This window comes from Sparus aurata, chromosome 3 (genome assembly GCF_900880675.1).
Source record: "Sparus aurata chromosome 3, fSpaAur1.1, whole genome shotgun sequence".
NCBI lineage: Eukaryota > Metazoa > Chordata > Actinopteri > Spariformes > Sparidae > Sparus > Sparus aurata.
The window spans coordinates 31034381-31106469 of NC_044189.1; the positions used below are offsets into that span (position 1 = coordinate 31034381).

General features: G+C 41.3%; 1 protein-coding gene and 1 long non-coding RNA gene across 3 annotated transcripts; both read left to right on the top strand.

The window, feature by feature from the left end:
* Positions 1 to 27622: 27622 nt before the first annotated feature.
* On the top strand, positions 27623 to 57775 carry LOC115579511 (ankyrin repeat and MYND domain-containing protein 2-like). 2 transcript variants are annotated; one of them, XM_030413084.1, is made up of 10 exons: positions 27623 to 27856; positions 28900 to 28964; positions 30223 to 30361; positions 30528 to 30626; positions 30697 to 30857; positions 34845 to 35059; positions 36424 to 36532; positions 36759 to 36887; positions 39897 to 40020; positions 56209 to 57775. In XM_030413084.1, exons 1-10 carry the CDS (start codon positions 27790 to 27792, stop codon positions 56361 to 56363), a joined length of 1263 nt encoding a protein of 420 aa, XP_030268944.1. In that variant the 5' UTR covers positions 27623 to 27789; the 3' UTR covers positions 56364 to 57775. The 2 variants fall into 2 exon arrangements, with proteins under 2 accessions (XP_030268944.1, XP_030268943.1); XM_030413083.1 differs by having other exon boundaries at positions 27624 to 27856; positions 36424 to 36559.
* Positions 57776 to 64911: 7136 nt separating this feature from the next.
* On the top strand, positions 64912 to 65840 carry LOC115579191 (uncharacterized). Its single transcript, XR_003983626.1, has 2 exons — positions 64912 to 65174; positions 65633 to 65840. It is a non-coding gene; the product is annotated as an uncharacterized LOC115579191 (long non-coding RNA).
* Positions 65841 to 72089: the final 6249 nt, after the last annotated feature.

The following is a 72089-nucleotide window of genomic DNA, read 5'->3' on the forward strand; positions in this document are numbered from 1 at the left end:
CACATCAAGCATCTGTTTTTTTTTTTTTTTATCAAAATGTAACATCCAATGGTCACATATACTTCTCTTCTCTCTTCAGATGCACTTATAAATATTTCACCACCAGCCCAGTGACACAGTATCAGGTGCTCCTGTCCTCTTCTCCCCTCTCCCCCTCTCGCCCCCCTCCCATCCAAAAGTACCCATCTGCAGTTAAGATGGCCGACAAAGACGCCGCCATATATCCAATCCATACCGGAAGTCCCAACCGGAAGTTGGTTAATCACCAAAATAAAACCAAAATAAAAGCCGCCATTTATCCAATCCATACCGGAAGTCCCAACTGGAAGTTGGTCAATCACCAAAATAAAACCAAAATAAAAGCCGCCATTTATCCAATCCATACCGGAAGTCTCAAGCGGAAGTTGGTTAATCACCAAAATAAAAGCTTAAAAAACATGTACGTTTACACCATAGACTGTATGGTTAACACATAACATAATTCTATGCATTTTGTGCATTAACATGTTTATCGTAACGGTAAAATTGATTAGTTAATTGTCTCGCCACGACTTTACTCAGAAGTTAGTTAGAAGCCTATAATAATCACTAAGTTATAATGTTAACATTTCATGGATTTAGCTTCAATATCAACGTTATGAATAAAAATGTGAATATTATGTTTGTGTGGTGGTGGTAGGGGGCACACACACACACAAACAATAGTACTGAAGAATAACTAAGATTAAATAAACTGAATTCTCAAATTAAATAGAGAATTGATAAAACGGTCACAACAAATGTCATACTTACTATCAAATTAGTACATTGTAAATGTTAATTTATGTTACTGTTTCATTGATTTACAATTAATATTGATCGTAAATATTAATATTACGGTTATTAAACACAAATACAATGTTTGTGCGTGTGTGAGTATATATGTGTATGTGGATGGCTGCTCACACATATCATTTACGCTAGAACTGAAAAATAAGGCCAACACTGTAATTTAATAGTTACACATAAAAATGAACACATCTCCAGACCCAGGAACTCCCCGTTCTGTTGCATCACACTTGTCTGTGGCCACTGTGTTGCTCATGATGCCCCCCTCATCCTTGAAGATCCCTGGTGGGTGAGGAAACGACGCTGGACTGATGTCTTTTAGCTTAGTTTCTTTATCATGCTTTTGAGCAAACAATGTGTGGGTAGTCTGTACTGTGCTTGATGAAAGCATCCTCTGGTGAGCAGGCTCGGCCATATACAGGAAAGACGGAGAGAGCATGCCAGCTTCCTGCAAACAAGATCCTGTATAATATATGGGCAATACAGTCCTTGCACTGTATCACCACCAATGATTTACAGCAGGGGTACCCAAACTTTTTTTGGTAGGGGCAACATCAACTTTCCTTTCTGTGGTGGGGGTGTCAGTCTATAACAGGAAATGATATGGGCCAACTACTACTGTTCAGCTATTAAACACCAAGTCCTTACCACCATTACCCATTAATTTCAATGTCCCAATTCAAAATGTTGCACCATAACTGCATATGAAAAACAATACAAAGGGATCTGCCATGTTAAATGAATTTTATTTAACATTTAATTTATTTTCATTAATTGTATATATTAGGAATTGAGGAAAACATCAACACTTATAGAGAAAATATAACACTTATAACATTGAATGAAAAAATGCAATACTGCTGTTACTTTCAGATTCAGATTCAGATTCAGAATACTTTATTGATCCCCGGGGGGAAATTGTTTTTGTTCCAATGCTCCATGTAAAGAAGAAATAGAAATACAGCATGAATGGAAACAAGCAATAAGATGAAGATGTAAATAACATAAAATATTGAAGTAGACATTAAATAAAATAAAATATCAAAGTAGACAATAAAATACAAATAAATAATAAAATAGTAGCCTATAGTATACAAACTGAAATATATATAATATACAATGAAGTGGTTGTAACATTATAAGTTAAATGTGAATGAATAGTTATCTTGTTTGTTTTGTTTTATAAATAGCCAAATGAGTCTGATCATCAGAGGGAGGAGTTGTACAGTTTGATGGCCACAGGTAAGAATGACTTCCTGTGGCGCTCAGTGGTGCATTTAGGAGCAATCAGTCTCTGGCTGAAGGTGCTCCTCTGTTCGACCAGAGCGTTGTGGAGAGGGTGAGAGACATGCTGAAGTATCGCCCGCACCTTCGACAGCATCCTCCTGTCTGATACTGCTGCCAAAGAGTCCAGCTCCACCCCCACAACGTCACTAGCCTTTCTGATCAGTTTATTGAGTCTGTTAGCATCGGCTACTCTCAGTCTGCTGCCCCAGCACACTACAGCAAACAGAATAGCACTGGCCACCACAGACTCATAAAACATCCTCAGCATCGTCCGGCAGATGTTAAAAGAGCAGAGCCTTCTCAGAAAATAGAGGCGGCTCTGTCCCTTCTTGTAGAGGACTTCAGTGTTCTTAATCCAGTCCAGTTTATTGTCAATAAACACCCCCAGATATTTGTAGTGTTCAACAATGACTACAATTACATGACTTTTCCTAAAAGTGTCTGTATTTTAACTTTGAATAGTTTTTATATAGATTACACAAAATATGATATGTTCACCTGTTTCGGCCATAAGCGGTCAAACTGACCGCACATCACTTCGCGGGGTTACATTGTTCCATTTTTCGCGCGGTTTGCTGCTTTCATTGTCTCTCTTGTCTCTTACTGTGTTAGCGGTCTCCAGCTGTGCCTCTTTGTGAATTTACTTGTGAGTTAATAATTATATAGTTGTATTAAATAGCTTGTTTGGCACCATGGCCAAACAAAAACGGGAGTTCCTCCCTCCATGAAACAGCGAGCGGAACTGTTCACAACACGAAGGTGCTGAAATGATGCGATTCTGACTATGCACCAGCCAAGGAAGAATGTCTGCATCCTGAGCACCTGCACACAGGTGTGGGCACCTTCAGTGGGGCGAAGGCAACACCAGAGTCTGTGATGTACTACAACAACACCAAGTACGGCGTGGACGTCCCGGACCAGATGGCGAGGCCGTACTCCGTCAAAGGAGGAAAGATAGCCAGTGGCGGTCTTCTATAACATCCTCGACCTGGCTGGGATCAATGCCTGCATCTCATTCAAGGAGCACCAGCAGCAGGAGAGCCCGGAGGAAAGTCCTGCAGCAGCTGACAGAGGAGCTGAGGGCAGAATACATGGAGGGGAAAGGGGCCGCGGCAGTCGGCACAAGGTGGGCAGCAGCGGAACCAACCACCACAGCAGCAGCAGACACAGAACTGGAGGCAGTGCTGGTCCAAAAGAGCTGCAAACAGAACCAAACATTGGCCACTTGAAATGCCACAAGCCCGTGTTTGGTGACTGTGTGAGGAGAGCGGAGGTAATCTGAGTAGACTGTGACCAGTGATCACAACAGCTCTTCTTTTGTTTGAGATCAGCTTGTTTCCAGCTTTTTCGATTATTATATGTTTTTAACTTATATATTATTATAAAACCATTTATAATCAAATAAGTTACTTTTAATTGTTCTAACTTTTCCCTATTAAATTCTTGTGTAAATATGCAAAATCACGGTTTACTATGTTATTAATAAATGTATAATTAAACTTGTTAAAATGTACATTTTGGTGTAATTTCGTTACACCAAAATGTTTTCGGGCACAAGAACCTAAGAGTTTTAGCCTGCTCCAGACTGAGTCAGTTCAATAGAAAAATAAAGTGCAGGTGTAAAAGTCACCTGGAGTGCTAAATTGTCCACAAATTGTCTTGCAATGCAATGTCAATGCAATAAACACATGTATTATATGATAAATGAAGGGATGAAAAAAAAAATAAGTGAAAAAAAGACCAGTGTCCAAGTTATGAGGAGTTTTACAACTTTTGATAACTATTGTAATATATACATGGAGAAAGTGCATTGCAGCAATTAAGCGCACATGCTTACCTCTTTATTTGGTGAGCGTCTTAATAAATGTCTTAGCTTCGCCAGGTGATGTGAAGTCACTGCACACCATTATAGGTGATGCGCAACCGCACCGGGTAGAGAATACCAAACCTGACTCCCTGGATGTCGTGCAGCAGGCGGTGAACCTCACTGAACATGGCACGAGCCCGTGCCGACTTGGGGGGTATGGTCAGGAAACACAGAGTTGGTCATGTCCCTTACTTGTAGTTGTATCTATCTCGCCTTCCTGAGAATCTCTGTACAGTCGGCATAGTAGTGAAGCTTTGCCACTATGGTGCGGGGGCGGTCACCTGGTCTGGGCCTGGGGAACAGAGCCCGAAGAGCTCTATCCACCTTAACTTACGCCATGTTTTGCTGAGCTGGAATTCGCCTTCTCTAATTTTTTATTGGAGCTTTTCCTTGTCTCAATTATGACTTTCTTTGAGCAGTGCAATAATCAATGCAGCTTGCATTTCAACACATTGTGGTAGAAAAGTAAACTGAAATAACATAACAGTGCTAAATGAAATCATGGCGGTGTACCATGGAAGTCCAACCGAAGACACCTCCCGAAGGAGGGGGAGGGCCCTTTAACTCCTCCTTCACCCCAACAAAGTTTCTAACAAAAAGTGTCTGTCTTCCTCCCTTTTCCCTGAAAGCATGCTGTAGTTGTTTCATCCCTTGCCGTTCAGCTTCTCTCAGCTCCAAGCACTGCTGCTCTCTGCCCTCTGCCCTCTGTTCTCCTTTGTTCTCCTCCCCTCTCCCTTAATCAGGTGGCCTAAACACCTACACCTGTCAGAGGAGTGAGGCCTGCTTGGAAGCGTAGTGTGTGCTGCGGCCATTTTGTTAAGCTGCAGCCAAGCCTGAAGGGGAATATAGCAGCCCTCTACCACCTCTGGACCAAACTGCACCTCATCTCTGAAGTGAACAGTGCCTCCCGATCATGCCATTTCTTTTATAGGTTTACATGATATATTTGCTCACCTTCACTCTTCCCCAGTTGCCATACTTTGTAATTGACATCCCCATCCTTTGCAATCACTTCAAAGGGCCCCCGCCACGTGGCTAAGACCTTACATTCCACTGTGGGGACCAGCACTAGGGCGCTGTCCCCAGGTTTGAACTCTCTGGGTTGGGCGCTTCGGTTATATGCGGTACTCTGTTCTCTCTGTGCCTTTTCCATGTGCTCCTTCACAATGGGATACACAGCAGTCATCTGGTCTCGCATCCCCAGCACATGTTCAATCAGGGTACGGTGAGGACAGGGTTGCTCCTCCCAAGCTTCCTTGGCTAAGTCTAGCAGACCCCTAGGTTTCTGGGAATACAACAAGTCAAATGGGGGGAAGCCAGTAGAAGATTGTGGAACTTCTCTTACTGCAAACAACAGGTAGGGGAGGAGCTGGTCCCAATTTCTTCCATCCTTGTCAATAGCCTTTCTCAGCATAGCCTTGAGAGTCTTGTTGAATCTCTCCACCAGTCCATCTCTTTGCAGGTGATACACTGAGGTCCTCACCTGTTTCACTTGCAAAAGATCACATAGCTCCCTGGTTACCCTGGACATAAACGGGGTCCCTTGGTCTGTCAGAATCTCTTTGGGGATCCCGACTCGGCTAATGAAAAGGAACAATTCTTTTGCTATTTGTTTAGCATTAGCTTTTCTTAAGGGGATGGCTTCTGGATACCAAGTGGCGTAGTCGACTAAGACCAAAATGTACTGGTGTCCCTGAGCACTCTTTGGTAGAGGTCCCACAATATCCATCCCTATCCTCTCAAAGGGGGTTTCTATGCTAGGCAGAGGGACCAGGGGATTCCTATAGGTCTGTGTTGGGGCCTTGACCTGGCACTCTTTGCAACTACGGTAGTAATTCTCTACTTCCTTGTGAACTCCTGGCCAAAAGAACCTCTGTAAGACTTTCTTCTTGGTTTTCTCTACCCCTAAGTGGGCTCCCAGTAAATGGGTGTGGGCTAACTGTAGAACTGTGGGGCGATGAGGTTGGGGAACAAGGAGCTGCTCAGTGACCCTATCATTCCATTGTGCTACCTGATACAGGAGCCCGTGATTCACTGCAAAGTGTGGGCAGCAAAGGGCTAAACGAGGTCCCACCAAAGTGCCCTCTATGACCTGAACATTTCTCAGCGCATTCACGAGGGTGGGATCCTGGAACTGAGCGGATCCATACTGACCTTTAAGTGTTGGAGCTGGTCCCCCGATTCTTCCGGGGCCAATTCCTCGTCACTAACGTCCCCGGCCAAGACTTGGGCTGACCCTGTTGGGGAAGAGCCTGGCTTGTTAGGTCTGTCCCTGAGGTTACTCAGCACACAGTGTGGGGACTTACGTTTTCTGGGTTCCCGCTGGAGCCTCTGTTGTGCCTCAAGGCCGGGCAGTCCCGTCCAATCAGTATAGGGACTGGGAGGGTCTTGATCACTCCCACTTCAACGTTAAAGGAGCCTTTAGTGGTTATAAGCTTCACCACTGTGGTGGGGTACTCATGGGTGTCCCCATGGACACAAACAATGGGGATCAGGCCGCCTTGAGCAGGGGAAGCGGCCTCCAACACAGACTCATGGACCAGGGTCCTGGCACTTCCGGAATCCAGTAGAACTTCCATGTCTCGTTGATTCACAGTTACGGGAAAGGTCAGTTGGCAGTCTATCCATTCTCCCAGAAGGGCAGCAAAGAGGGTGTGGGGGCCGCTGACTGACTCTGCTGTGGGCATGGGTTCATCAGGCTTCCCACACTGCCAGGAGATGAGGCCTAATTCCCCACAATGGAAGCACGGGTGAGCTTCTGTGTTTCGATATTGTTTTGGGGCAGGTTGGAAACACACTCTAGATGGGGGGCTAGAGAGGGGGCTGGAAGGTTTGGGCCCTTTTGGGCAGGGCCCACTTTGCTTAATTGGGACCGCCGCTAGAGGCTCTTTGCGGGTGGGGCGGAGCCTGTCGGAGGAAGCCTGGTACTGCTCCACTGCTTCTACTAGACTAGATGTGGTTATTTTCTGGCTGATTATCTTTTTGGCCTCATATGGCAGTGCTCTTAAATAACGGTCTGTAACCAGGGTCTCCACTATAGCCGTAGAGTTGTGCTTTTCAGGTTCTAGCCACTTTTTGGTCACTCGAATCAATTCATTGCATCTGGGACCGGGGCGTTAACCCATTTTGGAAAGGCCAGTTATGGTAGCGTCGAGCCATGCTAAATTTAGTAAGACCACTGCGGCTCAGAATTTCCTCCTTTAATGTGTCATAGTCTTGTGCACACTAGCCTCTAAGTCTCGAAATGCTTTAAGTGCCTCACCTGATGCAGAAGTCCAACGCATTCTCCACCATCTGTGAGGTCATGAGAGGTAATCCAGATAGTGAAGGCTGGAGCAGTGCAAAAACTGAAGAAAAAAAAACCAAACCAAAACCAGAAGAATCAATGCAGACGGTTTATCCTTTCACACAAAAATCCCATACGAGTCCAACTGAAAACACCTCCCGAAGGCGGGGGAGGGCCCTTTAACTCCTCCTTCACCCCAACAAAGTCTCTAACAAAAAGTGTCCGTCTTCCTCCCTTCTCCCTGGAAGCACTTTCCTTGTCGCTGTAGTTGTTTCATCCCTTGCCCTTCAGCTCCTTTCAGCTCCAAGCACCGCTGCTCTCTGCCATCTGTTCTCCTTTGTTCTCCTCCCCTCTCCCTTAATCAGGTGGCCTAAACACCTACACCTGTCAAAGGAGTGAGGCCTGCTTGGAAGCGTAGTGTGTGCTGCGGCCATTTTGTTAGGCTGCAGCCAAGCCTGAAGGGGAATATAGCAGCCCTCTACCACCTGCCCCCTGGTGATGCCACATGTCATTAAAGAAAAAGCTGTTCTTAGTCAATGATAAAAATAAGACTTCAAACATAAAATCCTCCTGTTATGGGTAATAAGAAACATCCCTGAGACAGAAAAAAAACAACAACTTTATGCTGCACAATGCTACCCTACTTTATGCCGCTTGCATTTCAACACATTGTGGTAGAAAAGTAAACAGAAATAACATAACAGTGCTAAATTTAATCATGGCAGTGTACCATGTAAGTGCAACATGGTAAAGGTGCTTAATTTCTAGTTAATAAGTGGTGGATGCTCATGGAATATGCAAGTTCTTGTGTAAGAACAGTAGCTGTTCAACATGCTCTGGTGTGAGTGTGCTCCATTGGGCAGTCACAATATCCCCTGCAGTAGAGAAGACTCTTTCTGCAGAGACACCGGTGGCCGGAATACAGAAGTATCGCTTGCCCAACTTGGAAAGCAGGGGATACATCAGCTAACTTTTTCTCCACCAGCTGAGAGGGTCTTTAGAGAGAGGAATTGGTGGAGCACCATAGAACTTGCTAACCTCCTCCTCAGCTTTAGCATAGGCAGAGATGGGTTGCTGAGCTGTGGCACCAGCAAAGGCATTCCCCAGGAGATTCTCCAACAAAGAGGATGGAGTTCTTCGCTTAGGAGGAGAGGGGCATTGCAAAGAGGATGGTGCGTCTCTCTTGGGAGGGGAGGAGCTTTGGTTCTACTCCTCTTTGGAGTGGGTGTCCTCTGTGTTGTGTTGGCTTTCATCTCCTTCCACTCTCACCTGTTGTTGTAGGTAAAAACAATAAGAACAGATCACCATGGTAGCCCTTATTTTACATTGCTATATAATGTCAATATCTCAAATCCTAACCACATAAGATTAAAAAAATAAAATAAAACAAATCAAACCATAAATTAGGCTACCTATCTGTTCAATATTGTGTTGTATTATGCATTAATTGTGTGTTCTGCTGTCACATGTATCAATTCAACAAGGCAGTCAGTGAACTTAAAATCTTACAATAATGTTAAATAAAATTTACCTCAAGTGATGCCATTTCAGCAAAAACTCTTCCAATTGTCTCCACTATATCCTCCTCAGAAAGGACAGGCAGTCCCTTGAATCTCAGGTCTAGAGCAGAAGCTGAACGAAGTGTTCCTTTCTCTATGTTAGAGGTGCCCCTTTTGCTGAGGTCCTCATTGATGGCCTTCTTTATCTTGTGGATAACTGATGACTCTGCAATGTTGTCCGTCATTTCCTGGCAGAGTTTAGCTTGCAGTGGGGAAATCAAACACACAGTGGGGCTACTCTCCTCTGATATAAGTGTAGTAGCATCTTTCATTGGCTTGAGGGCCTTAACTAAATCCTCTGTATTGGAGACATCTGTCTCATTGAGAGTACATATATCAGATTCTCCTTTCCTTGCCTGGGGAGAGAGTAAAGTGGCGCAGGTAGCAGGCTGCTGATCCAAAAAATGATCCAACGTCTAATGCGCATTGTGCCACCTGGTGCTGACGTCTGTTATGAGTTTGTGGCAAGGCAGACCCAGCAGCCTCTGCTTTTCTTCTCGCTGGTATGCACCAACGGTGCTCCGGTGGAAAAATGAAACAATTCGTCTAATCCTAGCCAGGAGCCTGGACACAGAAGGCAACTTGAGTGCTCACTGACAAGCCAGATTTAAGGTGTTGGCATAACATCTCACATGCACAAGTCCTCGAAGTTGGGCAGCAACGACCATATTAGCAGCATTCTCTGTGACTAAAGCGAAGTCTTTGTCATTCAGATGCCAGTCATCTGCTACCCTCTTCAACAAGTCAGCCACATTTGCGCCCGTGTGACTCTCGTACATTGCTCTTGTTTGGAGCACAAGTGACACAAGCTGCCACTCATCGTTGATGAAATGCACTGTTACGGTAACGTAGGACACAGTGTATAGCTACCCTACCCGCTTCCATCAGAGTGTCCAAAACATTTGATTTGGTTTCACTGTTCAACGTTGGTATTGCTGTGTCGGTGAAGTATTGCCAAGAAGGTATTTTGTACCTCAGCTCAAGCGTATGTACTATCCCCCGAAAACCCTCAATCTCCACAACTGAGTATGGCCTTAAATCCATTGCAATAAATCTTGCAATGGATTTATTAATCCATTTTGCCCTCTCCGAGTTCAGTGGCGGCTGTAACACTGCCTGTTCAACTGTCCTTCAATTGGCTGCCATCAGGAACAGGTCCCTTTTTTCTCCCAACTCTGGGTGGTATCGCAAAATGTGGCTTCGCAGATTCATTGTGATTCCGAGGTATTTGATTTGACTTCCACAGACCTTACAAACGGTGTAAGTCTTGTCCATCTTGCCCTCAACCTCATAGTCCCCAAAAATCTGAATGTTAACTTATCTGAATCCAGACAGAATTGCTGTAGAGAGAATTGAGATGCATCGAAGAATCAATTTTCTTCCCCACCCCTACAAACAACAGTAAGGTAGTAACTGTAACTGTCTTTGGCAACTTATATGAGGAAAAAAATACCGCAGCTGTACCTGGAGAAGCGTCCGTCCTCCTGTCCGTCCTACTGACTTTTCCTCACATTGCCCGAAAAACAGGGTCTGTCACTGGCAAAAACTTTAACTCACAAGGTGTTTGTGTTGAAAAAAAATCACTGTGATGGTCAGCCCTCCCGACCGAGACTTCAGTTAACCTTCCCCCAGAAAACAGCCCCCTTCCCTGCGAGTGACAGTGTCAGACAGCATCCAGTTTACTGATGGCAATTATTTATGTAATAAGGTTATGAAAAACGTAACTTACATTTTCCAGGACTATTGGTGGGTCAGGATCTCAATCACAACACATTATAACAGCATCCATACAGTTATTAACAGTCAGTGGATACATGTTTAGATTGACAGGAGGACACCTAGGGAAACACCTTGAAAAAAAACACACAGACGTCATCATCATGACGTGTACCATCACGCCTCTTTAAGCTCTGCAGTGCCGGCTTTCTGTGTGCATTACACAGGAGTTGTTTTGTGCCGGCGCTGCTTGGCTCTGTGTGAACAACCAATGCGGAGAATTGGCGAACAGCTGCTGCGGCGATAATGTGGCAACTCCGTGAAAAGGGCTACTGTCGCTGTCATGCTGAGGCATTGCTGAAACTCTGTATTGCTGCCCTACCAATGTTTTCCAGCAAAGTCGCTGGACATGCTGGCAGGCAGCATGAGAGCAGGTGAGGACATGTGACTAACAGTGCAGCGCAATCAGTTAATCTGACTGCCCGAAGAAGACCGCGGATAGTGCTAGATCATGTCAGTGAGCTTTTATTGTGGTACTACAGGTGACAGGCAGTGTAGATAAATATTTAGTTTCACCCATGACATTTAGATTTAACATTTAGCATTTAGAAATAGATTTAACATTTAACATTTAGATTTAACATTTAGCATTTATATTTAACATGTAATATTCATATTTAACATTTATATTTATATTTTACATTTATATTTATATTTTACATTCATATTTATATTTAACATTGATATTTAACATTGATATTTAACATTTAACATTTAGATTTAGATTTCCTATTCAGATTAAACATTGAAATTATATTTTTACAAGTATAATCACAAAGTTCACAAATATTGCTGTAAATCTGGTCAAAGTAACATTGAAAAATTCACGTTTTTTAAATTTTTTTTTGCTAAATGTGGCAAAAAGCTGCTGTTTATTTTAGCATGCGCAACTTTATGTAACAACATAAAGCTTTTGTATCCTGGTCCCTAATTTTAAGCTTCCTAGGGTGTCCCATTTTACATAAGGTTATTACAGATTTAATAGAATATTTTGTATATGGTTTTAACTGTGAATAAAGAAATGAAATGAAATGAAATGAAACTGATGCGTCACTTCTGGTCCGGAAATTTTGGCTCTCGGCAGGTAGGATTGTACGCTGCTCGTTGTCTCCATGTTGCCAGGTGTTGATCCCTTTGTTCTTATAGCACATGTATGTTTTGCTGCAGAGCGACTGAGCTGATGTGCCCTGCTTGGTGTGCGCTGGTCCCATTAGGTTGCGGTGGTAAGTGTCCTCTCTGTCTGCACGATCTTGGTCGATACCTTTTTAAGCTAACATTAGCATGGTTGCAGGTAAATGCCGGTAGTGTGTCTCTCCCTCTCTCACCACCGTGTGTGTGTATCCGATCTGGCCAAAAGGTATGTTATGATTTTACTGCGGTGCTTGAAACCGGTATGGTAGAGATGTAACGGTATGAAAATTTCACACCGCGGTAAAAGTGACAAAAATTATCACGGTTATCGGTATACCACGGTATTTTTTTAAATGTCTTCAAAATGTTGAAAAAACACTGATTAATTGAAATAATTTCATCAAGATTTATATTTAAATATATTTATTAGGGGTTCCAAGCCCGAGGGGCCGAGGTTTCCTAGGACCAGTGGTGCTAGGAACCCTATTGTAATCGTTAAGATTTTAATTTTAATTTTTCTCCGGCTAAAAGTGGTGCTGCAGGCTAAACCGTGCAAGGGAGGGCAGTGCAATTTAGAGGGTTGGTCCAGACTCCTGCGAATATCTCAGACACAAAAAACTACATATATCCGCCTGCAGGGGGCGCTATAACCTAGGAAAACACATTTTTGCCTATAACTCCCAAACCGTATGTCGCACTTACAAAAACTGGAAAACCTACTTTTTCAAACTCCTCCTTGGGATTTTGTCCCATCTGCATGAAACTTGGCACGTACACTTTTTAGCTGGACCTGATCTAAAGTTATCAAAAGAATTTTGCTCGGTCAAAAAATGCGCAAATTATTAACGAACAAATTTCTGTAGCTGGCTATAAAAATGTAAACTGTTTGATATCTTGGTCAAACTAAATGTTATTGACACCAAATTTGAGATCCTTGCTTGCCATGAGACTGGGAAGGGATGAGCCGAATTTGGCGAAGTTTGGCCACTAGGGGGCGCTAAAAATATGGGAAGTTTATATCTCTTGAACGGCCACACCGATTTTTACGAAATTTAGTCGGTATGATGTAGGGCCAATCCTGAGGCCAAATCTTCAAGGTGGTCATGACTGGTCAATGTGGGCGTGGCTTATTACAAGATAAACAACAAACATTCAATTCAGCCAAACTATTATGCTGAGAGCTTGGAAATTTATATGGTACAGATAGAATAGGACACAGTTCATCCATACCAAAAATTGCACTTGTACTCTACTAGGTGGCGCTATAATGGATGCAATCGCGTTTTTGCCTGTAACTTCCACATTTTAAATAACACATTTGCAAAACTTATATCCATATGTTCCCTTGACAGAGCTGGGTTTTCTGACATAGGACATGCCCACTTCTGCTGCACATTCCGTTTGCTAAAGCGCCACCTATGCAAAAACTACTTTTTCGAACTCCTCCTACAATTTAAGCGCCATCTGCCTGAAACTTTGCACATAGACTCTCCAGATGTGTCTGATGAAAAGTTATCAAAAGAATTTTGGCACTCCAAAAAATCTGCTAGTTATAACCAAACAATCTTTTTTGCTAGCTAAAAAACACATTTTGTTTCATATTTCGGTCAAACTAAATGCTTTCAACATCAAACTTAAGTAAATTTTTCCTGAAGTCATCCAGAGGCTCTCTGCCAAATATGGTGCAAATTGGAATATAGGTGGCGCTATAATGGATGCAATCGCATTTTTGCCAGTAACTTCCACATTTTAAATAACAGATTAGCAAACCTTATATCCATATGTTCCCTCAATAGACCTGGGTTTTCTGACATAGGACACGCCCACTCCTGCTGCACATTTCGTTCGCTGAATCGCCACATATGCAAAACCTACTTTTTCAAACTCCTTGGGATTTTGTCCAATCTGCATGAAACTTGGCACGTACACTCTTCAGCTGGACCTGATCTAAAGTTATCAAACGAATTTTGCTCGGTCAAAAAATGCGCAAATTATTAAAGAACACATTTCTGTAGCTAGCTATAAAAATGTAAACTGTTTGTTATCTCGGTCAAACTAAATGCTATTAACACTACATTTGAGATCCTTGGTTGCCATGACACTGGGAAGGGATGAGCCGAATTTGGCGAATTTTGGCCACTAGGGGGCGCTAAAAGGATAAGAAGTTTATATCTCCTGAACGGCTACGCAGATTTTTACGAAATTTGGTCGGTATGATGTAGGGCGAATCCTGAGGCCATATCTTGAAGGTGGTCATGACTGGTCAATGTGGGCGTGGCTTATTAAATAAATCCAAATAGGCACACATTCAGCCTTTTGCACTTCCAGTTTATTTATTTATTTTATTTATTTATTTATATGCACAATGATAAAACAAGAATTCTGTTTAATAATACAAAGACAAATAATTGTGCAGGAGAGGAAAAGAAACCCAAAGGGCTTATATAAGATCCTCCCCCTCAATACAAAATCACTAAAACAGATCAATCAATAGAAAAAGAAAAGAAAAGAAAAAGAAAAAAGGGGAAAACAAACAAACAAAAAAAAACAAAAAAAAAAAACACAATAAACAACAAACTGAAAATATCCATAAAATTGCAGATTCATTTCAATTAAAACCCAATGATGTAAAGATGTGACTAGGTCTGTAGGTATTGTTTGAACTTGGTTTTAAATGTATTTATAGAGAAACTAGATTCTAAAAAATGTTTTATATCATTCCACAACACTGCACCTTGATAGACGAATGAGAATTTAGCAACAGAGGTCCTACAGAAAGGAATATGTAAATCATTCTTTCTTCTTGTAGAATGTGTATGATAATGTGAGTTAAACTCAAAATAGCTTGGAAAAAAATTAGGTAGAGATGCAGGAAGGCAGATTACTTTATACATAAGAACCCCTGTTTGGTACTTGTTCACCTCATAAATTGTAAGAAGTTGTAATTGTTTAAATAGTGGTTTTGTTGGGGCTAGATAAGAAGAGTTGGTGGCAATTCTTACAAAGGATTTCTGACATCTATGAATTGCTTGTAAATAAGAAGAGTAGGTGCTGGCCCAAATTATATTGCAGTATGAGATATGAGAATAGATTAAACTGTAATACAAGGTTAGAAGTGTACTTTTTTTCAAATGTTGTTTTACCCTTTTTATAATGCCTAAAGATTTTGAAACCTTTTTACAAACAAATTCACAATGATTCTTAAAGCAAAGTTTTTCATCAATGTAGATGCCCAAGAACTTCGCTGATGAAACTTGCGCAAGTACACTATCATTGATATAGATTTTAGCTTTATCTGCATTGTAATTCTTGTTTTTATTTCTGAAAATAATGAAGTTTGACTTTCTGACATTCAATGATAACTTATTTAACTTAAACCAGTAAGAAAAATGGAAAAGTCCAGTATTAGCTTTAGCAATAAGGGAATCAAAATTCTTGTCAGTGACAAGGAGGTTTGTATCATCAGCGAAAACAATAGGCGACAATAAACTTGATGCATTTACAAGATCATTAACATATATCAAAAACAACAGGGGTCCCAATATGGACCCTTGTGGGACACCACACTTTAGTACAGCCCGCTGTGATTGGACACCATTGAAGACAACAAATTGCTCTCTATTGTGTAGGTAATTTGCAATCCATTGTAAAACATGTTTTCTAAAACCATAGCATGACATTTTTGATAACAAAATTTCGTAATTTACCGTATCAAAAGCCTTTGATAAATCTAAGAAAATGCCTAAAGTGTATTCATTTTTTTCCAGTGCAGCAGTGATTTTTTCTCTGAGGAACAAAAGAGCCATATACGTAGAATAGTTTTTCCTAAACCCAAACTGATGTTCAAACAAAATATCATTAGTAGTTAGATGTTTCATAATTCTGCTGTATACCAACTTTTCAAGAATTTTAGAAAAACAAGGCAATATTGATATGGGACGATAGTTAGAGAATACAGTTGGATCATCTGATTTAAAGAGCGGAATAACCTTGGCAATTTTGAAGGCTTGAGGGATAATACCTGATTCAAGGGACATGGAAAAAATTAATGTTAGGGGATCAATGATTAGAGAGGCTACCTTTTTGATCAATGAGGCAGGAATCTCGTCATGGCCAGCAGAGGTGTTTTTGAGACTCATAATAATATCAAGTACTTCTGTGGTCTTTACAGGCTCAAAAACATTTATGGAAACATACTCTTTACTTATGAAATCAGTGGGAGAACCAATAGTGTCACCAATATGTTTTGCAAGACATGGTCCCACATTCCAGTGCACTTCCCATTACAGCGAATACCACGGCTCAGACGTTGGCCTGTGTCTTCACTTTTGCCCCGAGCCCGGCATCCTTTGGGGCCAACTTCGGTGGGCTCTGCGGTGCGCGGGGTCCGAGTCGCACAGGGGGGCTTGGCCCCCGTTCATAACTGCTTGCAGTTCTAGTTATATATTAAAATTGTCGGAATCCAAAACCTTAACAAAACACTGCAAAATCAACATTAAATAATTATAAAAGAATGTATCAAAACTGTGCAAAATAGGTTGGCTTTTTGTGATGAGGCAGCCTGTTTTTGAAACATGTCCTTTAATGTCTGCATTACAGATGTAGAATGAGTTGTAGTGGCATTAGCACTCGATTGGCCAGCAGACCCTCTCTGTGAAAAAAATGAATGAAAATGTCATTATTAATTATTACTGTCATTGTTATTTAATACTAAGGGTGCAACCAACAGATCACAAAACTCACAATTTAGATCACATAATTTTTGTGAGGAACAGGTTGGATGATTTTTTTAAGATCAAAACAAAAAGGATTATTGTTGTTAAATGAATTATGAATACTCTATTTTGGCTTTTATCTCTATCTAGACAATTGTTACATTCACCATTTTATATTATTTTTTATATACAGTCTATTCTACAAATATTAGACAATTAAATATTAGATATTAAATAAGTATTATATATTTCTGATATTACTTATATGTTGGTTGTCTGTCTCTCCATCTGCCTGCTCGTCTGTTGCCAATGGACTCGGTCAATCTGATTGGTCAAATGTCTGCTGAGCCACAGGTAGACGCTGCTCCAGTGAACAGAGCTGAGATGAAAGTCAGTCATCTCAGTCAGTTTGTGTTCACTAACTCAGTCCACCCAGTACGTGTTTGTGTCAAATCCTACTCACTGCAGCTCTGCATCAATATTTGGGGAATTATTAGGTCGACTTTAAAAAGTGAAATGCACCGACATCATGCAACGGAGCTTAAGGTTAGCTTACCTTGCATTCGCTGAACAGTTGCGGGTGATGGTCGTAAAGTGAAAGTAAGTAAATTGGATGTGTTGCCACCCCTCGCAACAACTTTGTTCTCGAAGCTCCTGCAGACAGGGCTGCCATCCTTGACCAGCTGTCCCTGAGCATTCTTACAATAACCAAAATACGCCTAGACTAGAGATTTGCTTCTCTTTGAAGGCGGAAAAATGCTGTGAGGGCCGCTACTATCATGTCCTCCCTCCGCCATGTCTTCTTCACTACATAACAAGCGCACGTTGCACGCTGCGCATGCGCCTCGAGTTTTCCACACCGTGGTTACAGACCGCGGCGGTTACCATGATAATTAAAACTTAAAAGGTAACCTTCACCGTCGGGAATTTTACCATGGTTTACCGTTACACCAGTAACGTTACATCCCTACAGTATGGTAGGCTCATTTTAATAGTGTTTTGTTCTTTTTAGATGAGATACAGCCCTTGGGCCGAACGATACGTGTGACATAAGAAAAGTATCGATCAGCTGACCACTGCTGCTTTGTCTGCTGCTTTGTCGCAGCGTTACTGCTGCTCTGTCGGCTGCTGTGTCGCAGCTGTGGCTGCTGCATTACCGCTGCTTTGCAGCTGATAAGTCACAGTTATCTTTGTTAATTGGGCCTTCATTGCTATGTGTTTAGTTTCATTCTGACACCTTAATTTGGTTTATTTTGTTAATTTGTTTTCATTACCCCACCTGTCTTGACTTTTGATATTCTTTTGATTAATTTGATTTAATTAACTAGCATACTTCATTTGTTTAGGGGCAGGTGGTGTTTAGTTTTTGGCATATAATTCCTGCTATTTGCTCACTTTTCTATTTTTTTATAGTTGGTTTATTCTGGGCAGTAGATATTTCGTTTGGTTTGTCTATAATTTGCCAGGTTTCCATTTTATACTAGTTTTGTTTCACTGTGTGTGACTATTCACTTGTTGTTCCTTTTCTTTGCAAAGGCCGGTGGTGGTGGTGGTGCTGGTGACCTAGGTGGCGGTGTCCCTTCCCTCCCTGTGTGCTGTGCTCCCCTGGGATTTTTGGTTATTCACAAAGTGTGTGCGAGCGTGTGATTGTGATTGTGATTGGACCCCTTCCCTCACTAGTTTCTCCACACCCACAAGCCTCAGCTCTGAATAGTCTCTTTCATAATTTGTGTGGATATTGCATTGTTTTAATATTTAATAATAAAGTGTACACTGTACTTAAACTGTGAACCACGTCTCATGCCTGATGAGTTGACCTTACTTGTGTGTACTGAGATCAATTGACGGAATTAAATCTTTGGGTGAAAGTCCCAAGGTGGCGTTGTTGCAGTCAGTAGGCTACGAGTGGGATCCCGTCAGCCCTACTACCCTCCTGAAGACAGGCAATCTGACATTGTTGTGTCTTGTGTCCTCCCTACGCTCGCCACATTTACAATTGGCACCCCATACTATCTGGTCAAGGGAGAGCTAATTGTAACTGCATTACACCAGCAATCATCTAAAAGCAGTATTTTTTTGTTGAAGAAATATTAATGAGAAGATCTTTATTTGGCTGATTTATTTTCTGCCTAAACAAACACACACTATTTGTTTTATGACTGCATAAACTGAATAGACAAACTGACCTTAAAGGACAACACAATTTATACTGTTACACTTGGTTTATATGTGGCAGACCCTGCCACCTTTCTAACTTCAAACAGTTCTGGGACCTTACTTTCCTCTGAGAACTACAGTGGCCCTGAAGTGCAAAACACAACGGCAAATCAGAAAACACAACGGCAAATCAGAAAACACAGCGGCAAATCAGAAAACACAACGGCAAAACAGAAAACACAACGGCAAATCAGAAAACACGACATTAACCAAACCAGAAAAGGTAGGTACCCTCGGGCGACATGGATCGTCACTGATTGGACTGGTCCGTCTTTTGAACCGGAAGGACCTGGTTTACATGTTTTCAAAATAAGAGCCCTACCAGTGATGACGTACACGCTGCTATTAAAGAATATTGTGTTGCAGAACATGGATATGACATGATACTGGATATGTTGTCAACAATTAAATTACAAAAAAGACAAAGAAAATATGATATTGTGGCGAGCAAGAGGGAAAAGAAAGGAAGCGGATACAACTAATTTTACTAAAGAGCTCAACACCGCCACCCTGGGAGTTTCACACAGGGAATTATACTCTGATACAAGGCACACAGGTTTGCAGTCACTCAGAGGGCAAGAGACGTGGTTCAAAGTTGAAAATACATTTTTATTTTCATATATCCTTAAAAATCACTAATAAAACTCATTCACACAAAAGAAATACAAACCTAATCAGGGCTGAGGCCGAAGTGGATGGACAAAGGCTAGTGCAAGGGAGGGATCCACCAAAATAAAGAAATAAACTTAAGTCACCGGGCACACGTGGCAGACACACTCTCGGTGAAGAAAAACCCACTCCCAGGGACACAGCAAGACAAGACGAGAGGATGCCGCCACCAGGTCACCAGCACCGCCACCACCGGCCTACAGCAACTGAAAAGGGAGGAAATAAGAAATGAGTGGGGTTGCACACACACACAAAAGAAAAGAAAACCTAACAAAACCATAACAGACAGATCACAGGCTTAAACAATGTATCAAATAACTGCCCATTATAACCAAAGAAAGAAATGAAGAAAACAAAACTCGATTACCGAATTTACAAAACAACTCTCAATTAACGAGATTTACAAAATAGAATTACATAAACAAAATCCAGAATGAACTCAAACAAACACTCAAAAATAATGAAACAGGATCCACACATTTATACACTCATTCACTCATTCGGTTAAAAAGATAATTTTTGCCGGCCCACGGCGTGTGGCCGACCAATTGTCCTGTGCAAGACAACGTGGCGGCGAAACCTCCAATGGCCGCAGGACAATGCTGTAACGGCACGCAGCAGCAGCAAATATGAATGGTAAAAACGTAGTAAACACAAAGCACAAAGCAGCAGTGGCCCAATGAGGTGGCTACAGTAACACCTAATTGAGAAAAAACATCATCATTAGCATTGGCTAAGTATGTAAAGATTGATGAGATTACATGTTACAATATAAGCTACATACCTTTTTAGTAGCAAAAGACACTTACACACTCATGAGAGAAGGTAGGGAAAAGGACTCCAGGCAGCCGCCAGCATTTACCTGTGACCACACTAGTATTAGCCACCTAGTAGCATCATGCACAACACCGTGAGAGATCTGACACTTAACACCGCCAAACAATTACAGCAGCGGCTCTTTTTTGTTTTGTTTTAGATCAGCTCGTTTCCAGCTTTTTCGATTATTATTATTTTTGTATTTATATTATTAAGTGTTAAAATAAAATGTGTCACAATCAAATAAGTTACTTTTCATTTGAAGAGCTTCTCTCTATTAAAATCTTTGTAAATATATCCAATAATTACTATTTACTAGGGATGTATACCGAGGACCGGTACTTTTTGGTACCGGCTCCTAATTGGGTCGGTACCAGGGTACCGTTAAGATTTGGGACAAACGGTACTGTTATCGGTACTTTAAAAAAAAAAAAAAACAACGTTTTTTGATGATTTGTTATCGGTTTTGGACATGGATGGTTTCTGAATGTCTACCCAACCGTAATGACTATAAACTTAACAACAAACTCCGTGACTTGACGTTGCAGAAACGAAACCGGGTGCCGCTGTCATGGCGCTGCAGTCTTTAGTGTTAGCCAGGCTGCTAGCCAGCCTGCTAGCCAGCCTGCTCCTCGGTCGGAGGCCCGGCCGAGTTCCGTGCCAAGTCCAGTGTCTGCTCCTCAGTCGGAGGCCCGGCCTCAAGAGGGTTTCAGCCTTCATCTTCGCCGCCGGCCATCAGTGGGTCCCAGCCCACACTTTCGCCGCTGGCCTCCAGTGGGTCCCAGCCCACGCCTTCGCCGTTGGCCTACAGTGGGTCTCAGCCCACGCTTTCGCTGCCAGCCTCCAGTGGGTCCCAGGCCACGCCGCCTCTGCCGGCCTCCAGAGCGCCTTCGTCCTCGTCGCCGGCCTCCAGAGCGCCTTCGTCCTCGTCGCTGGCCTCCAGAGCGCCTTCGTCTTCATCGCTGGCCTCCAGAGCGCCTTGTCTTCGTCACTGGCCTCCAGGGCGCCTATGTCTTCGTCGCCAGCCTCTAGAGCGCCTTCGTCGCCAGCCTCCAGAGTACCTTCGTCGCCGGCCTCCAGAGCGCCTTTGTCGCCGGCCTCCAGAGCGCCTTCACCCTCGTCGCCGGTCTGCAGAGTGCCCTCGCCTTTGTCTTCGCCACAGACCTCCAGAGCGCCCTTGTCTTTGCCACAGACCTCCAGAGCGTCTTCCTCTTCGCCACAGCCCTCCAGAGTGCCTTCGTCTTTGCCACAGCCCTCCAGAGTGCCTTCGTCTTCGCCACAGCCCTCCAGAGCACCTTCGTCTTCGCCACAGACCTTCAGAGTGCCTCAGCCTTCGCCCCCGCCATTGACCTCCAGAGGGTCTCAACCTTCGCCCCCATTGTCAACCTGAGGGTCTCAACCTTGGCCCTCCTCCTCCCATCATCGTTTGAACTCTGGCCCCCCTCCCGAACCCCTCCACCCTCCCTCCCAGCTTCGTTTGGACTTTTGGCCCTCCTCTTGACCCCCCTCCACCCTCCCGGCTTCAGTTGGTCTCTTGGTTTGATATGGTGGTCTTTGGGGCATCTGGAAGCTGCCCCTGGGGGGGGTCTTGTTGTGTCTTTGTTTTGATTTTCCATGCCCCTCTGTGCCCTTTAAGTTTCTCCTATGTTCTCCCCTCTGTCTCCCTCTGCTTCATGTTTTCTCAGGTGCTCCTTCCCCTCTTTACCACACCTGGCCTCCTCCCTCCTCTCTCCTCACCTGTTCCTCGTCTGTTCATCAGCGTCTGTGTATTTAGTCTGTGTCTTCCCTTCACTCCTTGTCAGGTCATTGTATTTGTCAGCCCCTGTCTGGTCCTGCTCATGCGTCTGTTCCAGTATGCCCCTGTCTGTTCGCGCCTGTTCCCAGTTCCCCTTGGTATGTGTTTTTGAACTTTGGTTTTGATTTGTACTTTGCCTTTTCCGGTTGTACTTTGTCTTGCTGTTTTTTGTTGCTACTTTGTCTGGCTGTCTACTTTGTCCCTTTTTTGTCTTTTGTACCTAGCTCCCTTGGTTTTTGTGTTCAGTTTTAAATAAAGCTCGCTTTTGTTTTTCCCCATATCCTTGCCTCCTGTGAGTAACTGCATTTGGGTCCACCTCCCCTTTCCATAGTCTTCCCCTTTAAACCCCGACCTGACAGTAAGTTTTACTTAAACTCTCGACTGCTGAAAAATCTCACCTAAAACCAATGGCTTTTCAAGGTAATTTTCGAATACTTTTTCCAACTTTTATTTATGAACTATATTTAAGTAACATTTACACAACATGTTACATATTTTTTCTGCAGTTTAAATTGCCTAAATTTATTCCTAATGTTTTTGTTTATTGAAACAATGACTTAAAAAAAAATGAGGCAACGGTTTAATTTAACAACCCATTTAAGTGAAAAAAACATTTTTTCAATTAAAACATTTTCCACCAAGTTTGCATGGCAAAACAACAACAAGGACAGCTTAAGGACATCAAGCTGATTTAGTTGCTCCTGCCTCCATTAAACCTGACCGCCATTGTCTTCTTCTTGTGTTTTGGCGGACAACGAAGCGCATGCTGGATTCAAAACACGCAACACTACTAAAACTTACTTGGTATTTCTAAGCTCATGTGAAATGACTATGAAACCTTTGAATATTATGTGAAAATACATTATAAAACTTACTCTTCCCACACAGTTTATTTACAGTTTTTCTCAATTGTTTACACACAAAAATTGGTACTTGAGACACAATGACCACAACATGTAACTCATGCACCAACCCCCTGAACCAATTCTGCTAAACTACAAGCACAATTCCTGCTTTACACTCAAATTGCAGTTCTAAAACACACTTTTTTCAAAACACTACACACAATTCTCTGCATTTGGCACAATTTTCATGGAGAAAATCTCTTGTTTTCACAAGGAACACACTGTCATTCAAAATTCTAAAGTTAATTGCCCTACTATGCGTACTGACTCATCACATGGGCAAACACCTGGACACCCTACACAACACACTCATTCCACCAGATCAGCTCAGGTATGTTGTCATTTGGAACAACGTAAGTTTCCACTGGGCTGCTCTGGTTCGTAACTGGTTCACTGCCCACCCACGCTTTATAGTTGTTTATCTCCCTTCATTTTCTCCATTCCTCAATCCTATTGAGAATTTATTTTCTGCCTGGAGATGGAAAGTGTATGAACAAAATCCTCAAATGCGTATACCCCTTCTTCAAGCTATGGAAGACGCATGTGGATATATAGCAGTTGGTTGCTTTTCATGGCTGGATTCACCATGCTAGGCGATATTTCTCTTGCTGCTTGGCCAGGGAAAACATGGCTTGTGATGTGGATGACGTGCTGTGGCCAGACCGAAACAGAGGAGAGCATGCTGCACAGTTTTTTTTTTATTGTAACTGTGTACAGTAAATTCTTCTGTTGTTTTGTATGTTGTTAGGATTCACACTTTTCATTATGCACATTCTTCATTACCCACACTTTTTCATTAACAACCACCACACCATTGTTGACTGCTCAGAAGTGACCCTATGACCCCTGTCCTGCTAAATGGTATGCATTTATATATCCCAGTCATCTTATGTCTACCCCATGCATAGTCTGTGCCTAACACTGCCATGCATCGCTCATTGCTCACTGAAGTGAGATGTCTGCCCCACTGTAACTATTACAGTTTTTCTCGATTGTTTTATCACATTTTCTGAAAGCATGCCTCATACTCTCAGAACTCTACACACAAATCAAAAATCACACACACAATGGGCAAAACCCCTCAATTCTCCTGCAAAATGAAACATTACATTTAAAACAATGTTATTTCTTCTCAAAATGGTATTTTGTTTTCAAATGACACATGCAAACCATCAAATGAATAGACATTTATAAGAACCAGTTGAACACTGATGTGCTCAATGTAAAACACTATGATGAATGGACAACACTTCTTCTTCATTCATCATATTGACTTAGGCCTTTTTTGTTCAGTTACACTTACTACAGTCAGTACATACATAAGTGTGTTGTAAAATATTTGAGAATATTGTTTTTATAGTCAGAACACACAAATACACGGTAACAGATCTATTTTATTTTTCCCACAAAACAATGTACACAGTGTACATCCCAACCAACACAAAGTTGCATATACAACAATATACGGTCTACATACAAAACAACAGAAGAATTTACTGTATACAGTTACAGTAAAAAAAACAAACCCCCTTCTCCAAGCTATGGAAGACGCATGTGGATATATAGCAGTTGGTGCTTTTCATGGCTGGATTCACCATGCTAGGCGATATTTCTCTTGCTGCTTGGCCAGGGAAAACATGGCTTGTGATGTGGATGACGTGCTGTGGCCAGACCGAAACAGAGGAGAGCATGCTGCACAGTTTTTTTTTGTTTTTGTTTTTTCTCATAATTACGAGATCAGGATCTCGTAATTATGAGAAAAGATCTCGTAATTATGAGATCCGGATCTCATAACTATGAGAAAAGATCTCATAATTATGAGATCATACTTTTACAGTAAATACTCCCGTAATCCAGTAAGAAACTGCAGGTATCACAAAGGTATCCAGATTTCAAAGTAAAGGACGACGTGAGAAAAAACAACAACAACAACAAAAAACTTTTCTCCATAAGTAGTTCAAGATTCATAAACTGCTGGACTTAGCACTTCCTAGACTACTTGCATGCATAATATCAAGTACTTTTACTGTGTACTTTTCGAGTAATCCTGTGTCAAGATCCTTAATAGAGAAAAAGAATAAGGATATTTTGCCCAACCTTTACGTGTTATTAAACAACGTATTTTCCATAAGTAGACCAAGATTCATATACTGCTGAACTAAGTACTTCCTAGAATACTTGTGTAACTTGGGCTGGGCGATATGGCCTCAAATCACTATCACGATATATTGAGCAACTCACCTCGATAACGATAAATGAACGATAAGTAACCCCCCCCGTCGCACCCAAAAAAAGGGGAAAAAAATCCTGTGTATTTACAGAAATGCCACTTTAAAGGACTGTAAAACTACATTGTAGTTAAGATTTATATTATTTATTTAGTAGTTAAGAACAATTGATAAGCACACGATTGAACAGCAACTGAACAGGTTTAAAAGTATAAAATATACAGTCCCTTATAAACAAATTCTAAGCTTCTCGCTTTTTTTTATTTCTTCGAATTGAATCATGTGGTTGTACTGCAGGTGGTGGAAGAGGTTGGATGTAAATAAATAAACATTTTGAGGGCTTCAGAATCATAATCTAAGACATGAGACAAAATAGTAGAGAAGTTGACTTTGCTGCTTAATAATATGTTGACCTCTTGAGCATTAGAGAACTTTTTTTTACCATTATTTTCTTTATTATTATATATTTTTGATAGACACAGAATCTGTTTCAGAAGTCAGTGGGTCACATGACATGGAAGCTATTGAGAGAAAAAAACAAGATTTCTGCATATTAATATTCATATAAAATAGAGGAAGCACTAGAGTACAATAAACATAACTGTCTCATTCGTCCAGTTTACTAATACAATCTGCTGCTGGAGTCACTGGGCCCCATGACATGGAAGATATTGAAAGAACTGCAATTATTTTGTATTAATATATTTATGCTAAGTAATTTGATGACAGTCCCTAAATCAGTTTCCAGCGATTCAGTGCCATGTTCTGGGAGGTGAGCTGACCGTCCTCCTGCTGCTCACACTGGGTGAACCTCAGTAAAGTCGCGGCTGGACCCGAGTAGAGCTTAGAATCAAGCCCGACCCGAGCCCGTGCGCGTTGTGTCCGAGCCCGGCCCGACACACTGAATGTAATTATGAGCCCGAGACCGATTTAAACCCGACAACAGTTTAATACGTGGGCTGTTATAACTGACGTTCTCGACTACAATTGCGAGTTGTTTAAACTACAGAAATCTTAATGAATAATGCAACAAGTGCCGCACTTAATGCACTCGACAAAGCCGACAAATGTTATTATCACGGCCCACGACTTGTTTAAAATGGGTCCACACCTCCGACTTTCCTCCAAACCTGCTCAAACTTCATTCTACTGTTTTTATTTTTTTCTTTACATCTTCATGCTCCATGTTGCACGTAAGCTACACAATCAGTGATGCAGGTAACGTGTTACTAGTTTTGTAATTTTCCTTAGTAAAAAATATATATTTTTGCTTTCTTCTTGCGTCTCGGGGAGTGACGTCACGTACGCGAGAAGTCACGTTTTCCAGCATGAGGACACTCACGTGTCAGACCACGCAGAGACACAAATGCAAACAACAATGGAGGGAGGAGAGAGATGCGCGCTTTCTAGCTGTAAATACAGTCATTATTTTGAGTTAATAAAAAACAAAACACAAATGTTTGATCAATGGACGGCCCGGCCGAAGACAGTGGCCTGTTGCAGCCTTTGAACGCAGCATCATTACACAAACTGTCCGCGACTCACAGCGAGAGTGGGTTCACTTGATTACTAACCTGGCATAGCTGGGGTCGCATCGGCGGGCGGAGTTTGCCATCAAATTAATGTAAAATAAGCACATCGGTATACGCCGGGGTAGATTAATCAAGTGGACCTAACATGTCCCCTGTCCCTAGTGGATGTTATGCCTATGACACCGAATATACCGACATGGCCAAAATGACGTCGGTTATCGTAGTAAATTTCGGTATAGGTAAATTTTCGGTTTATCGCCCAGGCCTATGTGTAACTATAATGAAGTACTTCTACTGTGTACTATTTAAGTAATCCTCTGTCAAAATCCTTATCCTCGTATGCTTTATGGGTCTGACTGTGAGACTGCAGTCTATGGTCTGACCCACACAGTCACTACCAGCAGCTCTTCAGAGCGGCTTCAGTACAATTACCATAAAGTATAGTAGATTCGCGCACTAGAAAAAAAGAAACGGTGCGGCTGATGTGACCAAGCAAACGCGAACCACGGCTGGCTTGAACACAGTCAACTACACACCTTTCCTCATCTCATAATTACGTGATCTTTTCTCATAATGACGAGATCCTGATCTCGTAATTACGAGATCTTTTCTTGTAATTACGAGATCTTTTCTCGTTATTACGAGATAAGGTGTCTATTTTTTTTTATCCAGTGAATGCAATGCGCTTCCGTAGATACTTACAATTAGAGAATAAAAATTGTGACAGTTAACCTAACAAATATTACTACACCACAAAATCCTTTTTTCAGTGTATCATTATCTCATTAATATTATGAATGTCAAAAATCTGAGTTTGAATTTCTTCTACAAAACTACATACATTAGTGCCCCATTTATGTATAATGAGGCACTATGTTTTATAAGCTCTATATTTCAAATGTATAATCTTGACTCTCTGTCTGAACTGCTCCATGCTCAGGGGCGTCAGTGTGCTGCACAGCGGCCAGGGCTGACCTGACACTTTATTGCAGTGGAGTTTTTTTTTTTTTTACACAATTGTCAAAGTGACTAGTCAGAGAAGGGTATACAAAGCAGGAAACAGGTGTCTCCCTCTGTGTCTGGTATAGTGGTATGTTCCAGCGATGGCTCAGTTGTATACTGTAGTTCATCAGTCCTCCTGTAAACTGTGACTGGTTAATCAGAGCAGATCAGACAGGATGGCTGCACCTCAGAGAGGAGATCTGTCGGCATCTGAGAGAAGGATTCTGCAAGTTATTGCTGCTGGTAAGTAGAAGGCCTGTAAGGTAAAACTTTTAGCTTTCTTCATTCACCACTCACTCACTCTCTCACTCACTTATTAATTTTTATTCCCGAAATGTAATTTTTAATGGTGAAATCTTTGTTAATGCCATATTTGTATTCATACATCATATTCTGTTTACAGAACCATGTAAATATTAATTTGAGAGATAAGACCATTTGAGAGATAAGACCATGGTAATTATGTAGTTTGGTGTGTCATTTGTAAATAATTCCTAAAATTATTTTTGTAATTTGGCATTACTTAAATGTAAAATAGGCTGTTTTCAATTAATCCAGCTAAATAATTTCAGTGTAACCTAGACTGTACTCACAACAGGGCAGCTGAGCATGCAAAAATTTCCAAGACTAGATGACTGACGGAATGATTATTTATTAAGGTTTTATATAACCTTAGTTTCCTATATAATGTATTATTATCATCATCATTATTATTATTGTCCTTATTATTATTTTAACAACAACAACAACAACAATAACAATAATAATAATAATAATAATAGCAATCTTAAAACTCTGGCCATGCAACACTCAAAACATTTTCTGTACCAATTATTGGTGTAAAACTGTGAAACAATTCAAATGTGGAGTTGAAGCAATTTCCAAACACAAACCAGTTTTAAAAAATGTTTTAAAACATGTATATGTATGTTATTATAATGGTAAGAATAAAGGTTGGGATTAACTTCCCACTTTGGAACATGTTATTAGAATTGCCTGTTTTCTGATGCACTATTCTTCTGTTGGTTTGAGTGTTTTTGGTCTAAATAACAAAAGAAGTACATTTCCTAAATACCCATCCATCCATCCATTATCCATCCCTATTTTTTTTTTCTTTCTTTTTTGCCACGTTCAACTTTTTGGAAATTAGCAGGATGGCAGCCCTATAAAATAAAACTTAAAAAAAAGTCATAGATGCATTTTTTAAAGTCTCTCCTCTATTGTTTCCTATATATTGCCTATATGGTCTCCATCAGCTACATTTATACGGCGATTTTTTTCTACAGGTGATGTACAGGAGGCTGCCCAGCTGCTTGCAAGCAAAGAAGTACGAGTCGACTGTTTGGACGAGGTATGGAAATTGAAAAAAAGAAATTGCTTGACTGAGTTTTGATGCAGTTTTAGTATTCTATAATCAGGCATTTATATTGGTCAAAAAAGTCCCAGTAGCTTTCTCTGAAGTTTTCAACATTCAAAAACAATAGTAAGTGGGGTAGGATTTTTTCAGTTTTGTCAAACTCCTATTTTTAAATATTTAATCTGATCTCCAGGTTTACATCCTTAAATCTGCACCTCCAACAAGTGTCAGTCTGCCAACACCATGATTTTTAATATGGAAATAATAAAGAGCCTTTTTTGTGCAAACATATACACACTAAATGTATGTGTCCTGTCTGCTTATGATATGAGCCCAAACCCAAGGTTGCGAAAACTCTGCTCTGACCCTTTTGAAATGTTATATTTTTGTGGCAATTGGGTTGTGGTGCTCAAGTGATACAAAATTACAGGGAGGCTCATGTTGCTTATGACTTTACCCACCCCTGACCCCCAACAGAGCATTTCCTCAACCCATAATGCAACAGTTATGTCACTGAAACATATGTTATCCATTGTGATGGAGACATATGGAAAAGACTCTTGAGAGGTAGACGCAACCCTCAAAGGTGTTTGATAATAGCATCACGCCACTACATGTAGCTCACAGAGTCCTTCAGACTGCCTGTCTGTCAGAATCAGGTGTGGTTAAAGGGCTTCACATCACTGCCCACACAGTCACCTCTAACCACAAAACAGACACTAAAGGTCTTGTGTCTGTGACGTAAGGCACACACATTCACAAATGAATAACTAAGTCAGTTTCAAGTAAATGCAGTCAAATTAAATAATTTAATTCCAAATTTTACAACATTTTGTACAGCATTACAGAAAATGTGTATAAAAAACTGAACTGACGGGCCTCATCAAATTTTGCCTGCTATTTTATTTACATTCATCATCATTTCCAGTGATGATGATATTGATTGAATTTCTATCATTTACAGAGGCCCCCACCGTGTAGTTACAATGCCAGGTGGGGCCCAAAAAGATTTCTTTTTCCATAAGCTTACACTTTGAAAGAAGTGCCTGTAGCGTGAAAACATTTTTTTGAGAGTCACAACATATGTCCATAATGTCCTGGATGTAAATTGACATATTATCGGATCACTTCATGTAGCATCCATGTTAGGCTAGGCATATTTCATCTGTTTCAAGGAAATACAAGACATACATATACTTATACTAACTCTTACCTCCCCCACCCCCCACCCCACCCCACTTTATTTCTTAAGAATGGTATGACTCCACTGATGCATGCAGCCTATAAGGGCAAGGCAGACCTGTGTCGCCTGCTACTGCAGCATGGGGCCGATGTTAATTGCAACCAACATGAATATGGATACACTGCTCTCATGTTTGCTGGCTTGTCAGGTAAAACTATGTGTGTCACTCAATTTTGCTGCATCTTTTGTAAGGTTCTATTGAATTTTTATAAATTAATCTGTTACATTATTTTAGGTTAGATATTGTTAGACATTGTTGGTGCATTGTAGTGTTGTGTCTCTAAATATCAAACCGCTGTTTCCTCGTCTTGCAGGAAAGACAGACATCACCTTTATGATGCTTGATGCAGGAGCAGAGACGGACATGGTGAATTCTGTGGGTCGCACTGCTGCTCAGATGGCAGCTTTTGTAGGTGAGACAGGCAAATACTGCAAGTTATTCGGTGCAGGTGCTATATCTTAACCCGTAAATTCTCTTTTCAGGCCAGCATGACTGTGTTACAGTGATCAACAACTTCTTCTCACGGGCAAGGCTGGAGTACTACACCAGACCACAGGGACTGGAGAGAGAGCCCAAGCTACCCCCGAGGCTCGCAGGACCCCTGCACAAGATCATCATGACCACCAACCTGAATCCGGTCAAGGTGAGAGCTGCTCCTGAGCTAAAGCATGCCGGATTACTCACAGGCTAATGAGCCTTGTGCCTCCCATAAAACCTTATCAGTGAGAATGCTGTGTTCCACCTCAGAAAATATTAGGCTCTCCAAATACTACCATTCCGACTGATCTTGCTGTGAGGATCCAGAAATGTTTTGTTGACAATAAAACTTGCCTTGACTTTATTGAAAAGTGGCATGAGCATGGGTGCAGATCCCGGGGGGGACGGGGGGGGACATGTCCCTCTCAAATTTCTGAAAAACATGATTTGTTCCCCCCAATAATAATACCCTAATTTATTCAAAATTGAACAAATGTATTTTCAGACATCACATTCTTCACATTTTAGATTCACATTTAAAATAAATAAATAACTGAAATGGTGGAACAAAAAATGTTTGACAAATATGTTACTAGCCGTTTTTAGACAGGGCAGCAAGCCGCCAATTTGCCCATCTGTTTGGCTGCTCGGTCCGCGGTTTGAGACATAGGCCAGCAAATTGGGAGTCTGTTTTGGTTGCCGATTTGCAGCCTCGGAAGGTACACTTATTTCCGCCTCGCCTGCAATCTAAATCCGAGGCGTCAATGTGCCGGCCCCTGCATGAGATGGGCGGAGGTGTCGATGACCTCCAGTGTTGTGCGACCCACACCTGGGGAGTTTTAAAACCAAGAATGCTGATCAGCTGATCACAGCAGTCAGTCCATCATTTCACCCGCGGACATTAAGATGAGCAACTGGACAGCCGCTGAGATCCAGGAGATGCTAGCGTCTCCTCGGTCTCTGTAGCTGTCTTCGTTGTTCGCTTGTTGTTGTAGCGGTAAGCTAGGAATGGTCACTACTTTCAAATTAAAAGCCCCCCGCTAAGAACCCAGTTCTAAACTCCAATGGGGTGCAATGTAAAGCTCTTATTTTGAAGACAAATTCTTTGTCACTGTTCACAGCCCAACTTCGAGCTTCACGTCACGTCACATTGCCGCCCTTACCTTGGAGCAACTGTGCTGCCTTTTCTATCTAAAAAGGGCTTCTGACTCCACATTCCATCTCTGGTGTCCTCCACTACAATGCAAATGAATGGGTATGGGTAACATGATCAGTTAGTTTACAAAACTTGGTTAGGGCTTTATATTTTGATATTCATCCATATCAATTAATCATGCATAAAGTAGACCCATACACTGGGAGAAAAGGAAGATGGTGAGAAGAATTGGGGATCTGTACGGAAGCCGAGAACGGCCATGGATTTTTCCTTTTTCTATTCACTGTTATCTCGTGATAACGACTTATTATCTCGTTATCTCGATATAAAAAAGATTGTGTTCTTGTGATAACAGATTAATTATTTCGTTAACTCAATATAACAAAGATCGTTTTCTCGTGATTACAATATAATTAGGTGTGTGTGTGTGTGTGTGTGTGTGTGAGAGAGAGAGAATTGTTTATAGTTTTGTTTATTGTTTATATTTCTATCTATTATACTTTTGGAAATATTAAGCTTTTTCTGCAAATGTTTTCCCATTCATCCTTACGGGGAATTTTTCAAATTTCATTCTGCTACAACTTCAGCATACCTTCAGCTATAGAAACCATTCAACTATCAAAATGTTCTTTTTAACCTTTCAACCTTTTCAGAAATGTAGCTTTTTCCAAAAACAATTTAACATTGAAGTAAATGGGAAAATCTTCAAATCCTCTTCAAAACTCATCGACTTTCAACCTCTTTTTGTCCCTCATACCTTGAGCTTAAAAAGAGTCACAAGATCTTGAACTATTGGACCCGTATTCAGTTTTTTAAAATCTTGTACGGTTTTGAAATAATCATAATTCTAGTTTTAAGGATTTTTTGCTTTTTTTTTTAATTTTATAATGGGTGTGTATTGCGTGAGCTAGAGTGCATGACATCATCAACTGCCACACCCCAGAGTGTAGAGCAGCTGGAAAAACGAAAGAAAAATTCTCTTCAGCTTGATTTGGATCCCACATCTTTTACTTGACATAGACATTATATGCAAAGAAATGTAGGAAATCTTGTTGGCATTCAGCTGATGGTCTTATTTCAGATGTAGGACTTACAGTTTTGGATTTAGAAGCCCGAGAGCGAAAAGAACTCCAGCTGCTTTCCACCCTCTTACTCAACAGCTTTTTAACCTTTTCAGACATTCGTTTTTCTGCATTTTCAGCTCCTTCAAACATTCAACTTCATGTTCAGCAATTAAAATGTTCAACTTCTTCAGCTCTTTCAGCCCCCTTAAGCTTTTCTGCCCTTTCAGCTTTTTAAAATATTCATCTTTCTTTTGAGCTACAGACACCATTCCAATTTTATAATATATAAATATTTTGGTGATAACCGTTACAGTTTTTTCAAAAATCGCAGGGGTTTCCCATTCATTCTAATAGGGACATTTTCATCTTTGGCTCTGCTTCTTCTCCACCATGTGTGCAGCAATTTTAAGCTCTTTCTGCCTTTAACTTTTCTCCTTTTCAACCTTTTTTCACCTCTTCAAACTCTTTCATCCCTCTTTCTCTACAGCTTTTTAGCCTTTTCAGCCTTTATTCACCTTTTTAAGCTCTTTCAGCCCTCTTACTCTACAGCTTTTCAGCCTTTTTAGATATTCATCTTTCTGCCTTTTCAACTCCTTCAAACATTCAACTTCATGTTCAGCAATCAAAATGTTCAACTTTTTAAACTCTTTCAGCCCCCTTTCAGTCCTCTTTAGCTTTTCTGCCTCGTCAGCTTCTTAAAATGATCATCTTTGTGCCTTTTCAGCTCCTTAAAACATTCAGCTTTATGTTCAGCTATCAAAATGTTCACCATTCTAAGCTCTTTCAGCCCTCATCCTTTAAACTTTTTAAAATATTCATCCTTCTGGCTTTTCAGCTTTTTCCATACATTCAGTTATATGAGCCGCTAAAGAAACTGTTCAGCTATCAAAATGTTTATCTTTAACTTTACTCTCCAGCCTTTTCAGATATTCATCTTTCTGCCTTTTCAGCTCCTTCAAACATTCAGCTTTATATTCAGCTACAGAAACTATTCAGGTATCAAACCGTTCACCTTTTTAAGCTCTTTCAGCCCTCTTACTTTCCAGCTTTTAAGCCTTTTCAGCTTATTCAATATTCCGCTTTCAGGCCTTTTCAACCCTTTCAAATATTCAGATTTATGTTCAACTCTAGAAATGTTCAACTTTTAAAGCCTATTCAGCCCATTACTTTTCAGCCTTTCTGCCTTTTCAGCTTTTTCAAATATTCATCTTTCTGCATTTTCAGCTTTTTCATACATTCAGCTTTACATTCAGCTAGATAAACTGTTCAGCTATCATAATGTTCACCTTTGTTAGCCCATTCAACCTATTACTTTTAAGCCTTTCTGCCTTTTCAACTTTTGAAAATTCGGCTTTTTCTGCAAATTCCCAGCCATTCAATCTATAGTTTTATGCATTTTCGGCAGGACATTCAGCAGATTTCCGAAATCACTTCAGCTTTTAGTATTTACACTGTATTTTCGTAGGAAATGCAAATGTTTCTAGTTATTATTATCATTATTATTATTATCATCATTATTATTATTATCATTATTATTATCATTATTATTATTATTATTATTATTATTATTATTGAGTAAGTAGTGATACGCGTTGTTGGCTGTTTGGGACAAATAAACAAGAAAGGTAAGCACAATAAATGATTCCCTGTGCAGTACTTTTTGAATGATATGGCAAGCCTCTACGAAGTTGTGATTTATGGTGGCATGGTATGAGTTGCATATGGGCAAAAAAAGAAATCCCTTTTGTGTGTTCCCCTCAATCCTGACATTGGATCTGCACCCCTGAGCATGAGACAACTTTTTTTTTTTGCATTGGCACTTATAAATAAGCTTTACTTGACTTGATGCTCTATGTCAGTCAAATATAGTATATCTGCCCTCAGAACAGCTCTGTTCTGAAATATTTGTCCAACCAAGTCTCAAATCTGTCAGATAGTCATGCTGGTGAAGGACAACCCTGTGCTGATTGACGTGTCAGCTCTGGAAAAGTGTTACCAGGTGATGGATCTGCTCTGTGAGCAGTGTGTGAAGCAACAAGACATGAATGAGGTTCTGGCCATGAAGATGCACTACATCAGCTGTGTGCTGCAGAAATGCCTGGCCTTCCTACAGAAACGAGATGACAAGTTGGACGCACTTGTCAAGAGGTAAGGCTTGGACTGGGTGTGTCCCTTGAATATACTAGCAGTACTTACAGAAAGCATTTTACAGTTGGTTACACCTTCTACAGATGATGGCATCAAGTCATTGTAGTGATTAGATTATAATAAAACGACTAAAAAGTTATTAAGAGTTATAACTTTTGTATTGCACCCACATAATTACAGTTGAAACTGTAGACCTGTTTTCCTTTTGTGTATAAACATAGCTGTTTAGCATCTTAAAACAATTTACTTTCTAAAGTCTGAAGAAATAACCCAGATGTTTTCGTCTGGATTGTGCATTTACCCAGCAGGGAGGCATTATTATGGATACCACTCATTTTTTTGCAAACACCCACCCTACTCTGCCTTCAATTGTTTGCCTTTATTAATTGCATTCACCAAGTATGATTTAAACTGTTAACTTGCATGGTAATATAAGTTTTTCTTGTTTCTGATTATGGTGATTTATGAGCTGTAGTTTCCCCAGAAAACACATTGACCTCTTTAGCAGCCATCTGGGTCTACTATGACCGAGATGGATGCTTTAAGGCTTAAAGATGTAAACGGCTAGTAGGTGGACTCCACCTGCTAGCCGTTTACATCTAATTGTAAAGCAAATTTGAAGCAAACTTTCGAAATGTTGCAAAAAAAAAGAAAAGACAAAATATAAATTAAGCACATCTCCATTAGCTGGTTTGGAGCAATTAACTGGGCTTCTAAAGCTTTGTTGGCGGTAAAGTCTATGTTACGCATTCCTGCAACCAAGTAGAATAAGTAGAGGGAAACAGAAACAAACCAAGTTGTTTGATAACTGCCAATATACTTCAAGAGGTAGAAACAAAACCAGCTGCCTTTGCCATCTAAGGCCATTTTTTGGTCGACTGTTCCATTAACTAGGCCAAATCAGACTGCCAAACTGTAATACCTAACTTCCCATCATTTTTAGAACATTGACATGTACTTTTGACTTCCACCTCAGTCCATGCCTAATAGATCAATTGATAATTTTATGACATTTAAGTCTTTATTTAGTTAACATGAAAATTAACACAAATGTACAAATATGGAAGAACCATGTGTCCACCAGCACAATACCAGTCTTTGAAAAAGTCATCCATTGACCTAATGTAGGGACCCCACTCGGTAACTAAAAAAAAGTTAATATATAACAAATATAAAAATAAAAAAGAGAGAGCCTGTCCTGGATCAATAGGTCAAGTAGCCACCAGGATCAATTAATAAGTTCATCCTCTTTGGGCCATAGATAGAAGCCCAAAGAGAGACTACAAATATTCATATTCAGTCATAATAAGTGCGATTTCATTTATCTGTTTTCCTTGACCTGCTTTTATGGTTCGGCGCTCTAGCTTGTTGAGGGGGAGAGACAGTGATGGCTTTCCACAGTACCAGGAGAAGTTCATCCGGGACTGCATCAAGAAGTTTCCTTACTGTGAGGCCACACTCCTTCAGCAGCTGGTGAGGAGCATTGCACCGGTAGAGATTGTAAGTGAAGAAGATATCAGAGAATTTAAGTTTAGTTGTACAAAAAATATAACTTTAAGCAAAAGGAATCAATGAGGAGGAATATTTTAGCACAGTCATTAGCAGGTGACGATAGCAGGTGTTATACTGTAGGATGCGGAGAAATTCTTATTTTTTAATCACTGTTTTACCTTAATAGACCATTGCATCTTGTTTCCAGGGCAATGAACCAACAGCGTTCTCCGTGTTGACCCAGGCCCTGACAGGTCAGATGGCGTTTGTAGATGCTGATTACTGTGCTGCATGTGGGGAGAAGGGAGCAGACAAAAGGTGCTCCCTTTGTAAAGCAGTAAGTCTAAGTCTGTTAAGAGCTACCATCTGTATTAGATTTGAAACAGGCTTATACTTTATATGGTCCTTTGTATTTAATTCCCTCAGTTTGAAAAGTATAGCCAGTCATATTTTAGTACTAAGCCTCCTAGTTTTCTGATCGGCTCCCATTTGCATTGTTAATTTTTTCTACATTATACCCACAGTTCCTGTATCCATTTGAGGTTGAGAGCCCTCTAGTATTTCATTGCTGAATCCCATCCTTTCTAATACGTAATACAAATACTTTAAGACTTTTATTGTGAAAAAGTCACTGCCATCTTGTGGCACTTGTATGTTACACATATTACAGTTTTGTTAGTATATTAACACACTAAATATGTGAGTGTGTCAGTGGACAACTTACCATTACCCTGATTGGGAGAGTAATCTTTTCCTTTTCGATGTACTTTGCTCCTCTTGGTCCAAAAGTACAGGATGTGTCTATTTCACCCAAGCATCCAATGGGTCACACCTTTATCCTTTGTCCTCCAAAGATTGTACACACACACACACACGCACACACACACACACGCACGCATGCACGCACGTACGCACGCATGCACGTATGTGTGTGACCACTGAGGAAACAAAACGGTTATCCAGCAGCAATTCATGGCCTGTTATGATCCAGGGTAACAAAAAATTACTGTTAGGACAGCCCTCTTCCCCCTGAGGAAAACACAGGTGTTGGTATGCATCTTGGTACTCCACCTGTTTTTCCTCTGGGTGAACAAAGGAGGACGCAGAGAGCATGGATGATAGAGAAGGACTTCGTGAGAGCAGTTATGGTATAGGGGGACATCTGTAGTGGTGGCCGAAGGCACTATTGGGCTGCATTTACTGACGTGCACATGGTTATAGAGAGGCAGGGGCTCAAAGTCAGAAAAGGGTAGTACGTGCACGCGCACAGCGCGTGCCAATTTATTTTTCTGGCCATAATAACACAATCTGTAGATCAATTAATGTAAAGTAAACAAAGTACTTATAGAAAGCTAAAGCTAAATTCTTAGCTGTGTATCCTGTGTAGCTGTGAGTGACATGCAATTGCCATTTCTTTTGTGTCAACAAATTATTGTCAACATGAGTTTATTCACATTATCATGAGACTGAGGTTTGGAAGACATGCAATTCAGCTGCAGTTCTTTAAAAGCAATAAAACACTGGTTAATTATTAGGCTATTTATTGGAGGGTAAGTGCAAACTAGAAATACATGCTACACATCTAAAAATGTGACAAAACTAAGAATAGGAACAGCATGTTTACAACAGTAAAGTCACAATAAACTCAATATCTGGAAGAAGCTGAAGATTTGTGGCAAGATAAACAGCCGACACAGACAGCTGTAATATTAGATTATTCTTAACTCTCATTAAAGCTAGGGTCTACAATCCTGGAGAGCTAGCAAGAGAGCTACCAAGATCTGAAAGTGCCCCCCCCCCATCCCGTCAGTGCTCCGTCCAGAGCCTTTTTCTTCACAGCCTTTTCTGCCTCAGGCTTTCTTTTCCTTGCCTTTTTTAGCGGGGTGAGCTGTTACAAGTAACGCTGGCTGCATTTTCTCTGCCATTGTAACCTAATGAACGTCTTCTCCTGCAACTCCTAATTTCTTTAGAGGAGTGTGCTGAATATTTCCGGCATCAGTGAAACTATTGTTGTGTCGGTCACGAATGTGTCGTTCGAACGAACAAATCTTTTAAGTGAACGAACTGAACGGAATCACTTCATGAACTGATTCGTTCCTTTCTCAGTTCAGTTGAGCTCAGCTGCGAGTGTATCTATCTGTGTAGCACCATGTTAAGTGATTTTACTGTGCACAGAGGACACTTTCACCGTGTAATAATTTAAGTACATGTATACCACTCAAAGCAGCACTGCGTCTCCCGCAAATGATTGTGTACTATAGTCCGTGAATGCACCGTCCCTCAGTAAGTGAACGTGAACCTCAGGGCTGAATCATGAACTGAATTACGGATCGTTTGGCTGTTTATCAGTTCAGGGAGATGGAGAGCACTGAATGATTCGGTGAACGAATCTTTTGAACAAATCATTTTAATGAACGGATTCTAGAGATTCAGTACAGTAAAAAGAACTGCCGTTCCCATCACTAAGTGAAACGTGACGTGTGTATGCGCGGAGGAGAGAGGGGCAGAGGGGGGCGTAGGCAGAACGAGACATGAAGGCATCTGTTTGGTTTTTTCTATTTTCTATTTTCGGGACGAATAGCACGGATTGGTCAGCTTTTCTCAGTCCTGCAGCTGCCACAGAGGTCTGATTATTTTCATTCCTTTTTCTGAATACATAATGTATGGACTACTCTCAGGATAGAAGGACCCTAGCTTTAACAAGCAGTTAGCTTAACAAGGACAAATGGACGCTCTTTGAAATATGACTCATATTTAAGCACGTCGAATAAGTGGAAGGTGACGTGTTGGCCCCCACAAGAAAGTTATGTTCATGGATTTATAACTCACAAAGGTTCAAGTCGCTCCACTGTCACGTCACATCTACATGCGTGGTGGAGTTCACGATGAGGCAGCGGTTTCTCTCTCTCTCTCTCTCTCTCTCTCTCTCTCTCTCTCTCTTTTTTTTACCTACCTCTACCTTTTTATGACATCCCTTAGCACAACAGGAATTTATTTATTCATTAAAAAACACACAGAAAGGGCACTTTTTAATATGAGGCAAAAAGGGCAGGGGCTCAAGCACCCCTAGGGCCTTATATCTGCACGTGCCTGTGGCAGAAACTACTTTGCACGGCACCTCCTTCTCAACAGGAGCAATTACCATTAGGCTGGATTCACATTGGATCGGGTGATGATGCCGGTCATCCCATTCATTATAATGAGGACAGTCTGCTTTGGCTAGGGCGATACTTATCCACCCTTAATTTTTTACTGCGCCTCTATTTGGGTCATGCCTGTATTTGAGAAAACATGTCATCTTATCCCCATGTTCTTCCAAGTTATGTTTTGTTTCTATGTCTTAAAGGTAACTTACTGCAGCTTGACATGCCAAAAACTCCACTGGTTCACCCATAAAAGGATGTGCAGGTCCCTGCAGGAGCAGGATGCTGACCTGGAGAAAGACACTCCAAGATTGAAAGAACTGAAAGGTGCTCATTTCTTGTCTGTACACTTGTAGGTCACAATGTTGTGAATGGATGTCTGTGCCCTGTTCCCATACTCTTTCTGTATTTTGTATGCAACATAGTTCCTTTAAGGAACTGTCCGGTACATTGTAGACTGCATGATCAAGCTTCTTTATATTTTCTTAAAGGAGCAATGTTGATAGGTTTTGTTTTTTTTTTGATATACTATTATAATCCCAAATTGGGAAATTCCTTTTTCCACTCACATTACACAGGTGCGCACACACAAACACACACATGCAGTGTAGAGGAGATGAGCGAAGGGGCAGCCACACATGCTACGGCGCCCAATGAGCAGTGTTAGGGGTCGGTGCCTTGCTCAGGGGCACCTTGGCAATGCCCAGGATGTGAACAAGCACTCTCCAACTGCCAGTCCACATCATTCTTTCTTGGTCCAGGTGGGACTTGAACCGGCGACCTTCAAGTCCCCAAGCCAAGTCCCTATGGACTGAGCTATTGCCGCCCCTTCTTGAGTGAGTCCCTGGGAGCCAGGGGTGGTCGTTTAGGTGGGTCCCTGGGAAATGGAGTGGAGTGACTTATTGCAGTGTAGAACTCATGTTTGGGAAGCCTTGGTAGCTCACCTGGTAGAGCCTACACCACATGCACAAAATTTTGAGTCCATAGCAGTGGCTAGGATTAGATTCTAATCTAAGGCTTTTTGCTGAATGTTGTCCCCCCTCTCTTATTCTTAACATTCCTGTCTATTTTCCAGCTATCGCTATTGTAATAAGGGAACAAATAGCAAATTAATAAAAAGAATAAGAATAAGAACTAAATAGAAAACTTGTGTTTGATGTTAGGACTGTAACACTGACACAAAGTCATCTGATGCCTGTTGCAGGGTTGAGCTCTTTACAGTGGTCACTTAAAATCATTTTTTTAATTTTGGAAGTCACAGTACTGTATATGGTGTGCAATATAACACACAATGAAAACAGTCATCATTGTATATCATTGACTTCCATCTAAAGGCCAAGGGCTTTTGAAGAATGTTGTAGGTTTGTGTAATGAGCAGCAGTAGTAATAATTAGTAGTGAATGAGACGGCAGACTCAAACATGAACTTAACTTCTTTACTGTTACTTATTCTTCTTCTATCAACACATACAGCACACAGTCAATGCAGCATTAGTGACCAACAGCGACCCCTAGGGCTGTGAAGTAGCAACAGAATACACAACCTATTTCACCCTTGTTCAAGAAGCTTACTGGTAAATAGGAAATACTCAATACCTTAAATCAAATCACCGACTGTAAAAAATAGTGCAAACTTGTCAACATTGTTTAACAGTAGCAAAACAGTTTTCTCAGTAATCACCTTCAATAACCATAACAACAGTACTCTGTGGTACTAAACTCTTCTACAGTAGCAACTTAACTTTTATCCTGTTACTTCGCTGTAAATTAAATATGAGTAAACCAACTCATTTTCAACTGACATTTGTACAGGTTTCTAACAGATAACAAACCAAGGCAGCTTCAACATATAATTCACCTCATGTCAAAACATCATTTCACATAGTTTAGCATGTTTAATTTTTTCTTTTTTTTTCCACATCATTTCCCCTTTAATTTTCCCTCTCCCAAAGGCCATGAGAAACGATTAATGTTCGAAATCGTCAAGCCAAGCAGGATTCTTCCTGATGCTATTGGATCTGTGCATGATATCATCTGGTGGTTTTGCAAGCTCTGGCTCAGGGGCTGAAGCAGCAGTTGTGCCTGTGATGATGTTCTTTGCACTGTCTGGGACCAGAGAGAGATGAGAAGTGTTCAATGTATGTCCATCCTTCAGCACAAAGGAACCTGCACCAGCTTTCTCCATCACTCTGGCAGGTACATGGAACTTTGACAGTCCTTTTTTAACATGGAAGGGCTTCCTCACTCTGACCAGAGTTCCCTCTTTGATCCTTGGTACCTGTGCACCTCTTTTAACATCTGTGTAGGCCTTCGAGGCATTCTGTTTGGCAGTGACACTATTGCGCAGCTGCTTTTCTAGCAACGGTGTTGATTTGCTTGCTGGGCCAATGTTCACTTTTGTGCGCATCTTCCTGTTGAACATGAGCTCATGGGGTGACACCTCTGTGGTGCTTTGTGGAGTCACACAGTATATGAGTAGGAACTTTTGTATGAAGGGTTTCCATGATTTCCTCTCTTGCTCAGCGGTGAGGAGTGTTTCTTTAAGAATGCGGTTCCAGCGCTCTATGGCTCCATTTGCTTGAGGGTAAAACAGAGACACTTTTCTGTGCTTGATGTCTCTTACTAATAAGAATTCTGCAAACTCACTTGAGGTAAATTGTGTCCCGTTATCACTAATGAGTTCTGTAGGATTGCCAAACCTTGAGAACACTGTAGACAGGAAAGTGGTGATCGCCGTGGATGTGATGGAGGGAGTAAAGGCGACCTCTGGCCACTTGGTGTAGTAGTCGATCAGTGTCACTGCATAGCAGCAGTCCCAGGTTGTAGACTCAAATGGCCCAACGATGTCTTCTGCCACGAGCCATCAGGCAGTGGAACAGGCTGAAGTGGTGTAGCATGTGTTTTAGCACTTTTATCATTCATCTGGCACGTCACACACATCCTGATGCTTTCCTGCACACACATGTCCATACTTGGCCACCAGTATAAGTCCCGCAGCCTCTGCTTAGTGCGGACAACACCCTGGTGGGTTTCATGTGCCAGATCAACCAGCTGTTTTCTTATGGCCACAGGAACTAACCGTCGCTGAGGGCCCCTGTAAACGTCAACATCTTGGACTGAGAGTTCGTCTCTGACAGCGAAGTAAGGCTTCAGCACTGCAGGTAGGGACTTTGTTGTTTTAGGCCATCCTCTTTTCATCTGTACTCTCAGAGCAGTAAGTTCTGGACACACCTCACATGCCACAGTGAAGTCTTTCACTAAGAGAGCTTTCAGTTCCGCATCCAGCAAAGCTACCAGCTCAGGCTCCATCACTGGCTCTGCATCCTCTTCTGATGGGAGAGGCAACCTGGAAAGACAGTCAGCAGCAAAATGTTGTGCACCAGCACGATACACCACATCATATGTGAAACACAGAAGTCTGGCTGACCATTGTGCAATACGCATTCCTGCACGATCGAGTCCTTTTGTAGCTAGCAGTGTGGTCAGGGCCTGATGGTCTGTGCGCAGTGTGAATCTTGTCCCCCACAGAAAAGTCCTCCACTTTTCGGCAGCCCACACACAGGCCAATGCCTCCTTCTCCACAATGGAGTATTTAAATTCTGCCGGTGTGAGTGAACGTGAAGCAAATGCAACTGTACGCTCTGTCTTATCAGAATGTATTTGTGTCAGTATGGCCCCCAGACCACAATCCGAAGCATCAGAGGAAACAATGGTTGGGAGGCTGGGGTAAAAGACTGCCAGTGCTGAACTGTTTACAATGCGAGTCTTTACTGTGTCAAAGCTCACCTGTGCATCTGCAGTCCACCTGAAAGTGTCAGCACGAAGGCAGTCTCTCATGGGCTTAACCAGGGATGCATAATCTTGCATAAACTTTGCATACCATGCTGTGAGTCCCAGGAATGAGCATAGAGCAGTGGCGTCACTTGGCACTGGAGCTTCTGTGATAGCTTTAAGGTGATACTCATTTGGCAGCAAACCTTGAGCTGAAATGACATGCCCCAGGAACTGCAGGCTTTTCTGGTTGAAATGACACTTTTCAGTATTGAGCTGGAGGCCAGCTTTCTTTTTTTTTTTCTTTTTTTTATATCTGGCGGATGCCGGAGCACAACACAGCCAGCTGAATTTAGCACCAAGCAGACAGGAAGTCAAATACTGAAATATCAATATAACATCCGGTTACTTTTCAAAATAAAACAGTCCGTGTTGACACCAGCACACAAATCTCAAAAAGGAGACAAACACAAGCTCTTCTACTAATCCTTCGGTCGGGAACACTTCCTGTTGTTGTTTTTATGACACCTATAACTGCGGTTGCGAGTGATTATGTGATTATTGCGGAAACTCCTCGGCCTCGCGATGCCAGCTGTCTACTGTACTGTGTCGTGGCTGACTCAAAACGCAACCGCTGGGTGGGGGTTACCAGACGGCAGACGGCGGAGCAAAACCGGATCGGAGCCGTAACGCAGTGGACAGTATCCAGGGGAAATTCGGGGTAAGCAACATTACCAAACACTTGGAGCATAGTGTAAATAACTGTAGGAGGCTTCTCTAGCTTAGCTGGAGCTTTATTGAACACACCGGTCATCACACTGATATACAACTCAACTGCTCTCCTAGCCGGAACACCCCCTCGGCTCTGCTCGCATTACCGTATAACACGTAGTACATGCGCAAACACATTTTACTCAATTATACTGCCGTATATGACATCTCCCCCTTTTCTTTTGTTGTTTCCCACAGTGTAGAACAAACAGCATAATAGAGAAATGACTTATCTTAGCTGCACTTACCAATATGAACATCTGTATGCACACAATTACCATTATGCACGAAACAACATTATCAACGTCAGTGATAATACAACTTCTCCTTGTTTTCCCTGTTTTTTATTTGTTTTTTATTTTTATTTTTTTTCCCCCCTCCCCAAAGGCCATGAGTCCTGCACTTTGTCTACAGGTCAAGCCTGTTTACTGGTTTGCAAACCCGTCCAGATCTGGTCACAGTCTGGCTGGAGAGAGGGTTTGGGAGTGCAGCTTCACTCTGACAGACAGGAACAGTCTCAAGCATATTTGGTCTGTCAGAGTGGGTGTCTATCCCTGTAGTGTCTCCAGGCTTTGCTGGAGTGGGCTGGGGTACCAGCTGTGATTGCAGGTGGCGGCGGTTCCGCCTTAGCTCCGCTCCATGCTGCGTCCTGATGACGAAAGATCTTGGGGTGATGCCCTCACCTGCGACCACTGCTGGCGAAGACCATGACCTTTCGTGATCTAGCTTGGAGAGTACAACATCACCTGGTCGAAGAGCGGGTAAAGGTCTGGCTCCATGGCGACGGTTGAAATAGTAAGCCTGTTTAGCCTTTTCCTTCCTGTCCTTGTCTATGACCACAGTCATGCTGGGCCATTTTGGGATGAGATTTTCTTCCAGAGTCGGGAGTGTTGTCCTGATTTTCCTGCCCATAAGCAGTTCGGCTGGGCTGAAGCCTGTGGTTGAGCAGGGGGTGGACCTATAAGCCATTAAAGCCATCACGGGATCTTTCTGCTTGAGGATTTTCTTTGCCGTCTGCACAGCTCTCTCAGCGTGCCCGTTGCCTTGAGGGTGATGAGGGCTGGAGGAGCAGTGTTGGAAGTCAAGCTCTTTAGCAAACTCCTGGAAATCCGCACTTGAAAACCGAGGCCCATTATAGCTCACCACCTCATCAGGGATACCAAATCTGGCGAAGACTGCTTTTAGCTTTTGGATCACCCGTCTACTTGTCGTTGAGGGCAGGTGCAGTACTTCTATGAATCTGGAGTAATAGTCTGAGATTACCAAATAGTTTTGATGTTCATACTCACACAGGTCCAGTGCAATTCTCTTCCAGGGTCTCTCAGGAAGTGGTGTGGAGATGAGAGGTTCCTTTTGTTGTGTTCTTTTCAGTTCGTGGCACACTTGGCATGAGGTCACAAGTCTGTTTATCTCGGCAGAGAGTCCAGGCCACCACACTGATGAACACGCTCTCTCTCTGCATTTGCTCAGGCCCTGGTGTCCGTCATGTATTTTCTGAAGGGTCTCACCTCTCATTGACCTTGGTATGACAATCCTGCTTCCTCTTAAAATCAGGCCATCATGTTCTGACAGCTCTGATTTCACTTGAACATATGCTCTTGCGTCCATGGGAACTTTAGTAATGTGTTCAGGCCATCCTCTCTTTACAAGCTTCATGACTGATAATAGTTCTGTGTCAGCTGCAATCGCCATCTTGATTTCATCCATCTTGCTTTTGGATGCAGGGATCGCTTCCATCATACTAGCCACATAGCATGTCACCTCACTCTCTGTGTCAGTCTCAGTGCATGTGCTGGTCAGCGGGCTGCGTGACAGTGTGTCTGCGACGATCAGGGTTTTACCTGGAGCATACTCCGCTATTGGGTTGAATCTCATGAGCCTCATGAGAAGCCGCTGACAACGCAGAGGTACATTGTCCAGGCTGCGGCTGTTGATGAGGGGCACGAGTGGCTTGTGGTCAGTTACTAGCTTGAAATGTTCCAGTCCACATAGGTATCTGTAGAACTTCTCACATGCCCACACGCCCGCCAGCGCTTCCTTTTCAATCTGGGCATAACGTGTTTCGGCTTCAGTAAGACGTCTGGAACAATATGCTATGGGCTTCCACTGCTCACCGTGGAATTGAAGTAGCACACCTCCTAGTCCCTAACTACTAGCATCAGCTGACACTGCAGTAGGTTTGCTCACGGCGTAGTAGGCGAGTACTGGTGCAGTTGTTAATAGTTCTTTAACATGCTCAAAAGCGTTTTGTTGTGTATGACTCCAGGACCATGCAGTCTTATTTTTCAGGAGCTCATACAGCGGTTGTCCCACTGTTGAGAGGTTCGGGATGAATCTTCCAAGATAGTTTATCATTCCCAGAATCCTCTTCAACTGCTGTACATTCGCTGGTGGAGACATCTGCCGAATAGCTTCCACTTTGTGTGGGTCAGGCCGGATCCCGGACTGATTGATGAGGTGCCCAAGGAACCGCAGCTCACCCTGTTTGATGGAGCACTTCTCTCTGTTGAGCTTTAGGCCCGCTGCCTGTATGCGCTGCATCACTTTATCCAGGCGGGTGTCATGCTCCTCCTCTGTGACCCCATACACAAGAATATCGTCCATGAAGACCTCAACGCCTTCCAGCCCCTGCAGAGTCTCCATCATCTTCCTCTGAAAGATCTCTGGTGCACTGGTGATTCCAAACGGTAGCCGTTTGAAGTTAAAACGGCCGAATGGTGTTATAAAGGTAGTGAGCTTACAGCTATCAGGATGTAGTGGTATCTGGAAGAAACCGCTAGCTGCATCGAGTGAAGAGAAGACGGTTGCCCCACATAGCTTTGCTGTAATCTCCTCAGTAGTAGGCAGGATGTACTGTTCTCTTTTAACAGCCTCATTCAGTCTTTTGAAATCAACACATATGCGGGCTTTGCCTGTACTCTTCTTCAAAACTGGCACCATGGGTGCACACCAGTTGGTTGGTTGTGTCACCCTCTCGATGATGCCGTTTCGCTCCATCCTCTGCAGCTCCTCCTTTACCTTTTGCAGCATGGGGAGGGGTACACGTTGTGCTGTATGTACAGCATATGGCTGAGCATCGTCTTTCAGGTGTATTCTTACAGGGTCAGTCTTTAATGTCCCATGCTCACCATATGACAGTGAATGTCCTCTGTTACTCACAGTCTCATCCACTCTTTTCACCAGGTTCATTTTAACAGATAGTGGTCTGCTGAGTAAGTTACTTACAGTATGTCCATGGATGACATATGCTTTGAGTGGGTGAGTCTTTCCTTTATATGTCACAGTGCTCTCCATCTGGGCTGTCTAGTGGAATATCTGCAGGCTTCAGTGGACCTTTGGGAACGAGTGAGTGGTAGGTCTCCTCCCGGATAATGGTCACATCTGCTCCCGTGTCGATTTTGAATTCGACCGGCGTAGATCCCACCAGCAACTCGACGGCCCATTGCTCTGGTGACCCGTCTGCTTTTCTCACTGCCCCCAGGAAGTATGGCTGCTGCTCTGCCAGTTCAGTCACCTCACTCACAGCTTTTCTGTTCCTGCTCCTGCATACTTTACTCCAATATCCAACTTTATTGCATATATTGCATGTGGATTTTTTAGCAGGGCAGCCTTCATCTTTACTGTGCGCCATGTTACCGCACCTCCCACATTGTTTATTATTTCCCCCTTTCTGCTTACCGCTGAACTTGGTGTGTTGGGATTTCCCGCGCGTGTGTGTGACTTCATGGACAATGCCGGCTGCCTCTCCCTGCATGCTAACTTGTGAAGCCACCTCTTCAGACTGCCTGACCGTCTCTATGGTCAGTGCTAGTGTCAGGTCCTTCGTCAGCTGCAGCTTGCAGGAGACATCTTTGTCCATTATTCCCACAACAATCCTGTCGCGGATATTTTCCTCCCTGTTCCCGCCGAAGTCACAATGTTCAGAAAGTTCATACAGAGCCCTGATGAAAGTCTCCACTTTCTCTCCTGGTCTCTGCACACACTGATGGAAACACGCTCGTTCGTGTATCACATTCCTCCTTGGTACGAAATATTCGTCAAACTTTCCGACCACTGTGTCGAAGACATCACGGTGGGCATCTTCAGCGAAAACAAACGACCGGTATACGTTCTCCGCCTCGCTGCCCATGGCGTATATCAGGCTGCTCACCTGCACAGCGCCATCTTCTTTGTCGAGTTTGGTCGCAGTCCTGAATCTTTTGAAACGCTGCTTCCAGTCTGGCCACTCACTGGGCTTGTCAAAGGGGAAATTTGTCGGAGGATTAAACTTTGCCATGGCCTCTTTTGCTCCTCGCGTTCACTTCTGACACCATGTAAATAACTGTAGGAGGCTTCTCTAGCTTAGCTGGAGCTTTATTGAACACACTGGTCATCACACTGATATACAACTCAACTGCTCTCCTAGCGGGCACACCCCCCCGGCTCTGCTCGCATTACTGTATAACACATAGTACATGCGCAAACACATTTTACTCAATTATACTGCCGTATATGACACATAGTATGAAGCTAAAGGAGTGCGGCATGTTTGATTGCTATAACAAAGCGAGTAAAGTTAGCAGCCCGGCTAACGTAGCTTCCTCCACGCAACAGGTCTCGCTGCCCGGCCATGTCTCTTTAGTGACAGCTACTGTATGTGTGGGTGTGAGTGTGTGTGTCTGTGTGTCTGCGTGCGTATGTGTGAGTGTGTGTATGAGTGTGTATGTCTCTGTGCATGTCTGTGGGGGTGGGAGGGTTGGGTTCTTTTAATTTTCTTCTCTTGATTTTATTTTGCTGTTTCTCTTTTTCTGCTGTTGTTTGTAAAATTTCTGTGAGGCACTTTGAGATACTTTTTTGTATGAAAAGCGCCTTATAAGTAAAGATTGATTTGAATTGAATTGATTTGATTGAAGACTGCAGCGCCGTGACATGCTGCACTGTAGCTGATAGGCAGCCTAGCACTGGGACCCTGGACTTCAGTGGTACATCACTGAAATGCTCTCTGTACAGGTGCTCAGAAATGATAGCTAAAGCAGAGCCTGTATCCACCACTAGCTCAGCAGGGCAGTAAGTTGATTTTGCATTTATAGTCACTGCACATGTAATCTTGTGATCTAACTGTCCATCTTGTAACATCAGCACTGTATTCATTTCGAGAATAACCACTTCTCCAACTTTGACAGTGGACTTGGACTTACATATCCGGGTGAAGTGTCCTGTCTTGTTGCAGCTTCTGCATGTCACTTTACGCAGGACAGTCTGGAGCGTCTGCGAGGTGAGTAGATGAGCCACACCGAAAACAGCATCGGTCCTGTTTGGATGCTGCAGCAGGCTCGGCTGGGTTATAACTCCTTGTTTTGGGCTTGAATTGGTGTTTTGGCTTCGCCTTCACGACTTGCATGGAAGCTTGGGGCTCTGCTGTATGAGTCCGTGTGTGTCCGATCGCCGCTTCCACCTGACCCGCCATTTTAACTGCTAAGTCCAGTGTCCAGATTTCTCTCCGTTTGCACCAACAGCTTCTCACGGATTCTTGGGCAGCTAGCATGCTCGATGAGTTGGTCCCGTATCATCTCATCAGTTTTTCTAGCGAACTCACATGTTGCTGCCAGTTCTCGCAGCGCGCCAACATACTCCGCAACAGTCTCATGCGGTCTCTGCACTCGTTGATTGAACTTATGTCTCTCCACCACAACGTTTATTGCAGGACAAAAGTGTGCACACAACTCAGTCACTGCTGACTCATAAGCAGAGCATGTGAGCGGACGTGGAATGTTTGCTCCTTCGCTCCATCGCTCAAACTTACACCAGACAGCTCCGCTCAAAGACCGCTCTCCGCTCACCTAAAATTTCATTCAGCTCCGGTAAAATCAGTCCACGCTCCCTCAAATTTAAAAGAGGGAGCAATTCCTGACGTTTCACCTATATGACCTGTCTGCTTGCTTTTCGAAATATTTTACAAACTCCATCTCTCAACGAATGACCTCTGATGTAGGCTAACCCTTGAAGGCACACATGGGTCCGTGTGGACTTGTGCATGCCCTAGACTCGTGGAGAGCGGTATCGGAACGGAACTGGAGCGAAACGGAACCATCGCTCTGGCCTTTGGATTAAAACCCGCTCTGCGCTCCGACGATATTTTGCACGCTCTGCGCTCCGCTCCGCTCACATGCCCTGCTCATAAGTTGTACCTCCATTCGTGAGTGTATAGAATATACGTTGTCCTTCAGCGCCCAAGCAGTGCAGGAGCAGAGCATGTTTCCTCTTGTCGGGCCAGTTGTTCCCCTCCGCGCGAATAGCAAGCAGGTAGTTGGTGAACATCTTCATCCACATGTCGAACGGGATCGCAGGTTGTCCGGCGGATGGTAAAAACAATGCAGGGAGAGGCACAATATTCGCCATCCTCATCGGCAATTTGTTGTAGGTTTGTGTAATCAGCAGCAGTAGTAATAATTTGTAGGGAATGAGACGGCAGACTCAAACATGAACTTAACTTCTTTACTACTCAACTTGTTCTTATTCTATCAACACATACAGCACCAGAGGTGGCAAAAGTACTCACATTTGGTACTTAAGTAGAAGTATAGATGCTTGTGTAAAAAAATACTCTAGTAAAAGTAGAAGTACTGATTCAGCTCCTTTACTCAAGTAAAAGTAAGAAAGTACAGGCTCTGAAATGTACTTAAGTACAAAGGTAAAAAGTAAAAATACATTTTTTGCTGTCAATAATACACAATACCTCTTTTGATAACTCAACAAAAAGTTTGTTGCACACAAAATAGGAACTTTTTTTTTTTTATTAACAACCTGTTAAAAAACATAAATCACTGGACACAGTCTGTTTGCTGCAAGTTAAATTTCAGACAGAATAATCAAGACTGAATTGACCAGAGGTCCTGCATTAGCACCTAGATAATTTAGCTTTTAACAGCTTTGGTACTCTCCACTATATACTTAACATATTACTTTTAACATAATTTGTATCTTTTAACACTTTATATAGAAAAACTAGCCAAGTTTTGACAGGCTTACTTAACGCCAATGTGCAAATCAGTTTTCCATTTCAGCAACAGAACTTAAAACATTATGATCAACATGGAAGCTATTTAATCATGTTGTTTTTCTTTGTGAGATATTCACTCATCTCTACAGGAATCCCAACATTTTTTATTTAGCCTCAGCAGAAGCTGGTTCTCAAAGTTCTTTGAATCAAGGCATGTACTTTTGAGTCGGAAAATAAGTCCTGCAGTGCTAAAAAGCCTCTCACAGGCAGCTGAGGTAGGTAGAGGTGTGTTGAGCTTCAGTGACAAGTTGCAGACTGCTGGGAAAGATTTCAGGACATCCATGGTATCATCCGGGCAGGCCAGGTAGGACTCTAGCTTGGTTTCCTACAGTTTATGCTGCTTGGTTGGGCCTTCATCCGAGGTCGACTTCCTCCTCAAGGAAGGTGCAGTGAGGTTTTTGTATCTCTCCAAGTGACTCACGTGCTTTCTGTAGGAGTGACAATACACACAAATAAGACACAGACGTACACAAAGATAAGAGAAAAGTGGTTCTCCTGACAGAACTGTTAGATAAATGTCTTTGTGCAGAGTTGATGTAGATGATTAACAACTACTTGCACACAGGGGACGTTAGCCTTCAGACCCTTCGGCTTTTAAAAGCCTTTTCTGACAGAAAATGTATTTATTTTAACCCAAATCACCATTCAACCCCTAAACCTCCCCAAGAGGGGCTTTCTGGCATAGAGCCCTGAAGAGTAACGTCTCACAACAGTGGCAAAACGGCAATTAATTGAGGATTATTGAGTTGTTGTTTTTTTCAATCGAGCGCTAGCTAGTGTTAGCTCTATACTATCAAAACAATGTGTTGTCATAGAATTGCTAACATTGTAAACTGGCCTACAAGAAATGCTAAATGAGCTAATGATAACTGAAAATACACCTTACCTGTATGTGTTTATTCAGATTTGACGGAGAGTTCTTGAACGCCAGAAGCTTGTGTTTTTTTGGTTGGCACAGGACACAACGCATTCACCATGAGCCGACAACCTCACACAGTTTTCTTAAATAAGGTCAAGGGTGGGGAAGGTCTTGCTTCTCCGACTATGATGCGTCGTCGTTCCCTGGTTCACCTTCTTCCTCCATGTCGCTGCTGCAAGTTTTCTCTGTAACATAACCTGTAACTCACGGCTCTTCTGTCTGCGGTTGACTTTCCCTCTCTACGTAGTTACGTCTTACACGTCGTCATTCGCGGAGGTTGAAAAAGTAACGAGCCTGTTTTGACAATGTAAAGAGTAGAAAGTACAAAAAAATGCTTTTAAATGTAGGGAGTAAAAGTAAAAAGTCGTCAGAAAAATAAATACTCAAGCAAAGTACAGATACCTGAAAAATCTACTTAAGTACAGTAACGAAGTATTTTTACTTCGTTACTTGCCACCTCTGTACAGCACACAGTCAATGCAGCATTACTGACCAACAGTGACCCCTAGGGCTGTGAAGAAGCAACAGAATTCACAACAAAGAAGAAACAATTAAATTGCTCTTCACTTCACATTTAAGTTTGATCTTCAAATTCCATAACCCAGCACTGAATTCAATTGTTGAACAATTCAGATAAAGACATCTGTAATTATAGCAGAATAGCCCAGTCTGTCACTCGGTGATCGGCCCATTGATCCATTGTCTGGTCTTTGTCTGCAACTACTTGCGATAGATAGAGTTGTTTCCTCTAAGACGGGCCACAGCATCTTAAAGGCACTTCCATGCCCAGTAGACTCAGAACTGAGCCCCAAGTTTTGCACAAAAGGTGAACCACCATATCAGAAAGTGAATCAAATAAGGGATCTACAACGGTGTGTTACAGGGAACTTGAACCAAGATGAAGAGGACCATGCAGAGTGGTGAGGAAAATGAGCTCTCTGTGCTATATGAGATTGTTCTGGAAGATTCCGGAGCAGATCTTCATGTCATAAATGTTGCCCCGCTTAAACTTTGTTATCCCACGGCCCAAACGTTGTTGGGGTATTTACCTGCTAGCAGTTGGAGTTTACTGGGAAGGAATATTGAGTTCTCAAATATCCAGGATAACAGCAGTAAATGCATGCAGTCGGGTCAGATTAAAAACATTTACAATAGGAAAAAGCTCACATACATTGCCATGGACTAGACAAGATGTGGATATGTTTTGGAAAGCTGCTGTTGACCAGCATACAAGTTAAATGAGTGACTGACTAACTTGCTTAATACTATCCTCACACCATGAGTAATTGAATATTTTTGAGAGATAGAGGTGTTTGAAATAAACTGATATCCTTGAACTGAGTGACATTCTGAGTAATCAGCTTGCCGGACATATTTTGTTGACGGGAAAAACAAACTGAACTGAGTTAAAGGATGAATTCCCAAAGAGAACTGAGTATGTTTGATACTTGTTTTGAACCAAGCCCTGAGTTGTTTAATACACTACTTTTAAACAAAATACAGAAACAAATTGTGTATTTGGTAATTTTGTTACGTTTCAGTAACGCAGGGGGACCCAAAAGTGGACAGACACTGGGGCAAGATGCAATGGTGCTTTATTAACACAATAGAGTCACTGGGCCTGGGTCCAAGGGGGTAAAGGCGCTCTGAGGAGCGCAACGCTGGTGGCGTGCTGCAGGAGGGTGGAGGTGCTGCGTTGTCTGTGGCTGCTCGGAGGCACGCAGGTCTGGTGGCATGCTGCAGAGGTGCGGAGGATTTGCACGCCGGAGCGGATTCCTTGGCGGAACGGAAGGTCACTAAAGACAGGAGTAGACATCGTTAGTGAAAACACTAGAGAACAATTAAACACACAGGAGTTTCTAGTCTTAAGTAGATCTAGCGGCTGAGCCATGTACCACGTGTGGATCACGTAATCATCTGGCAGCGGGCAGCATGAGGATCCAGGCCTTAAAGCCAGCGCTGATTAGCAACCTGCTGCAGGTGTGTGTGTGTGAGCTCCCTCCTGAAACCGCAGACTCCGCCAAGCACTCCAGCGCACCTCTGTAAGCAGACAGAAAACACACAAGCACAGCCACGCAAACAGACAACTGCAACTATAGATCGTGACGATGGTCTTTGTGTGGGTGACTGTGACAAAGTGACACAAAAATCTCTTCAGAGGCTTTTTACACCAGAAACCCCTATGCAGGTGTGGCCACATACACTATATTGCCAAAAGTATTTGCTCACCTGCCTTGACTTGCGTTTGAACTTAAAGGGATATTCCAGCGTGAGTTTAATCCATGGTCTAACACACCGTGACACCGAGTAAGACCCCCCCTCGAGAGATCAAGTTTTCCGAACGCTATCTTATGTAGTTTTAGCAACCTCAAACAAGACTGCACGATAACAATGCACTGCAGTCCAGGCCTCCACCAAGAAACCGCCATCAAAAGGCCACTCATAGCCACAAATAATGCTCAGAACACCACCAGACTTCATCAACAGTACAAATAGGGTCAGGGCACATAGTTCGAGGCATCAAACATCTGCTAGCTTTGCCGGAAGACAACACAACTCACACTCTCTTGCAGCAGCTTGCTCGTTGTCGGGAAGCCTGACGTGTCCATTACCGAATGCAGTTAGAAATGCTTAGTTCCGTTCTTTTCCCTGTCAGCTCTTGATAACAACTGTTATAAACTGGTAGGCAAGACACATATGAACTTTGATTGCATTTCCATGGAGTAATAATAATACATTTTCATCCTTGAGCTGCGGAACTCTACTGCACTCGGTAATCGACTCGCACAACGAGCAAGCTGCTGGAGGAGAGTGGTGACTTGTGTTCTCTTTTCAAACTTTACACTTGGCACAATGCAGTGAGACTCCGTTCTCCTGGCAACCGCCAAACTCAGACTTGTCCATCAGATTGCCAGATGGAGAAGCACGATTCGTCACTCCAGAGAATGTGTCTCCATTTCTCTAGAGTCCATGCTTTACACCACTGCATCCGACACTTTGCATTGCACTTGCTGATGTATGGCTTGGATGCAGCTGCTCGGCCATGGAAACCCATTCTATGAAGCTTTCTACACACTGTTCTTGAGCTACATGAAGTTTGGAGGTCTGTAGCAATTGACTCTGCAGAAAGTTGGCGACCTCTGCGCACTATGTGCCTTAGCATCCGCTGACCCCGCTCTGTCATTTTACGTGGCCTACCACTTCGTTGCTGAGTTGCTGTCGTTCCCAATCACTTCCACTTTGTTATAATACCACTGACTGTGAAATATTTAGAAGCGAGGAAATTTCACGACTGGACTTGTTACACAGGTAGCATCCTATCACAGTACCAAGCTGGAATTCACTGAGCTCCTGAGAGCGACCAATTCTTTCACAAATGTTTGTAGAAACAGTCTACATGCCTAGGTGCTTGCTTTTATACACCTGTGGCCATGGCAGTGATTGGGAAACCTGATTTCAATTATTTGGATGAGTGAGTGAATACTTTTGGCAATATAGTGGATATGTCACCACAGGTCGCCTGTCTGAAGGCATGAATAGAGGTGTCTTCAGTGAGGCCATGCAGGGACATGCTATCCCATACTATATGTGTGATTCGACTGAAAGCAAACCCTCAAGATTATATTAAAATTAAGGAGTCATTACTGAATAAGGCACCTGCCATTTCAGTTGATATATAGCCTGCATTATGTTGCTTGGGCCTTTGAGCCACTATTTGACATGTTGGTAATCTACACTTGAATACAGAAATACTGCTGTAGGAACTATCAAACAGTTTTGTACTGTATTTCATCCATTGATAGAACCACTGTAACAGTTTATTTTCATAGCCCACTTTAATTGTGTTTTGATTATTCACAGATTTGTATCCACTTCATATTCATGTTTGTGTGCGTGTCTTGTTTCATTTGACTTAAAAATATGAAATCTTCAGCCAGCGCTGAATGTCAGGCTCCTGTGTTATTAAAAGTTTAGTGTGCCCTATTCTGTTAAATAGACACAATTTGTCTTCCTAGATGATGAAAGTGACCTCATGATGGAGACGGCCAACTTCCTGCAGGAGCTGTGTCTGCGGGCAGAGGAGAAGGTGGCAGCTGCTGGAGGCTGCCCTGCAGAGCTTCTGGCTTGTCCCTCCACCTCAGCTGAGGGACCGTCCTGCACCCAAGACTGAGGCAGGACAGCCAACCAAGTGTCCTGAACGATACTAATCTCTTTGTCAATCTTCACAAAGGTGACATATGGAGTTGTGTGGCTGAAAGTGATTTTGTCAGCAGGGCCAATCTTGTTTTGTATATCTCACACCAAGCCACGTAGTTTTAGATAATAAGTGATTCAAAAACTGCTCCAGGTAACTTATCACACCTGCAACTGCAAATACTTTTCTGAATGGAGCAACCGATCACTACTGTGATATCAAGATGACTTCCTGCTACCTTTATTTGGGAAATTATATTGTCTCCACATTGTATCAGTTTTTATACCAGAGTATCTCAATACATTATTAATTAATTTGACCTAGGAAAAGTATGGTCCTAGTTCAAATTAAGGGAAACCTTTGTTGCATATTGTTCCGCGTCTCTCTTGGCTTTCATTTCCTGTGATTGCTTTACTGTCAATACTTTAGAAAGACATAAATTGCAGATGAGTAATGAATAAACAAGGCAAGAACATTTTTTATATATACTATCCTATTGCCTCAGAAAGTAATTGATATGGTCTGACTCTGCAAAAACCCAGATTACACTCAAAGACAACATTTACACTTATCAGCCTCAGATATAAATCTTGTGTAGCTGGCATTTTCTTGACCATAAAATTGATTTGATGAAAGCATTATCTGTACTGGTAACAATGTCAACAATGATTGAGTTGCAGCACACAAACATCAGAGTGACCCAGTCCAGTCAAGTAGAGCTACACCAGGCCGCCAGGGGCCTTAAATCCACTGTTTTATACCTTTTGAAGAGAACACGGTTTCATCTGTGCCTACGTGACTGTAATAAGGTGCAGTTTCTCATAAAACCAACTTTTTTTCCATTTTTTTTTTTTTTTTTAATTTTTTTTTTTTTTTACAAATGAATAGATATACTAATATAGTTAACTGCAGTGTCTTACATGTGGGTTATCCCTCAACTGCATTCCTGCATACATCATAATGTGGGAAAGACTTTGCTTTAGCCAGTCACATAAAAGAAAACATACAGTTCAGTTCCATACAAAGGCAGACATATACTACAACGTGATTCAATTTATAAAGAAATACATTTAATATATTTACTTTACCTTACTTTACTTTACTTTATGGTTTTCTGAACTTAAACTATAAAAATACTGTTGTGTCATGTATGCAGTATAATACATAGTATAATATGAACTTAGCTATGTTCTTTGTGTTTATTTTATGATGTGATGTATATTTGATCTTTGTCAGTAAATGTTTCTGTTGTGATGTTAAAGCATCAATGTCTATCAGTCACACAAAATTGTGGAATTGAAGAATGTGACGCATCTGTAGTGGTGACTGCTTTATCTGTTATCTATCTGCCTTATCTTTTAAAATTATTAAAGTTTGCCTTCATCAGAGGGAATAACTGAAGTTATTTTTACAAGTACATGTCACTATGTCACTGGTGTTTTCAGTGATGTAGTGTTTTGAGACGACCTTAGTTTGAACATTTGTGTACACAGATATATAACTCTCACAGAAAACACAGTAATGATCAGAGAGAGCAACACTAGATACCAGAGCCTTAGAAATGTTCAGACCATTAGAGATTACCAAGTCTAGAATATGGCCCCTGCTGTGTGTGGCCCCTGCTCACATGCTGAGTGAGTCCGAAGTTATCAAAGACACAACCCAGTTCTATAGTCCCCCTGTGAAGTCACCAACAATTAACACACGATCAAAGTCAATGCAGTCAAGAGACAGTCAGTATGTTTACATGCACATCTTAGTTGGATTACAGCCATAGTCCGACTTTGCTACTTAATCGGACAACTGCAATTGTCCTAGTATACATGCCAGTGAGAAAATCGGATTATTGGCCGAAGGATGTCATACCCCAGTACGATAGGTGGCGCTGTACTCATTTTACGTCACCAGCAACAACAAACTCTACCTCAGCATTCGAGCAAGGTGGCGTACGAAGAGCGAGACAAAGCAACATCTTTGTACATTTTGTATATGGTGTACATGATAATTACACAAACTAGATGCACAATGGCACTCTTTCTTGCGGTTATTTCAGAGGAAAGACGCCACCGCCGCCCTTCTACTGCCAGCTCACGGCCCCGGGGAAGAAATCTCGCTCCTGCGCAGAACGCGAAAATCCAATCCGATCTGATGGAACGTATACATGCAGGAGTAATGCGATCAATTGAATAATCTAGGTGTTTTAATCCGACTTTGAGAAATCCGATCCGGTCTGATTGTAGTCAGACTAAGGTGTATACATGCATCTTAAAAATCCGATCATAGTCGGACTAACCCATATATATATATATATATAACCCAGTATAGTAATTTGGTTTTCTTGAGTGCCATGTAAACGCAGTCAGTGGCTCAACAAGTTCATCAAAAAATGTGTACAGTATTTAGGTGGGCTGTAGATGTTTAGAAATACAACCCTAGAAGATGAAAAACTGAAGAGCCACATATTCAAAAGAATATTTGTGTAACACAATACTAAGACCTCGTCCTATTTGCTGCTATTAAGTCTTCCTTATGAAAGAGAGATTTAGAGGGCTTGATTCAATATGAACAGCTGCACTGTAATGCTGGTCTAACCAGATAAAATCAAGATTGTGTTTGATGAAAAACTCATGTATCAAAAAAGATTTTCCTGCCAGAAACCTGATGTTTAATACAGCTAAATTTAGTAGGTCAAAACCCACTGTGCAATTTTTGTGTGTCTCAGCAGCTTCACCATTTTCTATGACCAGTCAACACAGAAATTGAGGAGGCTACCTGAACTCCACAGGGCCTTAGCTTTTCTCGGGGGGACAAACTGGAGATTGCAGAGAGTTGGGTGGGTTTTGGGGTGGTGAAAACTGGAAGTCCCCCTTGTTGAGACTGGAGGGCAGTCCTGTTTGAGGGGGTGAAGATTGTGGCAGTGAAGACTGCTCCTGGCTTAGCAGTCTTCTAGGTTGTCAGGCATATTCATTTATTTGAGAGAAGACAAACCACGATTTACCTTTTACCATTTATTTAGAATTGTATCATTAAGCAAAGCTTGATATCAAGGACTTTGTCTGTTTGAAAAATTGCAGGCAGCAAAGCTGTTAACTGCAACCAATCACCCAGAAAAAGATGCACAATTTCAGTCTGCAATGTATTTTATTTTTTCAGTAACAGAAGATGTAGAATTTCTCATTGGTTAAAGCAAACAGATAAGGTGAATAACTTCATGCAGATCATTGGTCAAACAGGTCAAAAAAGGTGGGGAGGAACCATAGTTTAGACTTAGCCCTCCCATCGTGGGTGCACAAGCTGGTCCCAGCTCCTTGGCAACACGACACCTCGCTTCACCCTGTTGAGGAAAAAAAATGTCCCTGTCCTGTCTTCCTGCACATCTGCACTAGTTTAAGTTTCTCGGCTGACTCCCTAAAGCACACCTCAGTGACTCTGAGCAAAACAAGTGTTATCTCTTGACCTCCATCTCCTTAGTGAATGTGGCTGTGTTCTCTCTCATACCCTGGCTTGTCTCTCCTATGTATTAGCCCCTTGTGAAAAGGTCTAACTATTAGTCTATTTGCCAGCCCATAGGGCCCCATTGTGAACCCGGAAATGTTGAGTACACCAAAGTTTTATGTTAGAAATGTACAGTATGGCTCCCCAGCATTAAGAAACTGCCGGATGCGAACTTGTATATGTTGGGCAATTTGCATAATTAGCATTATTGGCATTAATTAGCATTAATTGCTTATATGGGCAATATTTCAGGAACTGCTTGGCCGATTTGGACAATATTGGCGCAGGATGCTGAATCCATTTCTGACATTTTTTAAATTCAAAATGGGAGTTTAAAGCAAAAGTGGCCATATTTCAACTCCCAGTGGACTGATTTTGATTAATTTTGAGTCATTTTTGAAGTTTTAGCTGAATCTATAAAAATAAATTGTAGGATATTCATGAACACAATTATCCAAATGATGCAGAATATGTACATTTTAATTCACATAACATTACACTCTGAGGTGACATTGGAGATAACAAGGGCAAGTACCATATCAAAATTCAAAATGGCAGTTTAAACCAAAAGTGGCCATATTGGGCCGATTTTGATGAATTTTGAGTTGATTTTGAGGTTATCTATATGCTTAATACTTTGGACCTGAATTTCAAAATCACCCAGCTGACACAGGACGTTGTATTAACGTTGGTCCTTGGTTGGATATTGGTTGCAACGTTAACCAACTAAGGGTGAACTTTGAGATAACGTCTAAAGCTGACGTAATTTCAACATAAAATTACAACGTCAAGCTTACGTTGTTATTTAATTGGTTTTAAGTTATGTTGACAAGCAACCAACATCCAACGTCTAGTCAACCTCACCAGTTTACGTAAAATATACGTAGAATTCTGACATTCAGTTGTAGGTCTTTTGACCAAAGCTCAACGTTTTTTCAACATTATATTGATAACATATAAACAACGTCAAAATCTAACTCCAAGCTGACGTTGATATATAGTTGATTTTAAGTTATGTTGACAAGCAACCAACATCCAACGTCTAGTCAACCTCACCAGTTTACGTAAAATATACGTAGAACTCCAACATTGAGTTTTAGGTCTTTTGACCAAAGCCCAACGTTTTTTCAATGTTATATTAACAACATACAAACAACGTCAAAATCTTACTCCAAGCTGACATTGTTATTCAGTTGGATTTAAGTTATGTTGACAAGCAACCAACATCCAACGTCTAGTCAACCTCACCAGTTTACGTAAAATATACGTAGAATTCTGACATTCAGTTGTAGGTCTTTTGACCAAAGCCCAACGTTTTTTCAACGTTATATTAACAACATACAAACAACGTCAAAATCTTACTCCAAGCTGACATTGTTATTCAGTTGGATTTAAGTTATGTTGGCAAGCAACCAATATCCAACGTCTAGTCAACCTAGAAGCTACGTAGAATTCAGACAGTAGGCTATATTTACCTTGATTTTTCTTCAAGAGTTGTTGATGAAATTAAAAATTGCTCTTTGCTTTTATGTCTTTGCCATACAAACCATCCATACAATCTCTCATAGAATTTTTTTTAAACAGTGATATAAGAAGCTTTATTGTCATTGCGACAAGTGGCTACAACAACATTTTGTTCGGGAACACCTCTTGTATTCTAGCAGTTACAATGGTCATAAAATAGTCTATATTAAAAGGTAATAGCCTATAAATTACTATATGCAGTTTAGAATAAATATTACAGACTGTAATAGTCTGTACCAGGAGAAGGCTACATAAGATATGGTGGAAATGACTGTAATACTTTGTGAGTTATATTTTTTGATAATAAAAAAAACATGTTGATGGCTGTCTCACATAATGTATTTTAATTATTTTACAGATACTTATTTCAGGAACATTTTTAAATATATCATATTTCTAAACATTTTCATTGATGTTTAAAAAAATACTCAAAGAAGATAAAGGTGACAACAGTGGCAAATATTGGGAGTTCCAATACAGGCTGACACTTATCCACCTTATTCAGATGCAGATGGGAAATGTGAACAGTGTGGGGAAACTGAATCTGTGCAACATGTGATAATGGAGTATGGGAGGAGAGGAGAGCACTGAAGTTTAATTTAGAAAATCTAGAGAAGAGGTGAAGGAAGTAGCAGAGTAGTAAAGTAGTAATTTTATGTAATCATTTTTTTTTTATTTATTTTGAAAACAAACTAACTGCCACCCTCCTGGGTCTGCACACACACTCTCCTCACTGGCTTATCTCTCGTCCCACATCCGGCTCTGTAGGTGGCGGTAATGCTCCCTGAAATAGGTAGTAAACACATTAAACACATAAGAAGAAACTTGTGCACATGAGGCAAAGACGGCTGGAAACCAAAGAGGTAGCCCTTACTGAATCTGTTATGGTGAGTTATCCCCAAGCAAGTTAACATGGTTGAAGTTAAAAAAAAAAAAAGACAGAGGCCGTTTTCGGCCAGTGATGTTTTAATGCTGATATTTTTCAATTGTTAGGAAGCTAGCTGTGGTTTGAAGTATCCAGGAACGTAAGTGGCATTTTGCCAACAGCCCAGTCAGAATTTATCGCCGCACTCTTCCCCAGTTCCGGAAAGACTTCGACTGCGGAACCTGCTACAACTATGGGAAAGTGTATATATAACAAGTGTTGCCGTGAACAACCAGAATTCAGTTGGTTAAAAGCTGTAAAACAATAAATCTGAAGCACAGTGTACACTAAGAGGACCCTCAACTTGGGCAAACTCGGTGTGAAAGCGCTGGTGTCAAACACAAAATCTGAAAAACACCAGTTAGCTTCTAAAAGTCTCCAGCGAAGTCACGCTTAAGCTGTTAAGATAGTTCAGATGCTGTTTGAAAAGTTTGTTTTGTTGTTGCTTGAATGTTATTTGATATTTTAATTGTTTTTCTTTCATTTGAATGTGTCTTCTCTTTAATTTTTATGTTAATTTTTATTTATTTAAAGAGACACCAATTTTGTATATGCATGTTTGCACAAAGATTTTTTGTTCTTTACATTTAATAAATATTTCTTACCAATTTTTGTTTTTAGACTTTTCTAGACTGTATATATATATACATACATACATACATACACACACACACTAAAACAATTTTATTCAACGTAGAGTCCAAACATAATCCAAGATCTCTGTAACACAGGAGGTTAATGTAATGTCAACGTTGGGATATGACGTAAATATGATTTTCATACACAACCATAATGCAATGGCCATCCAACGTTAGAGTCTAACTAAAATCCAATGTGTATTTAGCGTTAGTGCTTGACGTCAGGCCGACGTTAGGGTTTGACGTTGACCTAACTTTCAAATCAATATCATAATCCAACAGGAATCCAACGTTGGAGTACAACTAAAATCCAATGTCTATTTAACGCAAAAGGTTGATGTCAAGCCTACGTTCAAAATCCAATGTCTATTTAACGTTCAGGGCTGACGTCCAGCCAACGTTAAGTTTTAACGTAAACCCAATTTTCAAATCCATATCATAATCCAATGGTAATCCAACGTTGGAGTACAACGTTGTTCTAATGTTGCATCAACGTCAAGTGTCAGCTGGGCAAGAGAGCACAATGTCATTGGTGTGTATTTTGAGACGTAATACTTATTCAAATTTCTTCAGTTCTGCTTGCATTTTTTGGCTGCACAACTTTGTGTCATTGTCACTGTGGTTACTGCATCGGACGGAATACTGGCTGGATGGAAAGACGGATAAAACAGAGCTTTATTATTTGGATCATACCATCTCAATGCAAGTAAAAATAGAAAAACAGAAGCAGATAACCATTACAGTGTGTATATAGTGCATATCTCATTTCAAAAATGTTATATATAGACTAATATCTCTATAGCCTACTTCTAAACTGTCTCTTGGTTTGGTTTAAATTGTTAAAATATGGTAGGAGTTATTTTGCGTAAAATCCAGAGACTTAATCCACAGTAATTAATACATCAACAGTTAATGTTACCACAACTACCTAAAAAAGTTAGCCTACTTTGTTTCATCACCCCAAACCTAATAGCTCACAAGTTCTGGCGAGCAGAAAGAGAGGGTGACTGGCTGTTGCAACAACATGCCTTGAAGAGAGGCTGCCCTATTTCTTTGCCACCACTCATCAGAACTACTCAAGATGGATCACACTGCCACTCTCTCTCTCTATAGGACGCTAATCTGACCGCACTGAGAACCCAAGACCAAGAGAGAGATTTACTGATACTGTAGCGTAATCACAATGTCCAAAAGACTGAAACTGTTCGGTGCCCAGTGAAGGAAAAGAAGCAAAGAAGAGGAAGAACAACGGGAAGAAGATAGAGGTACATGCCAATGTGATGAAGTGAATGAAATTAATAGTTTAATGTAGTATTTCATTGTAGTAACTGTTGAGTAGAGTGTTAGCTTGCTAGCTTACTTCGGATGATAGTAGCATTGTTTAATAATCAGTAAATAGCTAAAGTCGACGTTAGGTAATGTTACTCCACCTTAAATTCATCAGGGACACATGGACAAGCCTATTTAGGTGTTAGTTTAACCTGTTGGCTGTGCTTGTATGTCAGTTAAAATGCAATTAGTTTTCGATCCCCTTCATAAGTAATAGGGTAGTTGTAAGCCTTTGGCTTATTGTGTCACAGTTTTTAGATAGATAGATAGATAGATAGATAGATAGATATACTTTATTGATCCCAAGCTGGGAAATTACAGTGTAGCAGCAGTATTACACGCAGAGACAATAGCCCTTTTTAAACAGTGTCTCCGCCAGAGGTGGCAAGTAACGAAGTAAAAATACTTCGTTACTGTACTTAAGTAGATTTTTCAGGTATCTGTACTTTACTTGAGTATTTATTTTTCTGACGACTTTTTACTTTTACTACCTACATTTGAAAGCATTTTTTTGTACTTTCTACTCCTTACATTGTCAAAACAGGCTCGTTACTTTTTCAACCTCTGCGGATGACGACACAACGTGTAAGACGTAACTACGTAGAGAGGGAAAGTCAACCGCAGACAGAAGAGCCGTGAGTTACAGGTTATGTTACAGAGAAAACTTGCAGCAGCGACATGGAGGAAGAAGGTGAACCAGGGAACGACGACGCATCATAGTCGGAGAAGCAAGACCTTCCCCACCCTTGACCTTATTTAAGAAAACTGTGTGAGGTCGTCGGCTCATGGTGAATGCGTTGTGTCCTGTGCCAACCTAAAAAACACGAGCTTCTGGCGTTCAAGAACTCTCCGTCAAATCTGAATAAACACATACAGGTAAGGTGTATTTTCAGTTATCATTAGCTCATTTAGCATTTCTTGTAGGCCAGTTTACAATGCTAGCAATTCTATGACAACACATTGTTTTGATAGTATAGAGCTAACACTAGCTAGCGCTCGATTGAAAAAAACAACAACTCAATAATCCTCAATTAATTGCCGTTTTGCCACTGTTGTGAAACGTTACTCTTCAGGGCTCTATGCCAGAAAGCCCCTCTTGGGGAGGTTTAGGGGTTGAATGGTGATTTGGGTTAAAATAAATACATTTTCTGTCAGAAAAGGCTTTTAAAAGCCGAAGGGTCTGAAGGCTAACGTCCCCTGTGTGCAAGTAGTTGTTAATCATCTACATCAACTCTGCACAAAGACATTTATCTAACAGTTCTGTCAGGTGAACCACTTTTCTCTTATCTTTGTGTACGTCTGTGTCTTATTTGTGTGTATTGTCACTCCTACAGAAAGCACGTGAGTCACTTGGAGAGATACAAAAACCTCACTGCACCTTCCTTGAGGAGGAAGTCGACCTCGGATGAAGGCCCAACCAAGCAGCATAAACTGTAGGAAACCAAGCTAGAGTCCTACCTGGCCTGCCCGGATGATACCATGGATGTCCTGAAATCCTTCCCAGCAGTCTGCAACTTGTCACTGAAGCTCAACACACCTCTACCTACCTCAGCTGCCTGAGTGCGGCTTTTTAGCACTGCAGGACTTATTTTCCGACTCAAAAGTACATGCCTTGATTCAAAGAACTTTGAGAACCAGCTTCTGCTGAGGCTAAATAAAAAATGTTGGGATTCCTGTAGAGATGAGTGAATATCTCACAAAGAAAAACAACATGATTAAATAGTTTCCATGTTGATCATAATGTTTTAAGTTCTGTTGCTGAAATGGAAAACTGATTTGCACATTGGCGTTAAGTAAGCCTGTCAAAACTTGGCTAGTTTTTCTATATAAAGTGTTAAAAGATACAAATTCGTTTTGTTGAGTTATCAAAAGAGGTATTGTGTATTATTGACGGCAAAAAATTATTTTTTACTTTTTACCTTTGTACTTAAGTACATTTCAGAGCCTGTACTTTCTTACTTTTACTTGAGTAAAGGAGCTGAATCAGTACTTCCACTTTTACTGGAGTATTTTTTTACACAAGCATCTATACTTCTACTTAAGAAGCCAAATGTGAGTACTTTTGCCACCTCTGCTCGTTAATGAGAAAAGTGGTCAGATACCGGCATCACTGACGCTCGTCATCGTCAGTCTGGGAGGGGGGGAGAGACACGGACGGACGGACAGACGGTCATCAACTCCGTCAGTCAGGGGACGGACGGAAGCTCATCGCCGTCAGCCAGGAGCTCCTAGCCGTCAAACGGGGACGGACGGACGGACGCTCGTCACCGTCACGCGCGGAGTATAGCGGCGCTGACCTAGCGGTATAGCGGCGCAGCGCCGCTGTTCCACCGTCTGGGGAGAACCCTGAAGAGCAGGTAGAACATTGACTATCTGCATCAGGCCTGCAGGAGGCTTTGTAGGTATTAAGAGACAAATATCGTCATTTAACATCGTCAATAAACCCACAAACGTAATAAAAATCTGCAGCATTTAATGTTATAAACCCACAAATGTAATACATTTTCCACAAACGTAAGAGTCGCTGCCTACTACAAACGTAACATGCTATTTTCTACACATGTAATAACTATTACGTTTGCAATGATAATTATTTGTGGGGACGTGAAAATCTTTATTGTAATAACTTCCCACAAATGTAATAATATAATGAATAATGGTCGGGGTCGTTGTTGTTTGTTTGTTTGCCTATACACCTACTAATACTACTGACCGTGGGCGCAAAATCCAGCTGCTGACTCTCCGCTGTCACACAGCGGTTCCCCTGTGACCAAAGTGTCAGCTGGACTTCAGAAGGGCCTGAATTCAAAACTACTAGAACGGCCGTAAGCGGTCATTTGGACGGCTTTAAACTCTATAATCTGTCATGTAAATACCTAACTGAGTGATGAATGCATTCATTGTGTCATGATATTTAAAAAAAACAAAAAACAAAAACGAAATAACCCCAAAATGAACATGTTAACAAGTTTAATCATACATTTATCAATATTCACATCATCGCACATAGTAAACTGTAATCATTGCATATTTACACAAGATTTTGATAGAGAAAACTCATAGAAAATTAACAACTAAAGTAACTTACTTGACTATGAAACATTTTATTTTAACACTTAATATATAATAAAACAATAATAGTAATAATAATCGAAAAAGCTGGAAACGAGCTGATCTAAAACAAACAAAGAGCCGTTGTGATCACTGGTCACATCTCCGCAGATTACCTCTGCTCTCGTACAGTTACCACACACGGGCTTGTGGCATTTCAAGTGTCCGGTGTTTGGTTCCGTTTGCAGCGGACCGGCACTGCCTCCGTGTCCGTGTCAGCGAAGATGACCAGTAGCGGTCTTCTATAACATCCTCGACCTGGCTGGGATCAATGCTCGCATCTTATTCAAGGAGTGCTCAAAGTGATCGAAACGGCTCTTTTTTTGTGTGTTTGTTTTAGATCAGCTCGTTTCCAGCTTTTTCGATTATCATTATTTATTTTATTATATATTAAGTGTTAAAATAAAATGCTTCATTATCAAATAAGTTACTTTTAATTGTTTTTTCTTGTTCTGGGTTTTCTCTATTTAAACCTTGTGTACATAGCAATAATTACGGTTTACTATGATATCGATAAATGTATAATTAAACTTGTTAAAATGTACACTTTGGTGTTATTTCGTTTTTTTAAAAAATATCATGACACAATGAATGCATTCATCACTCAGTTGGGTATTTATATGAGACATTATAGGGTTTAAATCCAGCGGTCCAAATGACCGCTTACGGCCGTTCCCTGCGCACTCGCCCGGCTGCCGGCTGCGCATAGAGATCGATGTTGTCCGTCGAGCTCGGAGGACAGCTTATTTTAGTAAAAAGTCGGGGTTTTGGTCCTTGTCGCTCGTAGTCTATGCTATTATGGTGGGACAGAGGCATCATTTGTGTTTGAAAAACGTTTCACTTCAGATTTAATGATCCCGGAAGTTCGAATCTGTGAATATCTTTCCAACTTTACCCAACTACCAGCAAAGTGTTACAGCTTTTGCGAGATCTCGCAAAAATCTTTGCGGGATCTCGCAAAATCTTTGCAAGATCCCGTAAAAATTACATCTTTTTTTTTTTTTCACCCATCACTTTTTCAAGGGGCTCCGTAATTTTTACATACATTTTCATTAAATGCTCTGCAGAAAAATACCGTTATTTTACAGATTTTTGCAAAATTTTTACAATCAAACTCTTTTAATAAAGTGACAATGCTAAGAGTTCTGCAGAAAAAAACCTTTATTTACCAGATTTTTGCTAAATTATTACAATCAAACACTTTTAATAAAGTGACAATGCTAAGAGTTCCACAGAAAAATACCGTTATTTTATAGATTTTCCCTAAATTATTATGATCAAACACTTTCAATAAAGTGACAATGCTAAGAGTTCCGCAGAATAATACCCTTATTTTATTGATTTTTCCTAAATTATTACAATCAAACACTTTTAATAAAGTGACAATGCTAAGAGTTCTTCAGAAAAATACCGTTATTCTAAAGTTTTTTCCTAAATTAAGATCAAATACCTTTACAGTTTTCACCAGTCATCAATAAACAGCTCACAAATGCTTGACCATAGCACACACCCCAAATTATAATCTAATTATGATTAGCATGAAAAATATGACACATCATATACAGAAGTAGTATACATGATATTATATCACATATATATGTAACTGACAACAAAGAAAATAGCCAGTGGCATTAATATAACATAAATGACCATTCAAACCATCAGCGGTGATAGCTAACACTGCTAGAAATACACTCTTAAGTACCAGAAATAATCTCAATTAGCAGACTTATAAACAGACAAAATATAACAACAATGAAAAATGCATCCAGTAAATAAACAATGTAACTTACGTTTCTCTGGACGCACACTGAACCACAAACGGCGGATCAACTGAAACAAAGTGGCAAACTCAACTTCATCCACCTGCTAAACACACTTCTCACCGTCTTCAGTCTCTTCTTCTCTCTCTCTCTCCCAGACAGCAGCACTAAGCCTAATTGAGCGTGTCAGCGCCCCTAGCTGCTGAATCCACTCAAAGCACCTGCTCTGTCATACAATCTTCAGAACAGATAAATTGAAATAATTTCATCAAGATTTATATTTAAATATATTTATTATATATTAAATTGTCCAAATCCAAAACCTTAACAAAACACTGCAAAATCAACATTAAATAATTATAAAAGAATGTATCAAAACTGTGCACTGGTTTTTTGTGATGAGGGCACATAAGCCTGTTTTTGAAATGTGTCCTTTAATGTTACAGTGGTAGAATGAGATGTAGTGGCAGCAGCACTCGATTGGCCAGCAGACCCTCTCTGTGAAAAAAATGAATGAAAATGTCATTATTAATTATTACTGTCATTGTTACTTAATATTAAGGGTGCAACCAACAGATCACAAAACTCACAGCTTAGATCATATCACTTTTGTGAGGAACAGGTTGGATAATTTTTTAGATCAAAACAAAAAGGATTATTGTTGTTAAATGAATTATGAATACTCTATTTTGGCTCTTTATATCATTCTTTATATATAGTCTATTCTACAAATAATCCACAAGTATTACACATTTCTGATATTACTTATATATTGGCTGTCTGTCTCTCTGTCTGCCTGCTCATCTGTTGTCAGTGGACTCGGTCAGTCTGATTGGTCAGATGGTTGCTGAGCCACAGGTAGACGCTGCTCAGGTGAACGGAGCTGAGATGAAAGTCAGTCATCTCAGTCAGTTTGTGTTCACTAACTCAGTCCACCCAGTACGTGTTTGTGTCAAATCCTACTCACTGCAGCTCTGCATCAATATTTGGGGAATTATTAGGTCGACTTTAAAAAGTGAAATCTACAGTTACAGTTTTTATTGATTGCTTTGATGCAGCAGTCAACTCAAACTTCGCATTTTCAAAACAGTTAACACACAGGCCGAAACAGTGGCACTCATGGTCAAAATGACTCATTTTGTTTGCAAAAGGCTCTAACCGTGCCAAAACATTTAAAATATACAACAAAAGCTAATTTTGCCTTCAAACAACACAACTTGCAAACAAGTGTATGAGCTCTTCCAATCAACCATTACACAGTGGACAACAAAATACAAAATACAGCACTCAGTGCGAATCGGTGCACCATTGCTTGTCATTGTGGCCTATTACTCTACGTAGCTTTCATGCCAGTGCCATTTCTTGTCAAATTTACCTTCTTGCAAAGAATTGAATCCAGAATCAGAAATTCTTTGATGCATTTTTTGATTCCACTGATTCTTTTTTTCTAACTGTGGCTGAAAACTGAAATACTGTAAATATTGCAAAAAAAATATAAGAAAATAAGAAAGCTGGCAGTCTCATAGTTCACAAAACATTTCTGCGGCTTCACAGCAAGCATTTTCCTGAACAACTGACCTGTTTTAAAACATAGAAAACTAGTTAAAGATATAAAATATTACAGTAAAGTATAACAATCTATTACTGTAGATTATCAGAAATAGCTACTATTGATACTCAGTCTTTTCTGTCTTGACATTGGGGCCACATGGCCTCATCCACATCACATTCATTATCCTCTCTTGCAATGAACCAAGGGAAAAATCTTCTTGCATGCCATCCAACCTTGACATTCCTCTGCACCAACTTGCAAACAAGTGTATGAGCTCTTCCAATCAACCATTACACAGTGGACAACAAAATACAAAATACAGCACTCAGTGCTTATCGGTGCACCATTGCTTGTCATTGTAGCCTATTACTGTCGCAGCTTTCATGCCAGTGCCATTTGTTGTCAAATTTACCTTATTGCAAAGAATTGGATCCAGACTCAGAAATGCTTTGATGCAAATTTTATTGATTCCATTGATTCTTTGTTCAAACTGTGGCAGAAAACTGAAATACTGTAAATATTACACAAAATTCATGTATACCAAAATAAAATCTATTAGAGTATAAGAAATTAAGAAAATAAAATGAAATCTATTACAGTAAAGTATCAAAATCTATTACTGTAGAGTAAAAGAAATTTGCCATTTGATACTCAGTCTCTTCTGTCTTGAAGATGGGGCCACATGGCCTCCTCCACATCACATTCATTATCCTCCCTTGCAATGAACCAAGGAAAAAATCTTTTTGCATGCCATCCAACCTTGACATTCCTCTGCACCTATTTCTCACTCTCATCTGCCTTAGACCTCTTCAATCCATGTTGGCAAAGAACAACACAGCCGCTGCACTTTTTAAGGCCTGTAGACTGATTGCTCGTTGAAGATTTGTGTTTAGGCGTGTCAAACAGGTGCTTTAGTGATTTCATACTGATGTAGGTAGTTTCTAATAGTTAGGAACAGATGGTTTCTGTTTGGTTACCATAGCTAAAACAATGGAGTTTGGACTGCTTGAATGACATCTGTGTTAACTGTTCTGCAAAAGGGTGGGGAAAATGTGTCAATCCAATGAGAAAGGGTTAACACATTTGCAAGAGGTGTCTTGTGCTCTGCTGAGACAGTGATGATGAAAACCGAGTGGATCCCAGTTTGTTTAAGCAGGTCAAAGCAATCAATAAAAACTGTAATAAAGTTTTTATTGATTGCTTTGATGCAGCAGTCAACTCAAACTCCACATTTTCAAAACAGTTAACACACAGGCCAAACAGTGGTTACCCTAACCCAAAATGACTCATTTTGTTTGCAAAAGGCTCTAACCGCACCAAAACATTTAAAATATGCAACAAAAGCTAATTTTGCCCTCAAATAAC

Excerpts from the sequence above, each read along its gene's own strand:
- LOC115579511 (XM_030413083.1), top strand. The coding sequence starts at position 27,790 with ATGGCTGCACCTCAGAGAGGAGATCTGTCGGCATCTGAGAGAAGGATT. Across the intron at positions 28,965-30,222 it reads GAGTCGACTGTTTGGACGAG|AATGGTATGACTCCACTGAT; the intron begins GTATGGAAATTG and ends TTATTTCTTAAG. Across the intron at positions 30,362-30,527 it reads CATGTTTGCTGGCTTGTCAG|GAAAGACAGACATCACCTTT; the intron begins GTAAAACTATGT and ends CTCGTCTTGCAG.